This window comes from Aricia agestis, chromosome Z (assembly GCF_905147365.1).
Source record: "Aricia agestis chromosome Z, ilAriAges1.1, whole genome shotgun sequence".
NCBI classification, from domain to species: domain Eukaryota; kingdom Metazoa; phylum Arthropoda; class Insecta; order Lepidoptera; family Lycaenidae; genus Aricia; species Aricia agestis.
Genome location: NC_056428.1, coordinates 40,694,986 through 40,767,074, shown reverse-complemented (window position 1 = coordinate 40,767,074; position 72,089 = coordinate 40,694,986). Strand labels below are relative to the sequence as shown.

Genomic DNA, 72,089 nt, shown 5'->3' with positions numbered 1-72,089 from the left:
TTCAAATTTAAACATAGGTATATGTCAAGCTACGTATAATCATAATAATGTGCATTCGAAGATTGTAAGAATTTCAGACAATCTGGGTGCTACTGCCTAAAAAAACTGAAATGAGCAAAAATATGAGAACAAGACGTTCTCGTAGCAGTGATGAAAGTGCCGTGTAACATTCCCAACCGATTGTTCTTGTGATTTACATAGATCTGATAAGAAGCGTATTAATCCATGCAATAACTTGCGACACTGTTGCCAACATTATTGTGATAACATTACGACGTTCTTTTTTTTTAAATTAGTTTAATTTGCCATCTTGCCAAAAAGTTAAGCTAACCTAACCTAACCTATTTTATTTATTTAGTACCTGAGACTTTTCATGCGTAAACGAAAAATAATATTTAAAATATTTTCGCATGACATTTTATAAAATATATACTTCGACTCCCTGGATAACCCAGAATAACTTTGATGAAAACTAATCTTTAAACAGGCCAGCAACTAGAATGCTCTCCTATGGTAATTAATTATTGTTGATAATCTCCAATATCATGTGACTTCCGCCAGGTTATCAGTGCCGGTTGTTAAGTGTCACTTGTGGCCGCCTGGCCGTGAATTGTGGCGGAGAGAGAATGGCCAACAGGCTGAGTGCTGACCACAAGCCGCAGACAGTAGCCACCTTCATTTGGGTCGCGTGATTTAAACTGATTCATAATGAATAGTCTAATGGAAGTTACATACAGCCCTGCAGGCTTAGCATGGCGACCATAGAAAGGTTTACTCTTACGGTAAAGTAGACGAAGTGATGGATTAACAAGAAATATCTATCAGTTTGTGCGCAAAAACTGTCAGAGTTTGTATTCTTTCGCATTTCTACTGCGTCTGCTGAGTCTGCTAGTATATGTTTTTCTTCAATTAACTCAAAAACTATTAATATTATTTGGATGAGATTTTCACCATTGCAACGGGCATTTATCAGGGAAGATTTTTGCTTAATAACGTTACAAGATCAGATGAAGATCTTCGGTAATAAATAATGAAAACTAACGTCGTATTAACTTAGTTATTAGCCTAAACTTTTTTGAATGATGATAATATTAATATCAAGCTTGCTAGATCGCGAATATGTTGGTGTTATGATACAAATGGAGAGGCGACGCGATGTGTTTATATAATCATAGTGAAATCAACGTATTACCTTTGACTTTAGCTCACAATTGGGTTGCATCACAACATGCTCCAGGCTCCTCGCACCCGTCATAATAATATGATGATTTTGAACTTTATCATCATGATAATAAGATTCACCGGTCTGTGTCGTCATAATAGAGTCTGGCTAGCGAAAGATGGGACTGGAAAAAGGCGGCAAATTCAAAAAATCGACGTTTAACAACCATTTCTATAGCTGGGTTTTTGAATTTTTTTTTGTGATAAATGGAAAGATCATATATAAGTTTTATAACAAAACTATTTTTTTTTTTTTTGCAATAATTAAAAAGTTATTTCAAAATAAAAATTAAATTTTAAATTCAGTACCGAAGATGCGCCGACAGCTCCCGAATAAACCCGAGCGCGTGTGACGTCACAATGTTAGTTTTTGCTCATTGTAGCATACAGAGATATAATAATTAGTACAGTGTTTTGAGTTTTTATCTAGTAAATTCTGTTGGCATTGTTAAATAATCAAAAATGTCAAAACTCAAAAGTTATCGCTCTTGTTTTGTACCATTATGTACAAATACTACAAAAACAACTCCTGAAAAAATGTTTTTAAATGTTCCACAAGACGAAAAACGTCGAAAGAAATGGTTTCAAGCAGTGCACCGAGATTATTCAAAAACAAAATCAAATTTTTTTTGTTGTGAAGATCATTTCGATGTAAGTATTCATAATAATATTACTTAATAATATTATTACATAATATTATAACTTTTCTTAATTTTTCATTGATAGTTAGAGTAACTGAGTAAGCTTTACTCCGAACTCGGTGTTCTGGACACACACGTCCTTTTAAAACACAAATACCATTCTTACGATTAAGTTGAACATAACCTATAGCTTTATCACCGTAACTCTCACGTGATGCTCTACAATTAATGAAATAATTATTAATTATATTTAATAGAGAATAAATACTTATTTTCATTTAGAATAGTATTTTTTAACAGACTTACCTTGATGCCTTAGCACCTCGAACTTCAGCAGAATTAAACCGAACGTCATTTTAAAAAAAATTAGTGATCATAAATATATCAACATCAGGAATATTATCCGATTTTGCTTTTATAAATCATTTATCACACATAGTTAGTCGAAATAAACTTTTCAAATCGTTTTTCACTAATAAATTTGAGATATTTTTATCAAGTCAAAGATAATAGCCATAAACACTGTACTATCATGAAATTGCTTTAACATTATGACGTCACAAGTATGGCGACCAATCATGGCGCGTTTACAGTCACGTGATTTTTATTTGAATTTTATCAATTTTTAATTGTTTATAATTAATTAAAAAAAATTTTTTTCAAGTTTTTTGCATTAAAAATCAATATAATTAATAATAAAGTTTTAAAATACATAAAAAAAAATCAATACTTTTTTTTTTTCAAAATTCTACGAACTACGAATAATGCGTGTGGTACGTATTATGTTCGTGCCTGTGGATTTCTGTTGTCTGATGCCGAATGATATGCCGTTGTGGTCCGAGCTCGTCAGACTCTCCTCCACCTTCCAGTCGCCCACTCGGTCCAGCAGATCGTCGGAGCACGCTGTCACATCCACGTAACTGGAGTACCTTTTTCCCCCTCTGACGGTATCGAAAGTTGGGGTGTCTCCGGTGTTGAGTATATGTAGACTTATTGCTTCCAGTACAGCAGACACTTCCCTTCCTCGCGGATCTTCCTTATCGCCACCCCACCACGGGCTTTTAGCGTTCGCGTCGCCTCCCAGAACCATCTTATCGGATCCCAGTTCCCTTCCTATCCACATAAGATGGTCCAGGTATGGCCCTACAGGCTTATCGGGCTCGAAATAAAAGGACACTACAATCATCTCCCAGGCTTTGGTTCGGAGGGTGGCCACAACAATGTTGTTGTTGCTGAGGCGTGTGTGTAGTTCGACATCCAGTGTGTCGTCGAACACCACAACACACGCCTTGACCACGCCGTCCCCCGGCCCATCGCTCTGGTAGACCCTCACTCCATTGTATGTCCTCATACTCCGGGCCCCACCTATGTAGGGCTCTTGCAGCAGCGCTACGCTAGCCTTACGCATATTTAACACACAGAAGGCAAACTGGACTCAGTTTCGTGAGAAACTGACCCAGCTGATGTCAGACAGACAATTGACTCTACAAGCGATGGACTCAATACACAGCACACAACAAATAGATGAAGCAATAGACAGATACACGGAAGTCATAACACAGACATGCAGAGACACTATGCCGACCAAAAAACACACACAAAAATTCACCTTGTCATGGTGGAATGATGAGCTCGCGCAGATGAAGAAGGAAGTCGCTACGAGGAAACGCAGGATCCGGAACGCAGCGCCTGATCGCAGAAACCGCGTGGTTGGACTTTACCTGGAAACGAAAGAGAAGTATGAAAAGGCAGTGAAAGAGGCTCAAGTAGCGAGCTGGAAGGAGTTTTGCCGAAAACAGGATAGGGAGGGGGTCTGGGAGGGCATCTACAGGGTGCTGAACAGAGTCGGAGGGAGGGAGGAGGATCTGCCCCTAACAAGGAGCGGTGAGACTCTCGACGCCCGAAACTCCGCACAATTGTTGGCGGAGACCTTCTACCCCGCGGACTTGGAAAGTGATGAAAGTGAGGAACATCGACGTACGCGCCGGCGTGCAGAGTCTTTGTACTCCGAACCGCCGACGGGCCCGGACGACCCTCCCTTCATCATCGAGGAGTTGAAGAGAGCCATAAGGTCCTTCAACCCCAAAAAGGCCCCCGGGGCGGACGGTCTCACGTCCGACATCTGCCAGCACGCTGTAGATTGTAACCCGGAATGGTTCCTTGCCCTGTTAAATAAGTGCCTCACTGTCGGCTACTTTCCCGAAAAGTGGAAGCAGGCGACAGTGGTGGTGCTGAGAAAGCCGGGCAGGGAATCATACCGGGTACCAAAAGCCTATCGACCGATCGGCCTTCTTCCTGTTCTCGGCAAAATCTTTGAGAAGATGCTGGTCTCCCGACTTAGGTTCTACCTGTTGCCCAAGATTAGCCCCAACCAGTATGGCTTCATGCCCCAAAGGAGCACCGAAGACGCCCTCTATAGGTTGGTGAACCACATCAGAAAGAAGAGGGAGGAGAAGAAAATTTCTGTTGTGGTATCACTGGACATAGAGGGGGCCTTCGATAGTGCTTGGTGGCCGGCCATAAAGGTTCGGTTGGCTGAAGTTGGGTGTCCGGGGAACCTGAGGCGGGTGATCAGTAGCTACTTGAGTGGAAGGAGTGTAAATGTGAGATATGCTGGTGTGGAAGTGAGCAGGGATACCGACAAGGGGTGCGTGCAGGGGTCCATCGGTGGACCCATCCTGTGGAACCTCTTGTTGGACCCTCTGCTATGGATGTTAGAGGAAATGAATATTTTTAACCAAGCCTTTGCCGACGACATTGTGATGGTGATAGATGGCGATACTGCGATAGAAATAGAGCGTAAAGCGAACGCAGTACTTGAAAAAATTAGAAAATGGGGAAAAGACAATAAGTTAACCTTCGCTCCACAAAAAACTTGTGCTCTGATCTCCACCAGGAGACTAAAATATGATAGACCGAGACTCGCAATGGGGGGTGTTGATATCCAGTATTATGAATCAATAAAAATACTAGGATTGACAATAGATAGCGGCCTAACCTTTAACCACCATGTCAAGAACGTGTACCAAAAAGCCATTGTTCGCTACAAAATGCTAGCCAGAGCAGCCAGAGTAGGTTGGGGTCTTAACCCCCAAGTAGTCAAAATTATATATACAGCGGTCATAGAACCGACTATTTTGTATGCATCAGCAGCGTGGGCACCCACCGTGGAAAAGATCCCCATCTTTTCCACGGTGGGTGCCCACGCTGCTGATCCAAAAGAGGCTCAACTCCGTCCAACGAAGTTTTGCCTTGAAGATCTGCAAAGCATATCGGACCGTCTCTCTGAACTCCGCGCTGCTGTTGGCTGGAATACTCCCTCTTGATCTCAGAATACTCGAAGCATCGAGACTTTATGAGATCAAGAAGGGAGTGTCATACCCGGCATTGGGGGACATGGAGGTGGAACGAGTGGCTTCCGCGATTGAGGACCCACATCCGGCAGAGCAGGTAGAGCTGAGGTTCGGGATGGTAGATGAGGACTCGTATGCCGATGTGGTTGATAGCCACATCCATAGGATCTATACGGACGGCAGCAAGATTGAGGGTCGAGTCGGAGCTGCACTCTCCGTATGGATGGGCGAGGCCGAGACAAAGGCCGTCAAGCTTGCCTTGTCGCCGTATTGCACCGTCTACCAAGCCGAACTTCTAGCGCTCCAAAGAGCAGTAAGTATAGCCTGCAAGAGTGGAATGGCAAAGGTCGGTATCCTTAGTGATTCCAGATCGGCTCTCCAGGCGGTCACCCTTAGTTCCCCTCATCCCCTGGCAGTGCAAACAAGGGCGGCCCTCCGAAAAGCTGCATTGCAGAGGCGGGAGGTCTCCTTGTTTTGGATTAAGGCGCACGCAGGGTTGAGAGGGAATGAGAGGGTTGACGAATTAGCCAAGGAGGCCGCGCTGAAATTGAGAAGGAAACCTGACTACGATCTGTGTCCTGTTTCATTCGTCAAGCGTATCTTGAGAGAGGATACGATTGAGGAATGGAACAGGAGATATGAAGTGGGAGGGACGGCCGGAGTCACGAAGCTCTTTTTCCCAGACGCTGCTGCTGCATACAAAATAGTACAGAAAATAGACATCACACACCACACCACACAGATTCTGACCGGTCACGGCGGATTCGCCTTCTACTTGAACAGATTCAAGCTGAAGGAGGATCCGTCCTGCCTGTGTCAGCCAGGAGTTGAGGAGACGGTTCCTCACCTGCTACTCGAGTGCCCAATTTTTGCTAGCAATAGATACGATATTGAGCCGAAATTGGGCACATCGATAACGGGTGAGAATCTGCCATCCATCCTGGGGGGTAAAAAGCGGGATATCTTCCTGGCTTTTTGCAGGATAATCGTGGGTGTAGTAAATAAGCGTAACGGTAGTATTTTGTGTGATAACAATAATTAGGATCTAATTTTAAGCTGTGAATTGTGATATTAGGATAGTCTCTGTAATTTTGGTTTTATATTTGTGCCGTTGTTTTATTATTTGACATTTTAATTGTATTTTATTTTAATTGTTTATTTTAGTGGAATCATTTGTATTTTTATTGGAATTGGATTGTATGTATAGACAAATAGAAAATAAATAGCCCTGATAATGTTAGGGGGACTTTTAAAAAAAAAAAAAAAAAAAAAAAAAAGAACTACGAATAATAAGGTTTCTTAGTTTTTATTATTCGTAGTTCGTAGAATAAAACTATAATTCCGGCTATAAACAGGGTTGTTATACGTCGATTTTTTTTAATTTGCCGCTTTTTCCCAGTCTCATCTTTCGCTAGCCAGACTCTAAATAGATCGAACAGAAGATATAATATGTATGATATATTTTAATCCAAATCACTAGATAACTTACACCTATTAAATTTGGTTGGACTATAAAAACCGAGTACCTTAAAGAGGCTACTTGGAAGTGATATTCAAACTAGTTATTAGGTGGTAATAAAAATTCAAATTTTGTAAGTAACTTGTCCACTGATTATTATTATTATATTTATAATCAGACTAAAGTAAAGACAGAATGATTGCTTTCAGATTTATAAGGATAAGAAAGTAGATTTTTTTACTCTTAAATCTCACAACCTCAAAACCTCAAACTTGTTCTTTGAGTTTCTGCAAAAGCTAGGTTAGGTGGTAGTAGATTGAGACAAGTAGCAACTCATCCATAAATGATTCTAATGTATATTTTGAAGGTTTTAAATGTTCGTCGTTGATATAAAGGGTATAAAATTTTCATAAAGTCAGTAAAATTATGGACTGCCCCAATCTTTGTGATAAATATCGTATAAAATATAAATGCATGACATTGGAGGCAAGAAAGACGGCGCCGCTCCTTACATCCTCATTCTTAGTTGTCTTGTAATTGATCTTACAAACGTGTTTCTTTTTTGTTAATAACGATATCACTTATCAGATCAATTCTTACCTTCACATTCTATTCTTAATAATCAAAAAGTCTGGTGAGTTATCATAATATTAACTTATGTAATTAAGCGTTCTACAGCATTGAAATCCAGTCGTCGGACTTCAGAATTCATTTTGACTTCTGCGGTATATAATCCATCGCTAATAATTCGTCAACGTTTTCGTAAATATTATAACAGATTGTACGAAGTTAATTAAGACGTAAGCTCACGTCATTAATATTAGTAGATAGCATATTATTATAATATCAATGGATTGTACGAATTTCACTGGATTCGATGCAGTTTACTGCATCGAATCCAGTGCCTTTAGGCCTTTAGGCCTAAGTCCTAACCTAACCTAAGCCATGTACGTTTAGGTTAGACATCAATAGACAAGAACCGCTCAACAAGTCTTGCGATTTGATTTTGAAAAATGTATCTTTTCGATTGGATGACTCGATTCACATTTTACTCAATCCATATTCGGTGGGTATGATGAAATAAGTCCACGAATATCAACACGTGCGTTGCCTTCAGTTCGACCTCTACTCTCCCTTTCTTCTGAGCTGGTTGTGCGGTATGTGTACGTCACAGCGCTAAGTGAACAGTATTTCCTAGTTTAATCACCGTCACTAATAGTTGTTGCGATATTTTATAAGCTTTGGCGTCTATTTCGTCAGCTCCGATAGGCGGTACACCGTACGATAACGAGTGTGCCGAAGTCGTCAATTTGAGTCTTAGTTATTTTGACTTGACACTAGTTAATTATATTGTAGTAGTTGCAATATGAATTTTAGGTCGGAGTATTTTCACGAACTTAGTTTTATTCTATGTTAAAAGTTATTTGAAAATCTTTTGTTTTATACCATAGTTGACGATTTTTATTGCTCAATAAACGAAACGTGATGAGTGCGTTTTTTATCCATTTACCGTTTTATAGCTCTAAAGTTTTATTGAGGAAAACTTCGCAAAAGAGCTTGAAGGAATTGTAAAGTTTGTAGGTCAAACAAGGACGACTTTTTGTGACAGGTATTTAACTTAAATCACAAAAACATTCATAATATACAACAATTTGGCATTGAGAATCGTAAAAGGCATAATTTTAGCAATTAAATTTAACGGTGAATATTTAAAAAATGTTCATAGTCAGTGACATTGTCCATAATAATAATAATTGGCATATACAATACCAAACATTTAAATCCAACAACTTGTAAGCAATACCGAGAACGTTAAGCACTGTTTTTTCTCTGACTGAATCAAGGGGACCAAAATATAGCTATCAGCTGTTTCCAACTAAGCTATATCGTGTAGGGGCTAGGTGAAACTGGGGAACCAAAATGTTGCCTACATATAATGATTTCTCGTAGCACGGTCACAATAAAGGCGGTTTCTTTCTTCGAAAAAATAGACAAATTGACAGTTAGACAAAGGCAATCCGCCATTTTATCACTAAAATCTGTCAGTATGTCGATTCTTTCCTGTTTCTATTGCTGTTATGCTAAGTGTACTGGTAGGTACGGGTGGTGAAAACTAATCAATACATAAAACAAAGTCGCTTCTTTTTCCCTCTTGTTCCCTTTAATCTTAAAAAATAAGCAACGGATTTTTATGCGGTTTTCTTTAATAGATAGAGTAATTAAAGAAGAAAGTTTATAAGTAATAACGTCATTCATTAAATAGTGGAGAAATACTGTTAATTTTGGGGTTTCTAATGTGATGTCGTAAATATTTTTTTTTCCGCTTACATTGCAAACGCAGGCAACCCTACGAGATTTATAAAAATAATGTAGTTACTAAGTATTGTAGACTATCAAAAGGTCTACAGGAAAATCCCCGGTGGTATAATATGTCTATCTCTTATGGATATCCCACAATAACATTTTTTGTCATTTACTTTTAACTTTAAATACTAATAATAACTTTAATATTAATGAATTAATTTTACTACATTATATTAAATATTGTTGACTGTATAATTCTTTTATGACTTGTTTTAGACTGTAATAATTCTCTATTGTTAATTTTGCATGCCCACAAAGGCCTATGTGTTGAACATAATATCAAATATAAGACCTACATTATTGTAACACACATACGCAAAAATAAATGAATTTGAATTTAAATGAGGGCTTATTTTCGAAGCGATTTTAACTCATACGGCAATAATCCTTATTCAATTAAATACTTTAAACACATTATTGATTTAATATAGATCTATATGGCCCTTTACAGCATATGATTTAAATGAATATTTTCGACGATATTACAGATTTAAAAATTGCGGGACGAAGCTTTTGCGGCGGTACCGACCAATGCGGGCAACGGGTAGTAAATAGTAATGACTATCCCACCAAAAACATAAATGTAAAAAAGAGAAAAGTTCAATAAGAACATTACGCTTGTCTATGGACTTCGCCTTAAAAAGAATGGAGACCTAAATGAGTGCCAAGTTCTATGGAAAATTGCAATATGTGTTTATAGGAACCAAATAACATTATGAACAAATAATATAGTCTATTTCTTTGCTTTATTCAATATCTATAACAATTGCTGTTATTTACATAATGTGAGATCTTAAAGTATATTAGATTTAACTTAAAAGTAGATTAGATTAAACAATTGTTTAGTAGAAACATCAATATTACCATATTAATGTTCCTACTAAACTACCTACTAAAGGATAATTTTGTCAATGTAAGCAAAATTAAAATGATACTTGGATGGATATGTACAGGATTTTGGACTAGTCTTTTAAATGACATTTTCCAATATGGCAGCAGCTACTCCGCTGCACGCATCAAAATAGCCTTATCAAAAATATTCGTCACATAATGGTATTATTTTAATGGTTCCAGGAGGAAGCGGAATACGACGACGAGGGGGAATACGAGCAGGAGGAGCAGCATGAGGCATCCACGGAGGCGCCACCTTCCTCCACTGAAGGCAAGAAGCTGGTGGGCAACGGCGTGCGGCCCTTCCGCAGCAACACCGACCTGCTCGAGACCCTGAAGAGGAAGAGGGCGCAGGCTGCTGAAGGTATGTAAGACAAATGGTGGTAGTGATAATAATATTATGTCTTGTCCAATTTTGATGTACTTAGTACTACCATAGAAGTTGATTCGTATGCAGATGGTAGACCTGCGTAATTTGGTCACGTTATGTCAAACCCATTCGACAGATCACAAAACATTGAATTGACATAATTCGACCAATTGACGTAGGTCTGCCAACTGCCTATGAATCAATTTCTTCAATGGTTGGATGGCTGAAATGTTGGGTCACGAATAGTTGGTCGAAATACACAACTATATCCTAGGCATAACCTAGATTTTACCGAGACCCCATTCAAATTGCTCATGGTATTTACTTGTTTAATTTATATCAAGTTATGCAGTGACGGATTAAGGCTACTCGATCGATTAAGCAATCTATGTCTATGTATCCGTATAGTCGGTAAGAATCGGTCTTTAAACCTTCACTCTTCTGGTGCCCCCTGAACTTATGTCGCTGAAGTTATGCAGGAGTTCTTTTTATTTTGGCCAGCTATTTGCACCGTGGTCTGTGTGCAATACACACAGACGTTACACTTATAAGTTATAACCCATTGGGTCGTATTATAGTCACAAAAATGGTGAGGAATATTCAAGGTTAACACGAATGTTGCTTTTTCACAGCGAGGCACGCGTCACCTGCCTCTCACTCAGAAGATGGCCAGGCTGATGGACCAGTCAAAGCCAACTACAGTGAGTATTTCTACTGAAAATAATATTATAGTAACTTATGAGTTATGACTGAAAGCGGCCCAAGTGGGCAGCTTAACAGTCGACTAACATTGAGATAAACTAAGTACTTTCTGAAAATTATTTGGTGGAACTTACTTGATCACTTACAGATGGGATAGAACTTACTGAAACATCTATCTAGTGTTCAGCTCAAGAATCGAGAAACATTATATCTACCTCTAGCTAAAAAAGCTACCACCAGGGCTGGATTTATATTTTTATGAGTACCATATTAATTTTGGCGCCCTTAAGTACGAACTCTGCCGCCATCCTTGGACGTTGCCGCCACCCCTAGGACGCCATAGGACGCTGCCTATACTGCCTATACATAATTCCAGAGCTGGCTAGCTCCGTTTTAGAACCGCAACAAAAACAACTCTAGTGTATCGAATCTTTGGAGTGTCCTGAGTCAAACTTTTTGATTGACTCTCCTGTGCATATTGATACAGTTACGCCAGTCGCTCAATCTCATCGATATTTTTTACAGACAAGAAGCGTTTCAACGCTGGCAAGACCGAGGAGTCGGGCAAGACCGGCAAGAGCCGCTTCACCAGGCGTGCGTATTAACCACACAACACGCGCCTAACCCGCACACCACCAAACACAGAATAAACAGAGACAACAACGCTCCCTAATGAGGCCCTTTGGCCAAGACGTTTTCTTATCGCCTATTTATAAAATCGTCGAACAAAATGTATGACGACATGAGTCGAATGTCGACATTTTATTAAACGCTTAAGTCAATTTCATACATTTTGATCGGCGAATCTTTAAAAAAGCGATAAAGAAAACGTCTCGGTTAAAGCGCCTGTTTTTGTTATAAGTTGTATCATGCAAGGCTTCAGTTGTAACACGCATAAGTTAAATACTCACCTCGTTTAAGGAATCTCTATGGAAGCAGGTATAAAGTTAATTTTTACGTGTTATAACAATTGCTTAAGCGGTAGCTTTTTCGATGCCAATTTGTAGTTAACTACTCCACTGCTAGCAGTTACAAAAATCGCACCCCTGAGCGTAGCGGAGCCTTATTTCTAAATAATTTTATGTATATTATCAGAGCTCTTTTGTCTCTATTTATTCTGTGCCCGAACCTGCACTTTTGGCTGTATTTGTTGACTAAATTAATTTATGTTTTTATGGGAGCAAGCGAACTAAACGCCGACGTTGCTTGTAATTGTTATTAAATTACTAATATATTACTACTGTTTTATTTAACCCAGTAACTTAGCACGAGTAGCCACAGATTGAGGAGAAATGTGAGTAAACATGAAAATGCATTCAAAGTTACACCGAAAAGAGACAAAACTGTACGGCGACGTACCGTCGAAGAAACTGATTCATAGGCAGTAGATACGTCATTTGGTCGGATTATGTCAATTCAATGTTTGACCTGTCGGCTGCATTTGACGTTATACGACGTGCTACCATTACGTACGCGTAGGTCCGCCATCTGCCTACGAATCAACTTCTCTGATTGTACAAATGCAAAATTTAAATATCAAATGGCATGACTCTTGACATTTGAATTTCGTATCACTTTATTTATGCATAGCCTCTCGTAATGTTACGTTTCGGTGTGACCTGACCCTAATAGCAACTAAAACTAATAGACAATAGTAGACTAGAATAACACAGCACAGATTATATGATAATAATTAACAAGGCATTTTGAAAATGACTCATCTATGCTTGTCTCTTTTATGCAGGAATATATTGCTATCGATGCAGGTAAAAAGAGAATGTATTCGCACATAAAAGGTCGGCAACCGGTGTCTTGCTTCCTATCAGGTTACCCGTTTGCTCATTTGCCCTTTTATAAATAAAATAAGGGGCAAACGTGATGTATTACATTCATGATCAAATTAAAGATCAATTTAAAAAAAGCGCCAATGGACGAATTTCTGAATACTCTGCAACCATACTATAAGTAATAGAAGCATTTATGGCAACAACACATACAGTGCTCCCAAAGTGATAATGCGCATAGAAATTTTCGTAATTTTTCGGCAACGGTCGTATTTCCCGAGCGTCGGAAGACGTCGCTGCAAAGAGCTTTATTTTAAACTTAATTTTAAGAAAATCACCGCTTGCGGCGTCGTAGAGGCGCCAGACGTTGCTTGGACGTTGCCATGTTAACGACACTGGCTACGTCGCGGTGACTTCCCGGTGAGTTATACCATTTGTTAACGGACCGGCGACAGCGGACACCCACCGACTATGTTATAATTACTTCTATTTCCTTTGAACAAGGTGCAAAATGCAAGTGCATAGGTTGAGGCTCTTCGTTTCATAGATTCGGGTGTTTCCGTGATTACGACAATTAGCGAAGATTTGCATGCGCATTATTAATTTGGGAATACTGTAACCGCGTTGCGGCACTAATTCAAAAGCAAAAATTCAAAACTCATAAAAACAAAACTAAGTAATTCCACCAATTTTGACGTTGCGATGCCGCAACGCGGTTTAAATTTGTTTCGTTCCTTATTGAGTATTTGAATTCTGCAAAATTAACACAACAATGTAACATTTAACATTTTTGAATTATTAACTTCAAAACACACGCACGCCGCACGATTTACAAAACATAATATTTGTAGTCAGCACCTAACAAGTACCTACGGTAGTTTTGGATTAGGTACACAGAATGTGGATATTCTGTGAAAATGTACTCGGGTAAGATTTTTATTTGCACTTACTAAACAATAAACATATTACATGTAATATAATTTATTATAATCAATAAATGAAATATTTTTTCTAAGTTGATCAGGGTAAAATTGGACACAGGGCAAGTCTAGATTAAATTCAGCCCCGGATCTTCAATTTTTTTTAGGCGGGGCAAAAACTGAAAAATGCCGCCCCGCCTACCTACTTATGTTTATTTTCACCTTTATCATCCATATAATTTCAGCTATCAATATGTATATTTAACAGGGTAGGGTAGGTGGCGGATTTACCAATAGGCTAAGTAGGCTGGAGCCTATAGGGCGCCAGATTTAGAGGGGCGGCAAATTTAGCCCCATTTTTTTTATCTTACAGAAATAAAAAAATCCCACCAAAAACATTTCTTGTAAAATATTGCCGAGACGACCACATAAGGTTTACCCTGTGAAAAAGATATGAGATCTCATGTAGAGCCAATTAGCTTCTAAATCTACACGGCCTAACTCTACTGACCCTAACTTAAGCAAATTCTACATACCAGTAAATAATATGTAAGGTTTCGCCGTTTCGCTACCGCACAGGGTGAAACCTTGTGTGGTCGTCTCAGCAAAAATTTTCAAAAAATGTTCTTGGTGGCCGTTGGGATATGATTGTGAACTAAACTAACGTATTGAATTTCAAAGGTCCGTTATAGGGGCGGCAAAAATTGAATAGCCTACAGGCGGCAAATCTGTAAATCCGCCACTGAGGGTAGGGTTTAAAAGCGAGCGAGAGTCGGGCGCGTATTTTGAACTATGCCTACGCGCCTCGCGAATAATAAAGGTGCGTGCAGCACGTCTCACTCCGCGCTCAGGGTATTGGTCAAGTTGATATTATAGCCATGAAATTGCTGTACTTGTGCTATTATTTATTACGTGGTCAAAGTTAAATAAATGATGAGTTATCCATTGGTCCGTGAAGTGTGAATTTGGCCGCCCCCTGAATTTGCCGCCCGGGGCATAGGCCCCGCTTTGGCCCCCCCTAGATCCGGGGCTGATTAAATTTAAATTAGCGTTAAAGCAGCCTATAATATTTTTTTGTCCGGCACCACGGTAAGATACTCCATTTTGTTGTGCCACTGTGCACTGCGTTTCCAAACAACAAAATACACTGATTTAGCATTGACTTGAACCCTTACCTTACCTGCCTGTGTCTTAACTTACCCTGTTTCCCCCTATTAAATAATTTATTAATGCATGTATTATACTTTAACAGCGTCGAAAGCGAGCCAGGAGGTTGAGGCGGAAGAGGAGCCCCCCACTCCCTCCCCCAGGACCGGAAGGACGTTCAGGCGGGGCAACTAATCCCATCACATCCTGCCCCCATTCCTATCCTACTATAATTCCTATCACAACCTATCAGAACACTTCTTATCCTACTACAATCCTATATGCCATGTAAAAACTCAGTTATTCCCATCAAATATTCCTTTCCTATCCCATGTTCTACCACATCCTCCATCCTTTTGAGGTCTATCCAATATCCATAGTCCATAAAATCGTTAGAAATCCCGCCCCTCCTATCTATCCCATCCTATCCCATACTGTTACTCTCTTACTAATAAAAATATTTACGTAGTGTATAACTATTCATGGTCCGCTGTCTTTGTGTGTAACAATTCCTGTGCCAGACAACGACAATTATAGTAGGCCTTATGTAGTTAGTCGACGTGTAAATATTTTTTATTAAGAGAGTTAGCATAAATAATTTTCATTTGAGGACCATCCACCGTACGAATGAAAATTGCTCGCCTCTTCCCAATCCCACACCATCCCACTCTATTAGACGTTGATATTCCTACCAACCACATCCTACCATCCCATCCTATCCCACTGGTCCTTATCACCAAGTGTTAACCGTCTGATATTAGGTATTCTCTGAATTTATTAGTTCCGAATCAATAAGTTTTTTATACGTTTGTAAAATATTATGTGTAAGTAATTTTAAATAAATAATTTAAATGTACTTTCTATGCTTTATTTAAATCATTTTTAACAGGCGTCGATAGTATGACTATATAACGATGTGATCTGTTTGTCTTTATCGCTCAATCGCTTCAGGCCAGTTTAAGTGAAACTGGCCTGAAGCGATTTTGGTAAAATTTGGTACAGAGATACTTTGAGTAAGTATGTACGGGAAGGGATATAATATTTTTTGGAAAAAATATGGTTCCCGCTTGATACGTCTTATCTAGAAATGAAAAAAAAACATTGTATAAAAATAAACTTATAATAATATAAAAGCAGTTGTTATAGTAATTTGATCATTTGTTGAGTACGCGGGTCACTTCAGCGAGCGGCACGGCGAAGGTGTTTGGCTTGGCAATGTTCACCAGCTGTTCAGCTATCTCCTGTCCCACTCGCACCTGAGCCTCCTTCGTCGATGCACCTGAGACAGACGATAAATTGTTTAAAGTTTATATAATAACACTAGCTGAACCGGCAAACGTTGTTTTGCCATATACATTATTTATAATATCAATATAAAATGTAGATAAACTTATTCTCAGGCCTAATGAATTTACATATAAAATTTCATTAAAATCGGTTGGGCCGTCGGAGGAGTTCGCGCACAAACACTGAGACACGAGAATATTAGATTCATAATAATCTCAATGATTTTAATGTTTTACATCATTGAAATGAGCCACAAACACACACAAAGTAGGTTTTGTGATGTTTTATGACAAGTCTCAAAAGTTTAGTAAAGTGTAAGCAAGGAAAGCTGTTGTATAAAACGTGTATAAAAGAATCTTGAAGAATCCTTCCTACTTAATATTATAAAGGCGAAAGTTTGTTTGGATGTATGGATATATAGATGGATGTATGGATGGATGTATGGATGTTTGTTACTCTTTCACGCAAAAACTACTGAACGGATTTTAATGACACTTTACAATAATATAGCTTATACATCAGAATAACACATAGGCTACAATTTTAACCGACTTTCAAAATGGGGGAGGTGTTTTGTTTGTTTTCTTATGTTCAACGATTACTCCGCCGTTTGTATACCGATTTTCAAAATTTTTCTTTTGGTATATACGGTATCATCCCAATTTATTATATTCACAAAAGTGGTGATCTGATGAAGGATCCATAAGTAATCGAGGGAACTCCTCAAAATTTATGGGGAAACATGTGGTGACTTCGGTTTCGTGAGAAGTATTTTAAGCATATGCTACAAACAAGTAAGATTTTGCACTGAGGTATATCTGGTATACCGTGGTTCGGAAGGTGCTGGGAGAACTCCTGATTCTTTATAGATACAAGTTTGGGAGTTTCGGCGTTGTTTTAATAACGGAAAGCATGCTACTATGCAAATTACATTCATCATCATCACTACCATAATATTATACCATGCATCGTCCCATGATTATGAGCCTTTTAATAGTCTTTTACATCGAGGCTCGACTTTGTCAAGCGATAATATAAAAAAGTCTATACTTAATATTATAAACCCGAAGAGTATGTTTGCTTGAATGCGCTAATCTCAGGAACTACAGGTCCGATTTAAAAACTTATTTTAATTAGTGTTAGATATCTCATTTATCGAGTAAGGCTATATTATATTATATTATCACGCTAAGATTAATACGACCGAAGAAACTCAGGAAAATGTGGTAAAAACGGGGAAAATATTAGAAAGGGTTTATCTCACGAACTACTGGAGCAATATTTGGCACTTATATAGAGTAGACCACGTGAAAGGAGTATTTATTCGAAAGCTATTTTTATTCGAAAATGTACGGTTTCTGTGAAATTCCTAAGTTACGCGAGCGAAGCCGCGCGGGACATCTAGTTATTAATAATTCTTAATACAGGAAAAATTTTTACTTGAATAGAACACTATTAACGTGTAGAAAGCCTTAATAATTAACAACGGTAATGATTATCGATTGTGAGGTCAGATAATTTTCGCGTAGCATATTATTATAATAAGCAATTTTTGGCATGAATAGGTTGACCACTGCACTGTCAGTCTCCTTGCGCTTTTGTTTCGTTGTTTTGTACAGTAGAATGTAGATCGTAAGGCGAAGAAACAGAGTCCTTAGTCAAGACGTTTGCGCCTAAAGGGTCTGGAACGGTCTGCAGTGCCAATAGATTGATTGCGGCAAGTGATCACATTGAGATTTAAATTGATGCACCACAGATTTGGTCACTGATTAGCAGTAATGTAATTAGGTACATCTAGTATCCACTATCTTGCATTTGCACGCAGAGTTTAGACCACGGGAACGCGCTTTTGCAGTGATCCTAGTATCACCTTTATACACGGCATTACCTCGCCATACTTAGTGTTACCATTGACCATGTATTCCTCTATGGTGTTACCTAGATGTGGTGTGGCCAGGACGGTGGGGTGCTGGATGATCTCCAGAGTGAGGGGGTTGGTAGGGGGCTCCTGCTCGAACACATCTAAGGCTGCGCCGCCCACCTGCAACAAAATAGAGTTAAATTTTAAAAAAGGAAGATCAATTTGAGATTTCCAAAAATTTACTATCAGGGAGGTTGATTCATAGGCAGGTGGCGGACCTACGTAAATAAAAGCCTCGCGAGTCGCGACTCGTCGCATTCGCCGTGCCACAGAACATAATAATTATATTAGTAGTACCAAGCCGAAGCAGCTTGGTTAGTGTGGAGTTGCGGACCCGCCTATTGACGATCAATTCAATAACAACCAATCAGATGGCAAAAAAACATAATTGATTGAACAAATATTGAACCTAGTAGAATCATAATTCATAACGTAAACAAATTCATTGTGAATAAGTTCAATTTAAAAGTGTATTTTATTTGAAACCATTACATATTTTTTACACGGGATAAGATTATTTAAAACGTTTATAAAAGTTCTCCATTCCAATATAATAATTATCAAACTACTTAATACTTATGCCTAGTCTACGGAATTTATTTTAAATTTACTTTAAACTATGCTGTCTGCAGCAGTGCAAATCTATGTAAATGTATTCAGCGTGGTGTCAACGGTTAGCTTTGACCTAATGAAGTTAATTACCCTGTGACAGGCGACAAAACCATAGGTACTATAAGTACTATAAATATTAATTACAAGTTAGCAGTTAGTAGGTTTATTTCTAAAATTAGCTGGTATTAAAATTGCTGAAAATCTTAAGTGGGTTGTTTAAACAAAATGAAGAGATAACCTAATAACCATAGGGGACTTCTTGGGTTTAAAATATCAAAAGAATAAAATATTATTTTTACAGGAAAATATTTTATATTTGCAATGAAGAGAAGACAATATTATCATTATATTCATAATCATTGCCGCTTACAAATACTTAAAACTCTGAAATGCTCTGAGGAGTGAGGAGTGAAGGACATAGGGAAAGGCTTACTGACAATTCCTTCATTGAAAGAAAAATTTATTCACAATTCACGTTCTGTTCTGGTTAACTTGTGACTGTTAATAATAAAAAAACAAAGCGGTAAGTTAACGTTATATTGATGGAAGTTCAGTCCCTACGTGGCATTCTATGATGTTATCACAAACTACATTAATAAGAGAGGTTTATCAACTAACTGTGACATTATAATATTGTTCCTTATTTCTGCAAATAAATTATATTTCTATTCTATTTCCATTCTACCATTACCAATACGTAATGTGAAAAAGAACGGTAGAATACCACGGTAGTACGGTTGGCATAAACTAAAATATATCCTTTATCTTTTCTTCAATGGAAGGAAACAAAGGTCACCGTGCTAAGATAGTATTGTAATAACAAATGTTGGAAACATTACCTGTCCGCTCTTCAGCGCTTCAAGAAATTCCTTCTCGTCGATAAGACCTCCGCGGCCGACGTTGATGATCTTGACACCCTTCTTGCACTGACTCAGGGACCGAGTGTTGATGAAGTCTGAAATAACAACAATCTTACTAATATTATAAATGCATATGCAAAAAGTATGTCTGTCTGCCTGTCGGTCTGTCTGTAACCTCGTCATGTCCAAACCGCTGAACCCATTTTGCTGAAATTTGGTAGGAGGACTTTGAGTCCCGGGAAAGGACATAGGATACTTTTTATCCCGGGAAAAAATGTACACTTCCCGCGCGAAAAACGAATTTTGGCGCAACGGAGTTGCGGTTGTCATCAGTTCTAATACATAATAATTAAATTCACGGCCAAGAAGTGAATCAAAGTTTAGAAAAAAATTCAAGCTGATCAAATTTACAATCGTGAAATACTCGCATACAGGTAGATGTACCTACGCGAGTATGAAGCTACATTCATAAGTAAGTGCCTTCTCGCGCGAAGCGAGACGGTCCATAGATTGTGAAATAAGCGTATGCGAAATAATTTGGTTAGGCCACTAACAGAGTAGGTACTGTAGAACAGTATTATGTCTTATTTCATGGGATATGCTTTGTCAAGTCATCGTTGTCACAAGTTACGTTGATTATCTGTCCGCTGGGGTTGACGAAACCTTGCCACGATACGTACTTTTGGTGGAGTCCATGAGGGGCATGTGGAGCGTGATGTAGTCCGCCAGCGGCCAGATCTCCTGCAACTTGTCCTTCTTCTCGGTGTGGAATTCGGCGCACTGAGCTGCCGACACGTACGGGTCGAAGCCGATCACCTGTGGGAATACCAGATTTATTGGTGGATTAAAAGCTAAATCAGTGGAAAAAAATTGTTTAGATCAGAATTCTAAACTCTAAAAGTTAACACTGTAATGAAATGAAAAGAAGCTAGAAGAGAATGAGCAGAGTCATATTTCTGACTTTGAGTTTTGCGCTTATGATATCCTCGTTTCGTTTTGTTACAGAAGTAGCGGCCGCCCAGGGCGCCGAAGGCAAACAAAAGGGGCGCCAAATTTTTTAAGCACTATCAGCACCCTGCGGGCCGAAGGAATATCGCCCAGGGCGTTGGTAGTACTAAAACCGGCCCTGGTTACAGGTCACCTGACGCAAGACTTAGATACTAAATATTATATTATAAATCACAATAATATATAAATCACAATATGTCCACCAGGTTTTATTTAAGAGGGCGACTAACCCCAAAAATCAAACATCGTCCTTCTCTCTTCACACTCACGCCCGTCTTTCATATGCCAGGTGAAAAAGAACGACGCGGATTCATCGTCAAATTAGTTTTTTCTCAATAACTCGATAAATATACAACATTTTAAAAATCCGCTAGGTCGATCTCTCAATGATAGAATTTTATACAATGTGTTAAAATATTAACTTAGTTAAATGCACGGTTATGGCAATAAATGAAAAATTCGTGAAAATTAGATGCATCTTTGTGATTTTTTTCTATCGAGAATATTTTAAGATATCGTGTTGTTGCTCAGATCGAATTCTCGGAAATATAATGTAGTATCTAATTTTAGAAAATGAAACAATTCGGAGCTTATTTTCAAGTATAAAATGAATTATAAAACCGACACTTTAGGGTTAGTCGCCCCTTTAATTTGATCAAGGCAAATGAGCCAAGAAAACTCATATAAAGCAAAGTATACACCAGTATCATTGACACAATCTTCAATGGCTTGTGGTTATAATGAGTATATATTGTTACTTGTGGTATATTATATTCATTTGCAACACATCAAAGGCTAAAATGTGGTGAATACCACTTGATCTACAGAACAATTGTACGAGGCGTCTCCACGTTGAGTCATGAAAGACATAATATTTACGAGAACAATCGTGTACAGTGGCATATTGTCAATAATATTGCCGATATGACCGACATCGAATGTGTAACTGGCAGGAAATGCATCGCAACGCGAGCTCACGCTGGGCAATTCACCTTTGGATTCATCCTATACCAAAACCATCGTCAGTCATACCTTCATGCCAAAAGCGTGCATGCGCTTGGCGACCTCCCTGCCCACTCGTCCAAGGCCGAGCACCGCCAGGGTCTTGCCGTACAGCTCTGTACCGGTGTGCTGGGCCCTCTCCCAGCGCCCGGCCCGGAGTGCCGACCCGGCAGCCACCACGTGACGAGCCAACGCCACCGCCAGCCCGCAGGTTAGCTCGCACGCGCTCATCGCGTTCGCGCCTGGAGCACTGTGGATATTGTGTTATTGGTATAGAGAACCGGTCTGGCACAAAATGCCTACCAACATAGTTTTATCATACACGAAAGCACCCTAAGGCCTAATGCCCTAAAAGCGTATCACGAATGTGGTACAAGTTTAACGAATTGTAGGAGATCCCTGTAGGTATAAGTGGTCTTTCACCCATCTGATAACCACATTCATGAGTAAGGTTTTTTATCAATTATTATTTGTATTAAAAAAGGTAATGCAAAGTAAGTTGCCTAAAAATCCGTCAAGGATATTTTTAATAACATTTTTAGTTACTAACTTTTTTTTAACACATAAAATACGGTGCCAATGGAAAGTAGGATAAATTACTTAATGACAGCAATTCCTCGTTCCTGGGCAGCGTCGATGTCGATGTTGTCGCAGCCGGCACCGGCGCGGCCGACCACGCGCAGCCTTCTGCCGGCAGCCAGAACCTCGGCGGTCACCTTCGACGCTGAACGCACCACCAGTGCTTCGTGGGTCTGTACAAATATACATAATAGTTTAAATAATCGGCCAAGTGCGAGTCGGACTCGCGCACGATGGGTTCCGTACCATTATAGAGCAACTGCATTAGGGCAAAATTAATATTATTATGAAATATTAAAGTACACATAAAATGAAGGATTGTGTGAAAAATTCAAATACCTACCTGTTGCTAATATTGATATAGAGCAAAAAATGCCAAAAAAGTCACGTTTGTTGTATGGGAGTCGCCATACATATTAATTTTATTTTGTTTTTAGTATTTGTTGTTATAGCGGCAACAGATATACACATTACACAATCTGTGAAAATTTCAACTCTCTAGCTATTACCGTTCTTGAGTTACAGCCTGGAGACATACAGACGGACAGACAACGAAGTCTTAGTAATAGGGTCCCGTTTTTACCCTTTGGGTACGGAACCCTAAAAAGTAAAAACACGCGTTTCTTACATTTTTTTTTCAATTTTTTTTTAAATTAAGTGCATTGTTATTGTCTCATAAAGTCATAACACGTATGCAAAGTTTCGAATTACCTGAACTACTGGAGAAAGATAAAAATCGTGCTCAAAGATTCCGTTACATACATACAGCCCAAGCTAATTAAAACGTGATATGACAAACACTTAGAATGACAAAAAATTTAGGGAAAGTTAACGATATGTCTAAATAAGGGAAACCTATGGTATTTTAAGAACGCTCCACACTACGTCAGTCTAGCCCCGTGGTACTAATACTACCTTGGTAGTCCGTAACTACCACCTATAATAGTTCGTGCATGGTCCTTTATTACGTAATTTGGTTGGATCATGTCAAGAATCAAGATGACAAAGATAGATCCTGTATATTCTGTAATTAATTTGTTTCTACGTGGTATGAGGAATTAACTAAACTATCCAACTTATAGTTGATAAGAGTTTCATGACACTCACATTGAACTAAACAAACATGATAAGATAACGCTTTCGGTAAAATGTATTATATATTGATCAATTTCCTGTCCTTTCGTGTGGGGTAAACAATAATTTTAGAACCATCCTACATAGATTATCATAATAAACATTATTTGGATATTTATATTTTTATTAGGAATTATTGATCAAATCAAAATATAAGCATAAAAATTAAAAGAGATACCTACTTATTTAAAAAAAAACGATATTAACAAGGCAGGCCAGCAAGGCAAGTTTTTCTGAGCATAGCTTCTGAAACCGGAGATTTAGACTGCCCGGGAATCCCGGGATGCATTGGCGTACCCAGGTTCTGGGCCAGGGGGGGGGGGGCAAATTCTGGGCCAGGGGGGGGCAAATCAGATATTTTATAAGCTAGGTGTTTATAAAGAATAAAAAATTAATAATTTTTAGTTGTATTGTAAACAAATGGCAAAAATTCGTTATTTTTATAGATGAAAGTACTAGATAATATACTTAGTAGGGATGCCCCCCCCCCTGCCCCCCCCCCCCTGTACGCCCATGACCGCTTAGGGCGCTGGATGAAAAGGGGCTCCGAAGGCTGTGAAAAGGGCTCTCTATGTTTTAGCACTGCCAGCATCCTGAGCGCCAAAGAAATCTCGCCCAAGGCGCTGGTAGTGCTTAAACCGGCACTGACTACTTGGACCTTACCGGGATCTCTTTGATTAGCTCCTCCTTAGATATCTTGGGTATAGCGGTGACTTTGATGCCGTGCGCTTTGAGGATCTCCTCGCAGTTAGCCCCTACTCCATCCACGATTAGAACTGATTTGATGTTGACCATTTTGGATACTGAAACATTTATATAGATAGATGTTACCAGATTTGTAAGCAATATTCAATATCCTACGAAAACCGCACATTTTTGCTCAGTAAAATTTAGACTTTGATATATTTTATGACTTGCGAATTCCATCAAAATATGTCCAGTACCTAATCTAGGAGACTATTTAAAGCAAACGAAGCCTTTCCTTTATTTATATTGGGTAATGACATTATTTACAGATTTTTATTTAGGGCATCTACTGCTTATAAGTAATAAGTATAGGGATAATGAATAATTGTATATGTTGCAGTCATCTGGTTGACTCTGCTATTTGATTAATTGACTAGCGAATCCATCGAATTAAACTATTTCATTGAATGACAAAATACCAATTCTTCAAGTTAACTCGTTGTTTGTAACGTTTAACTTCAATACTAAACGCCAACTCGTCAAGTCCTTAGCTGTAAATTATATCATTTCATTTAGTGATTTCGCTAGTCATTCAATAAAATAGCAAATTCAACCAGATAACTGCGCTATATTATATACATAAATTAATTAATATAACAACTCCATAACAGTGCCATTAAAGTCGTTTACCTTAAAAAACTGATTAAACTGATTTTCATAATAATAATTGAGTATTATTATAATTTAAACAAACATTTTTCATTCACCATGATCTTTATTGATCTTCATGATCGATCACTTAAATCAAAAAATTAAAATTTAATCTCGATCGTGTGAATATAATATTTTTGTAGTTCTTTATTGGGTAATTAATAAACGACATTAAAATTTGTGGCATTGTAACAGCTCATGCCTCATACTAAACTTTGTTTAAACTTTTATTTAAACTAAAGTATTACTAACAGCGCATTTTTTATTATGTTTTGTTGCTATGCTGCTAAACTTATTAAATTATCAGTGTTACCTACTGAAATTGACTGCGATAAGAAACTCGAAGAACGATTCAATAATTTCTTAACATAAGTAACACAAGGAAAATAAATCGCAAAAGCAGTACAAGGTAAGAAAACTATATAAAATATAACATAAAGTTATAGCATAAAGCGTAACATAAGGAGACAGAATTCTCGGACCCTTTGCCCCAAAACAACTTTAAAACCGGTTTTAAATTCGCAAGCGTTCGCTCATTTTAAAAACAAGACGCGAAATTGATTGTACAATTTATATTCAACATTGTTTGTGTCAAATTGTTAGAGGTTATGTACTTACGTGTGTCGTTGCTCGTGGTTTGCCGGTGTCTGCTCCTGTGTATGCCGACTACACTCGTCCGACTGCTTATCGAAAACAAGCGCGGGTGTAGAGCGGAGGACACACAGTCTGTATATTTGATAGAATAAAATCTTCATGGTCGCAGGTTACACGTTCAGTTTCTCACCAATCTGAACGTGAACGCGAAACTGAACGTGTAATCCCACGGTTTGATGGACTGATCTTTTTTTTTATGATGTACTTTTGAGTCATCAATCTGGCGTCAATCTCAGATTGATGGACTGAACTGATGCCATATTGAGCGTGTAACATTTGACACGCTCAATTTGGCATCAAATAAGGAAGTTAGAAGACTTAAGCACGCCTTTTCTTCACAGTATAAACATTTATTGACTGATGACAGTAGAATTCGTAGAATTCGCCGGGCGAGCCATCAAATAAATTTATTCAGAGGCAGTTGAACCTACATTATTTGGTCGGGTTAGGTCATGTTAATGTTATGTTTGACATAATAAAGTTACTACTTTAATAATAATATAAGTAAAACACTCAACACACAAAAACTCAGTATTACTTCGGAGTTCGGGCATGCGACCTTCTGTTATAAAAGTCTGATTTCAATGACTCTGCGTATGTAATGTGTAACCTACGTTAATTTAAAACCTGAATTAATATAAGTATTCTACGCTCTTAGACAGGTTAAACGTAATAATATGTATTCAGTATTTCGAATGCGCTGAGATCAAAATAGCTAAATAATATTGAGTAGGTAGGTAGATAATATAATATCGAAATAAAATTTCTTAAAATTCTTAAAAAGCAAATCATTTCGACTGAAATGTTTAGACTTTACTAACTACTCTAAAACTGAAATTATTATTGAAAGTAATGTTAATAATTCGGGGCAATTATAACAAACTCATTTTAATTATTATATTTTCATTATGTAATAGACATGCCATTATCATTACTAACTATTTTGATAGTTCTTAATTAGATTCAAACTTAATGCAGCATTCTCAAAAACATTACGGAGTATGCTGCAAAAGACCCGTATTTTTGTAAATACATTTAACAAATTTTAATCTGAATGTAAATCTAAATAAGTTTTACTTTTTTAGATCAAAAATAAAGTATACGCGGTGAGTGTGTCCTCAGCATTAAGAATGGCGTGCGCAATGATGAGTCGATCGCCGTAAGCAAGTCCACGGTGATAATATTATTGATGTTGACTGTTTTGCACTCCGGCTCCGGTCTCACAGATAAGGATTCCGAGACGTCTGCAAGATGTAACGTGGAGGCTACGTTGCATGTTAAATTAGCTAAAACAGGGTTGCATACGTCCCCCGTGATCTGAATAAGGCACCATACGGGAGACATGAAAAAGTTTCGACTATCACTCATGAATGCGTGCAATAAAAACCATGTGAATGAGAATTTATTATGCAGTAAATTAAAGCTTTTTTTTAATAAAAACTAGAGGGCAAATAGGTCACCTGCCGCTACCGTCACTCGTGGACACTCGGAAAATCAGAAGAGTTGCAGGTGCGTTGCCTGACTTATTATTCTTAATACGTTCTCTTCTTGAAGGTTTGCTGATCGTATTGGTCCGGAAATACTGCTGGCAAATAGCCCGCCATAAGCCTGCCATAAGTTGTTTTCTCTCGATTTTGGCTCGATGTCTTGGTAATATGCAATAAATAATATAATCTTCTGCGAATATTGTCATAGTATTTACCTAACAAAGGAAGGGATATTATGTTATACTTCAAACTTATCTACTTTCAAATGACTGGCCATATGGAAGACCTCAATTTGACATTCTTAAAAATATTTCTTGTAGTATGGACTATTTTTAAGAATGTCAAATTGAGAAAAATAATAAGAACCTGTATATAGCCAGTACCAGCTCATATTGCACAAGTAACTTATGGAAAAAAAACATAGTTTTTATTATTCGTAGGGAAAACTACTACCTATCTATATAATTATAAAACTCAAAGGTGACTGACTGACTGATTGACATAGTGATCTATCAACGCACAGCCCAAACCACTGGACGGATCGGGCTGAAATTTGGCATGTAGGTAGATGTTATGAGTAGGCACCCGCTAAGAAAGGATTTTGATATATTCTAACCCCAAGGGGTTCAAATAGGGGATAAAAGTTTGTATATAATAATACATCTTAACGCAAGCGAAGCCGCGGGCAAAAGCTCGTAATTATAGAATTCATAGATTAATGAATATAATATTTTCTATTGTGTTGTGAAATGTGAATTACCTATTAAGGAAAATATAATACATGATGTATCTCAGTACATAAACATAATACCTAATTAAATAATATATAAAAATAATTTATTTATTAATAGAAACCTACAAATGTTTTTTTTTTACTATTAGCAACAAATTATATCGTGCAGGAAACCGGTCTCGAACGCTTCAACTCCCAAGCGGCCACATGTGGTGTACGAATTGGGACATCTATAACCGGTCCCACCGTTCGACTCGAGACACCGTTCGGCCCCAGGTGCGCGTGGTCTATGGTGGTTGCATACTAAGGTATCAACTACCATAAAAAATATCATATGACTATCTCGATGGCAGCCGCGGCCTGGCCGCTGCGGCTCGGCCGCCTATTATCGAAGCAACTTACTTCTCAGAAGTAATGTCAAATGTGTGCCTTACGCTCTGGAGTTAAGGTTGAATTTGTTATGTTCAATTTTGGTGACATTGGTGACCCTGTCGTGGTAATGATGATGATGATGAATGTAATTTGCATAGTAGCATATGCTTTCAGTTCTTAAAACAGCGCCGAAACCCCTAAACTTGTATCTATAAGGAATCCGGAGTTCTCTTAGTATCTTCGGAACCATAGTATACCTCGTTGCGAAATCTTGCGTTTTGGTAGCATATGCTTAGGATGCTTCTCATTAAACTCATGGATCCCATCATCAGGTCACCACTTTTGTGAACATGGTACCAAATTGGAGCGAAACCTAATACAACAAAACAAAAATTTCGAAAATCAGTTCACAAACGGCGGAGTAATTGTTGAACATACAAAAAAAAAGTCTCAACATATAACCTCCTCCTTTTTGGAAGTCGGTTAAAAAAACATTTTTTTGTCATTTACTTTTAACTACAAATAATGGCTTATTTTCGAAGCGATTTTAACCAATGCGGCACTGATCCGTATCCAATTAAATATTTTAATACATTATTTATCTATTATAGACGGGTAGTAATGAATATAAATCAAAACTACATAAGTACTGAATCGATTATAATCATTTTTTCAGTGAGTGACATAGGCTATATTATATTATTTTATACCCGTGCGAAGCCGGGGCGATATATTGTTAATAAAGAAACGAGTATTTTTGGTTATCACGTATCGTTCGTATCTTTTACGATAAATATATTATATATATCTCACAAGTACCAGCTATCTGAGGAGTTTTAAGGTTAAAAAAATATAGTACAACGAGGCAATAACAATAAAACATATTATGCCCCACAAACATAGGAAGGAAAACAAAAATAAAACGATAAGCTATGTTATCTTAATATTTAATTTATTATCACACTTACAAAACATAAAAAAGATATCACGATGGCACTAACTATCAGTGCTTCAGCCGACTTGAGGCCGGAATCCTCGACGTTGCGCGCACACTACGGCACACTTACAACAGAACATTATCTCTCGAGCGATAACATCAGTATGCTGTCGTTTGTGCCGAGAGGCCGCAACGACGGCAGAGATAGTGAAAGGCCGCTCAAACTGAGAACACGAAGCTTTCGAACATTATGACAATAAATATTTAGATAGCGTTACATCTTTGTTTTGTAAGATAGGTGTTCGATAAACGTTAACGAGTGTCAGTAACTTTGGCGATACACTCGACACTGATGTCAACCCTGTCGCCGCCGCCGCAGCAGCTGCGGTGCTGCGCCGCGACAGCACGGCGACAGCACGGCAACAGATAGGAATCACGTCCCGAAGACTAAAATTGTACACGAACTTATTTGTAACCGGCTACATTACGATTTATCCCTAATATGTACAAAAAACAGATGAATTACGAGTAAGTACAGAATAATATTCCATAAGACAAACTAAACTATTTTATAATAAAATATTATGAACGAATACAGCTATACACCTAATCATAAAGTTTATAAGAGTCGAGAGATTAGATAACTAACTTTCTAACTTATACACAGTTTGGGAATTGAATTGACTAATATTCAGGACGGGCGCCGACGGCGCGCGGACGGCGCGTTGCCGATGATGAGTATTGTGAGCGGCCGTCGTCAGCGCTGAGTCGTTGAATGATAACCAGAAGTATATTGGCTATATTACTTGCTCGTGTATTGACAACAAACATGATGCAACAATTTGTGTGACAAATAAATTAATCGGTATCAGTTGGCGATTGTGGCTTGTCAATACACGCGCGGAGCTTGTGCGGTAGGCGCACAGAACGCGGTCATTTAAACGCCGGTTGAAATGGGGAACATTTTTGCCCAATTATCCCGCTAGGTGTCGCAATTTCGATGATCCTCTTATCGTGATTGTTTTTTTTTGACGTGTACACCAGTGCGACGTAATAACATTTGAATGGTTGTACATAAATATCGCTCTCTGTTCATAAAATCTTCCCCAATGCAGCTTGTAGTTGAGTGAGGTTTGAATGACCGCGTGACACTAATCTAGGGTTTAGGCGCGACGGACGGGGCGCACGGGCCTAGCGCCTACTCCGGCGGCACGGCGGCGGGCTATGAGGGCGTCGAGACCACGCAGCGGCGGCGCCGGGGTCGTCTCCACCGCAGCGGCCTCCGTCTCCGCCTCCGTCTCGCTCTTCTCTGCGCTACCGCTGTCGTTCTCCTCCTGCGCTTCCGTCACCTTCTTGGGCGCTTCTGTTGTTGCCTGTAAATGCCATATTTTTAACAACTTCATAAATATCATCCGTTGTTGCTTTATTACAAATCTGGCCTAAATTATAGAGGAAGCGTGAGGAATGAGGATATACTACATTACATAATACAAATGAATTCATTAGTCATCTAATTTTCATATTGTTTAAACGCTCAATTGAACACAAATCGGCGGACGGCCGATACGTTATGTAAATGTGAGGCGTGAGGTCTCGGAAGGAGGCCTGGGGCTGGCCGGTGACAAGGTCGGCGGGACTGTTGCCACAGACTCCGCATATCCTCGTGCATATCCTCGATTTCTCTAACGTTCACTAACTCAGACCGATACATTCCAGACAGTTTTCAGTTTTAAGTCATCTAATAGATAAAAGCAGTTGTCTCATAAATAAACTGCGATAGCAAAGTTCAGTTGTAATATCGGACGTTATTCAAGGATGACCGTACAAATCTATTGCATTGATAATTTAAATAAAAAACGTTGGATCATGACCAAAAAAAACTGACAAAGCTTACTAGAAAGAGTTGACCTTGAATAACCATAACATTGAATATTGTCAGCCTCAAAAATTTGTATCATAATCCATGACCGAAACGACTGGCAGAGACTAACTCGAAAGAGTTGACCTTGAGTCACCACTAACACCGTGGGAGATGAAGTCGTTATTTTCGATGTTTATCATCCTACCTCAGTGGTGCTTCCTCTCTTCTTGAGTAGCGGGTTGGGTCTGCGGGGGGCGGCTGTTCCGGCGGTGCGCGGGCGAGGGGAGGGCGACACCTGAAGACGGTTGCGCAGCTTCAACCCACCACGAGGGGCTTCGGGCGCTGGGGTTGCCGCATTCTAGAATGAAAACAGATATGTAATATGTGGTAGAATATTACTGATGTAAAAATATATAAATAGATGTTGTCCGCAACTCCGTTGCGCTAAAACTCGTTTTGGACGTGTAACGGTGGCAACAGGAGTCAGAGAACCCTGGTTTACGCAATGAAACCGCTCCGTATAAAAACTATCCTACGTCGTACTCAAAAGTATACCCATATAAATGTTTATTTAAACCGGTTCAGGACTGACAGACACACAATTTCGCATTTTACTAACTAATGCAATGGGATTATACTAGACCTTCTACACTACTCGCTGTACCTTTTACTGATGTAACAACAAATTCTAAAGTAAAATGAAATAAATATTTTAGGACTCCCTTTAAAGGAAACCTTAAATATTTTTCAGCTCCAATTTAATCGTAACCGAATCCCCAAACGCAATTTTTTATCGCACTTTATTTATTCTGATCTTACCTCAGCCTCGTCTGCTGCAACAGACACTTCAACGGGTGCTGACTCTACCGGCGCCTCGGATGCGGCTTCAGGCGCGGCGCTGGACACGCTCGGTCTGCGGCCCACGGGTCGCAGGTTCAACCTCGGTCCGGGTCGGAGCGACGCCGGCCTCTGTCCTGGTTTGCGGCTGTAAAACAACATAGTTGATAAAATCCCTCTGGACACTCCTTTACAATTGGAATTCAATTATTATACTGATAGTTGTCTTTCTTGCCGATTATAATTAGTTATTATTGGGTTTTAAGTCAGATACCTAGAGTACCTATTGTACCTGGTAGAGTAAGGGTAACTATAATTGCTTTCCGATAAGGCTTTACCTAATGATAATTTGCTCTTTTGCCAAAAGACGTCAACTTGGCGTGTTTGTATATCTTGTAGATATAGCCATTTTAGCAGTAGCCTTTGAATTGTCAATAAGAGGACGATCTATTAGTGTGTCAGTTTTCTTACCCAATAGTCCTGACTGGCGCAACAGTGGTATCGATGACTTCTCCGGAGCCAGTGCTACCACTGCCGGTTGGCGCGGTGACGTCAGCGATCTCAGCTGATGATGGAGCAGCAGTCGTGGTCGACGATGGTGCCCTTCTCAAGCCAGGGCGAAGACGAGGTCTGGGAATGTTAGTTGGATTATTTAGTGTGGACTAAATGTCTAAACTCCTGAGAAATCAAGCAAGTTTATATTATGCCGACAGTTTTCTGTCATTTTTTTTCAAATGTCGACAGACTCAGTAGGTAAGCAATAGTATCTTGCAGTATGATGACTAGATAATAGCAGTGCAGTATAGTTTGTTCACTAAGAAGCTTTGACCCGGTAAATTTAACTTAGGTCTGCTAAATCTGCCTTTGTCAAGTGCTGCTTACCTGGGCACAGGCGCTTCACTGGCTGCGCTGCTTGCCTCCTGCGCGGGCGCAGCGGTGGTAGAGCTTGGACGAGTGCGGGCAGAGAACAGACCGCGGCGGCTTCCACCGAACGCCTAGCGACAACACACGGCAACGTCAGATATGAAATCACGTGTTTGGTTGTAGGCGCAAGATGATTTGATTTGACATTGATGTATGAAAGAGTAATTATAATTGTTAAGTGATACTTTAATAATAATAAACTCTTTATTTACACATCATAAAATACAAAATGAGAAAAAGAAACCAATTTTTGGAAGAGCGCAAATTTCTTCCAGACAATCATAAAAAAGGATATAAAAAAGAAACAAAATAAATATGATACTTTAATAATGCACAGCTGGGAATTATATTGAAATCAAGAAGCAAATAATAATTACTAGACATCGGATTATATGCACGATCTAAGTGCCGAAATATGCATGCAAATATGCACGAAAAATGGCCGAAATATTCACAAAATATTCACAATCAAGAGTCACTTATTATAAAAATGTATTATTTTTGGAAGAGTTTTCCGGTGTTGCTCATAATAAATGCGCCAATTTTCAAAATTCCATTAAATCCAGGACCTTTTTCTTCTTTCCCATTACAAGCTTAGTGCCCATGGAAGTTCATTACCCACTTTATTAAATTTTTTTTCAAATGTGGCCACTTACAAAGAAATATTTTGTTTCTAGAAAGATATTGTACTTCGGGTGTTATATTGCGGAAGTCTTTAAATAAGGGTGGGCTACAATCGGCTACATATTTGAATTACTTTGATCTATCATACTTCTGTTTCCTGGCCTCGGTAGGTATTATGTTAGCTAGTTTGGAAACTACGACGGCGTACTATGGCCGAAACATGCATTATCAACGAAAAATGCCAAAATATGCACTATCGCCCGAAAAGCCCCATTATATGCATTTGCTGCAAGTATGCAAATGCATATAATCCGATGTCTAATAATTACTTATTACAAAATCTATTTAGTATAGAATATAATTATTATGTCGACTGCCGTACTCAAAGATGAACATTAATTACTTAACTGTAATCACATGAAAATTTTGCCATAAGGGCCGGGACACAACAACACGATACGACGTCGTGTCGTACCACGATGCGACGTCGTTTCACGATGCGACGTCACGTCGTGGGAATCTACGACGAGCATCGTAAAAAACTACGTCGCAACATCGTAACGTGCCACGATACACGGCACGACGTCGCATTGTAGAAAGATCACGATGCGTTCCTGTGTCAGTGCCACAGTAGTTATTCAAAATTCAAGGACGCCGCATCGTGGTACGACACGACATCGTGTTTATGTGTCCCGGCCCTAAGCCCCAATCCCTAAATACATTATACTTAAATGTCAAACTCTTCATTAAATTGAAGGTTAATGATAATTAAATGTCATCTGAGTGCGGCAGTATGACTTAATTTTATTTTTAATTTTAGCTTCTTAAACTAAAATTAGATATCATTAATATTATCTAATTTGAAGATTATTACACTCCCTTTTTTATTTTTCTTAAATATTGAATACTCTTAGCGTCTTGGTTGAACATAAGATTATTTGACAAACTTCGCATTGCAATACTTCGCTGCAGCAAAATGACACAAATTATAGGCACTTATATTATATTCGCAGGCTGTTCGTTTAATTAGACAATTTATTATATGAAACATATAATTAATTATATAATTAACGAACTTTTAATTTTGAGCACGAATTAACTTTAATTTATGAGCACGGACGTTTGTAAGACGGTATATCAGCAGTAGCAATAAATATGTTTCACACTATCAGATACTATAGAATAATGTAAAAAATAATGAAAAAATCGTCGAAATATCACACCTTAGGCTGTGTGGAGGGCTTCTCTGCCGGAGCGGCGGACGTGGAGGCCTCGACGGCAGCGGCGGTGATCTTGCGGCCCGTATTCGGTTTGCTGCCAAAGCGACCTGGTGGCAAGAAAATCTCATTCTATACCTATTGTGATACAGAAGCCACAACACGCGCGTTATTCGAGATACATTCGCAAAATCGCAGAGCAAAAACATGGCCTTAAATCTATTCGCAGTTTATAGAGAGTTAGAAATTAAAATATACTCCTCAGTAGGGTGGTTTTACCTCTGGCTCTAGTGGATGTCTCCTGCGGGGCTTCGGTGGCGGCGCTGGTGGATGCGGGTGCGCGGGAGCGGGCACCGGGTCGGCTCCTAAACCTCGAGGGCCGGGTGGGCGCAGCGGTCGTGGTTGTGGTGGGCGCCGGTGTGGTGGTTGTCGTGGTCGTTGTGGTGGTGGTGGTAGTCGTGGTGGTCGTGGGCGTCGTCTGCTCCTCCGTGGTGCTCACGTCCTCGGTGGTCCACGACTCGTCGGTCAACGTGGACGCGTCGAGGGGCGACGCGTCGCTCGTGATCTCGTTGTTGAGGTTCTCCCCGGCCAGGTAAGCGTACAGGTCCAGGGCCACCTTCTCCATGGCGGTCATCGTGGTGTACTCGGTCGTGTCCTGCTCGTAAGTAGTCGTCTGCTTGTAGTCGGCCGGCAGCTTGGAATCGTCGACCTCCTCGAATTTAATGCCCGACAGGAAGCTGGTTTCCTTCTGCACCTCCTTGGTGGCCGGTAAATCGTTCGTCTGGTACGCGGGTTCCGCCGCCTCGGTGGTAGTTTTGCTCTCGGCGGAGTACCTGGTCGGCGGTTCCTTGTACTGCGCGCGCTCGCCAGAGTTGGTCTTGAAGCTGTCGAGGTCGACTAGCTCAGAGCTTGGCCGTCTGCAACGAACGATACCCCCAGATTAGTTGTTTATATCGAGACTCGAGAGCTTCGAATTCGAGTATATTGTATTAATAAAACATGGAAGTGCAGAGCTACGAGTATAAAGTCATACAAATCAACAACAAATAGCTAAATCGTTAGTGGAAAGTTTATTGTATCGGTTAATTTATTATTTTAGGCAGTTTAGTGCAACAAAGTTGTGCAAATAGAATCATAAATAATTAATTAATAGTTTATTTTAATACACTTCCATTTTTGCTAAATAGAGTGCAAATTTCTTTGTCCCGCATATTTCAAACGATGAATGAAGCAAACCATTCCCAAAAAAGCAAGCGGCCGTACCTGACATGAGCGCGTGTTCTGCTTCTCGTTTGGCCGATGGACTCATCGGCGACATTGTCAACCTGAGCGCGACCTCGTTGTCTAACAACTTCGGAAGTCGCTTCAGGGGCGCTCGTGGTCGAGCTTGTGGTCGCAATATTACGACCCCGGGGTGGGAATCGTGTGCTCGATGGCAGTCTGAAAATATTATGTATTGTACGTACAATTCATAGGATCATCCCGCTCAGAGGTTAGAAAGTCCGGGCCCCGTCCGGTCATCCTGGATCCATTGGACTGGGATAGCTTCTGACCCCCAAAACTAATCCCTCTGTGTAAAAAGCTACTGTACAAGCTTACTGTAATGACTACTGAGACTACGTTTTATCCGTCACCTTTATCCACAAATTACATATCATTTAAATATCATCAAACCGTTACTAGCATGCAGTCAAAAATGAAATGTATTGAATACCTTTCGGCCTCGACTTCTTCTTCGACTGGTGCGGAGGCGATGTTGCGTCCTCTGGTGCGTGATCTGATGGTCGGCTGGATCACTTCGTTCTGTACTTCGGGGGTTGGTGCTATTGTTGTTGTAGTTGGTGACCTATCAATAGTGCTGTACTTATTTCTGGATTTAGTTTCTTTGCTTATTTGGTTCTCGATCTCAGTTTTGGAAGGACCGTCATGTGCGTTTGAGAACGTACTCGATGCAGTTTCAGTCGTGGTCGATTTGTCACTGGCGTCCTTCTTGGCTGCCTCCTCTTCCTCGTCATAATAATAGTAGATGTACTCGTATTCATAGTCTTGCCCGTTGGGGCCCTTTTTAATTTGAATTCTAGAATGCTGCTTCTGTTCTGAACCGGCGGTTTCTAGTTTAACATTCGATGATAAGAGACCACTGTTAATATCATCGATGGTATCAAAGTTGATAGGAATGTAGTCGTAGCCCTTTGTGGAGCTAGGGGCTGAAGTAGTCAACACGGGCTTTTGCGTCGTGGTGCCCTCGTTGTAACTTAATTTTCCAGATTCCGACATCGTCTCGAGAACGGCCAGTTTGGGATTGATGTCAACATCGTGTACCTTTTCCTTTATTTTGATGTCTTCTATTTTTGAAACTGGTATGTCGATTTCAATAGACTCCTTTACTTTTTGGGCCTTCTTGTAGACGGTCTTCTTATCTTCCTCGATAGAAACGATGCCCTCCGTTGGATGTTTACTTTTTCCATTGTGTGACTTTTTGTATAATCTCTCGTTGACATCCTCGGGCTTGATGTAACGATGGTGAGGGTGCTTCTCTGGTATTTTGTGTGCTGACTCAAAATTTTTGAGGGGGCTGTGCTGCCCCGAGCTCACTATGACATACTCTTCGCCGGGGCGGGGCTCCGTGATGATGTCGACATCACCGGACACACCGAACGCGGTGCAGAGCAGAAAACATCTGAAACGAAGAAAAAATTCATAACTGACGATGTAGTTAATTTATGCAAGACAATGCACGGTATTGTTCAGTGAGTCAGACATCTGGCTGCTGCGCCTACGGCGCTCGCGCGTGTCACGGGCCGCGTATTCGGCCGCGAGAAGCCGTGACTCGTGAGTCATCTAAACCTTTCGTCACCGTCTCCCGTGCCTACATATTACAAAAGAACGAGGTTCGTACTACAGAAAGTCTGTAAAAAGTTTACAAGTTTCATAACCTTATTGCATTTGCATTGCGAACTCTCGTTCCGAATAATTCAGATAATATGTTCGCTAGTATTGCGGCGTAAAGAGTTGTGTGAAAATGTGTCGCAAATGATTGCGGGCTGCAATCTGTTATGAGAAATTAGCGAAAATCGGAGCGTGGGTGAGAATTACGCATTCTGATTCCGTGCAAGTGCAGATCGATGGCGTAACCGTAACGATCCCTTTCGCCGGGGTCTCCCTCACAAGTCACATCACACGACGTCGCCGACGGCTCGTGTCGTGACTCGTGAACCGATCGACCTTGATTTGTGCAACTCGTTTTTTGAAATTTCTAGGGGCAACAATCACTACAATGTAGTTCAATGATTCATATCGCGATCGCATTGAAGGAGTGTACGATTACCTTAGTCGGAAGACAAGAACTTCCGCACAATTTCTTGGTGCTTCGCCACGCGGAAGCCGCAATTAAGATGGCGAGCTCGTTTAAACCACTCACATTCTAAACTTATCGTTAATCTTTTATATATACATTCACCATATCTCACCGCCGACATAATTATATTAATGTCGAGTTGCGCAATAGCGTATGTTCACCTTGCCCGATCTTCACATTCCTAAATTAGGAGAAACTATCAAGGCATTCGAGCGGGGGAGATAACTCAAAAATAATAGCATCATAATCTTTCATAGTTACGGCTATTATGTTATTCTCGCAGCTACCTACTTCCAAGGCTCCTAAGTGCTCTTTGAATCTAGTGTTTGTGTGAATGTAATCGAGCTGCGAACGATTAGTATCGACTGTCGGCCGCCGGCGCGGGCGCAGGCATCGACAGTGCCGGTCCAATTTCACTAGATAAGGTCAGCGCGGCAAGGCTGCTGGCTGCGCGAGCGGCGGCGACCAGCCTAACCTGACCCCTGCGGTCACTCGGCCCGCGCCAGCCTGACCTATCCGCGTCCTTGTGTCTAATACTGCCGCTAGATATTATATTCACTTGCTGATATTTAGAACAATCTTAGATTGTAAATTGATTTGTCGTGTTTATAAGATCTTTTATTAATTACTACTGGCTTTTAGCGTTTCGCTTAATATTTGCCAATAGATTTAACCTCGCTGTGTCGCGGACAATCGATGGTTTCGACTATAGGAATATAATGAGATTTGACATAACGCATCACAAGTTATAAATATTTATATCATTCGATATCTGCGATAGATGCGAACAGAATTTTTCAGTTTCGGCACAGTGTGGCGTGCGCGGTGCGCGGCGACAATTGTAATTAGTCGTGTAATGGCCCGCGACAGTTCGATGTCCGTCAGTGTTTCCACATACCTCTCTCACACGTCACGACTGAAAGTATTTACTTTATAAACGGCCTCTACATAGTTAATTATAGGCCTACTTTACATTTTTATTAATTTTCCTCGTTCGATTTTGATTGATACTCCTTTGGCGGCATTTCCTCAGATATTGCATAAATCCATTCCTTTTCGTTTCACCTTGGCATTCGGGTAGCATTCGGATTAGGAATTTATGGATTTCTCAATTTGATCTTTGGAGATATTACTTCGTGCATCACGGCCACTTTCAATATTACCTTCAACTTTAGTATTGCCCTAGTTTATGACCTCTGTGACATTTTACAATGGACATTGGACTGGTTATAATAAAACTGGTCATAATAATTATTCCCTTTATCCACGGTTCATCTAGATTCTAGACGCAAAATCTATTTATACTTTCGCTTTTGCTCCGAACTGTCCGAATTACTGAACTAATATTGACGAAAATATTACAGTAGACCAGGCAGGATATAGGCCACTCTTTATTGTGAGTATAAAGTTATGGGAACGACTATGCAATTAAGAAAGAAAATAGATTAGCCATTACAACCTTAAAATAAATATCAGAAAAGTTACAATAGAGCCAGTAACTTTATATACATTATCAACCTTTCTGTTGGTTATCCTTATACTACCTACAAACGCGATTCTGGCATTAGTAACCGCGGGGTTGCGAAAGTGTTTGCTCTACAATATTGAGGTTGCGCGCAACCGTCAGCGGCTCGTCTCGCAGACAATAGACAACCGCCTCGTTACGTCATATGTCATGCGTCAGATTGTACGGAGAGTACAGATCGAATGAGTGATATATATTTAATAATTACTTAACTTTATTTAAATGAATGAAGACCTACATGTTGGAAGTACAACGTATAGGGATGTACACTTTAAATTCCTGGGGTGTACTGTGGCTGATACCAACAGTCGAGAGGACGACATTGACATTCGCTTTAAAAATGCCCTGCAATACCGCGCAGCTCTTCACAAGGTGCTCGTTTTCAAGCTTCTCAGCAAAAATACAAAATTATTCGGCCTATACTGATGTATGGCTGTGAGGCTTGGACGCTGACACAAAAGGAAGTGAACAAACTACTAGTCGCTGAAAGGAAAATCCTCAGAAAAATCCTGGGCCCAGCCAAAACAAATGACGGCTGTTGGCGTATCCGGAAGAATGTCGAAATTGAGGAACTGGTGGCCCAACCCCTAATATAATCGGAGGAACAAAGACTCACCGACTCCGTTGGCTGGGCCATGTGGAAATAATGGAAGAGGATCGCGGGGTAAAAAAAAGTGTATAAGGGCCGACCAACAGGACAACGTCCTAATTGGCGCCCCAGGTATCGATGGAGAGATGCTGTTGAGGCTGAACTGTGTAACCTTCAAGTCAGTAACTGGTAGGAGGGAGCACAGGACAGGGCTCATTGGTGGAAGCTCATTTCGTAGGCAAAGATCCACTACGGGTCGCTGAGCCAGTGGAGTTAGTTAATCAAATAAATATTTCCACTTAAGCCCTATTATACATTATCTCTTTGCATTAAGTAAATGTTAAAAAATCTTTCGTATTTTTAACCATCACTAATTGGAAATCACGTCAAAAGTCATCAATAGTGAGGTGAAGACAACAATTTGTCAGCCTTGGCTTCGTCCGACGTCAAAATTGTTAACAATTAAAAGTAAATTAAATATGAGCGGATTATATCAATCTGATTAATTAATGATTTGGCAAGGTTTTCACCAAAACAGTGTTTTGAGTGTCACGTTAACACCGCGTGACATGGCCCTTCTAGCTTTACAAAGGTACACGTAGGAATTTGCCAAACAATTATATTAAATATCTCTTTCCACGTTGTACTTGATTTTAACCATGATTGTCAGATTCAAACGTAATCAATGTTCCATCGAAGAAATTGATTGATGACAGACGCATGTCATTTGGTTGGATTATGTCAATTATTCAATATTAGTCGCAATACGTCGGCTGGGTTTGACATAACTCGACCAAAGTACGTTGGTCCGCCGTCTGCATAAGAATTAACTTCTCGTACATTCCTCTTTCATCTTTACGCATTCATAACTGTCCGTAGAAGTAAGGGTAAGTAAAAACAATTATTATTATGAGCATATTATTATGTCACTTGCGCTCCTCAACCAAGCGCGACTAATGATATCTGTGTAGAAACATTACCGAACCGTTACAACCGATCGTTAATATTAGCAAATACAAGAAACAGTTACACTGTATATACGATTAATTATTATTAAAATAATAAAAATATTGGTTAACAACAACTTATAATAATATGACCTTAGGTTATGAAAAATTTAATTATTAAATATTTTTCTTGTGTAATGTACTTATGAGAGAAGTTGATTCCTAGGCAGATGGGGGACCTACGTAGTTTGGTCGCGTTACGTCAGACCCAGCCGACAGGCGACAGATCACAATTAATATTGAATTGACACGATCCGACCAAATGACGTTGGTCTATCAACTGCTCCGCGATAGTTTTTAGAAATGTGATCTGACAACAGCATGGATACAGTTCATTCAAAAACAAAACATTATTTTTTTGCGGTTCCGTCAAAATAGTCACTTCTCATTGTCAAAAGGTTTTGAGAACCGCTGGTGTAATCCATGAAATGTAATGTTCTCATTGATTGATGCGTTTTTCATTGATAAAGGGAGAAAGTGAATAACGAATTTATGTATTTGCATGTTACTTTATCAATGCTGTACATAATCTACATGGACGATTACTATAAGTTACAAGTTACAACTTAATTCAGAAACGAAATTACGGCACTTGGAAGATTCGTCATACAATATCTATGAAACATTATGCCCCATCGGGCGTGCTATTGACATGAGCTTAGGCAACCATCATAGACACTAATTGCCTAACTCGAAATTTCTTAGGAAACACTAGACTTTTACTTTTAGATCTTCAGTTGCCCAAAGACCTGCGAGAGGTCAAACGATTAAAGAAAGGCCGCCTAATAAGTCATGATATTTTACCAACACGCGTTACAACACTATGCTAAGTTGACATTTACTTCCAAACCTGTTGAGTGCTGAACTCATCTCTGAGGTGACCATTTTGGTGTGGTAGCGCGGACTTTTCAGGACAAATCTTAGGAATAATGATAAATAAATTATGTACTAACAAAATAAGTTTAAAAAATACGTAAAGTAATAGTATAGTATGCCAGGAAACTTTTACCAAATGAGGAATTCCATGTAAAATTATATCATTATGCGAAAAAAGGCGAACTTATTTTGGATGCAGTTTTTTTTTTATAATTGCTTATTATAATCCACATCCAAATTATAATTTAATGACACTTGTGACAAATGTCTAATTAGTCAATTTGCCACGCTCATAATTCATGAATTTATTATTCAATTATTAATAATCGGAGACCTCGTACACCAGTGACTAAGTAATCAATATACTCATCGCTTAACTAATATTCAATTTTAAGCTATAAAATGTTTAATGAACTGCATTATAATGCATATTTTGCCTAATAGATTCCGGCGGGCGAATTTAGTTTTGTAAATGTCGTTGCATGAATAATTGACTGACTATTATCCATTTTTTTGGTAGATTTGGTCAATCTAGCGACAAAGCTATATTACATAAAACCATATTAATAAGTAATATCTAATTGTGAAGGTCAATACCATGTAAAATTTGGCACAGTGCCGAAAAGTGCACACCTTAATCTTAGTGATAAAAATATGTAAGAATATCAAAATTGCTTATAAGTGTGTTGTAATCAAAAGTGTTTAGACTAATGCAATATAAATAATAAGATTTCATTGGAACTCCGGGCAGATATAGAACTCTAAACTTTATATTATATACGTAAAATTGTGTTTCTGTGTCTCCTTTTCACGCGTAATCCACTTAAAACTGATTTAAGAAAGAAAAAAGTACAAAATATAATAGTTAATCTTATCAAGGATAATAATTATGTTAACTTCTGCAAGGACAAAGTTGCGAGCAAGAACTAGTAATTTATATTAAAATTGTCTAAAGTCTAAACCAGTAAAGTATGTACAGGAAGTCATTATTATATTTTATTGTCACCATCCACGATCTTACACATATATATATATATATATATATATATATATATATATATATATATATATATATATATATATATATATATATATATATATATAGGATTGGGAAATACCAAGAAATAAAACTTTGAAATTCAAAGTTTAAAAAAAAAAGGTTTTTTGATTCATTTGTTATAATTTAATTGTTATTTTCCTAAAAGAGAAGACAGTCTGTCACAATTTTAAATAGTGGACATTGCATGTATGAAATATTGATGTAATAAATGACTTTAATATACCGTTTATTGCACTAATATTTTAAATATAATATGCATTTATTTATTTGTATTTAACTAATAGTAAAAGTAATTTTTTATCTCGTAGCATGGCGCTACGAAAACTTGTCACAGACAATAAAAATTACATTTACAATAATTTTGAGTAAAAACTTTAATACTCGTATGAACTAACGAACTAAAGAAGCAATTTTGTAAGTAAAGGATTAAGGGCTATTCTTTTGAAAAGGTGAATTGAACGCACAATTTATCTTATACAACGCGCGTGAACCTTCGAATTTTTTGTATCATCGATAACCGTCTTTTGTTGATTTATATATCCTTTCAGTACGTTTTAACTTACTAACATACAAAAAATATTCATTTTTTTTTTAATTTTTACACAAAACTAAAATATTTGAACAAATCACTCATGACCGCCTGCGCAATAAGTTTAACTGGATTTTCAAGTTTTCGCGACCAGTTTGGAATATTTCGCAGTTAAGCCATTGACTGCGCCTATAACCGTGATACTCTGTTTGGTAATAGCGCATATAATCCGACGATTTACATATAATAGTATAGTTGCTGAAAATTCAAAATGTCCTCTCCGTTGCAACGTGTTTCCTACATCGCAACGTGACGCTTTCTACGGCGCAACGTGACGCTCTTTACGTCGCAACTTGACGTTCTCTACGTCGTAACGTGACGATCTCTACGTCGGAACTTGACGCTCTCTACGATGCAGCGTGATGCTTACAAACTCGCTGCGATGCGATAGGACGAGGACGGAAAATGTGTGCAGAGTCCAGACAACGCAAGCGCCATCGACAAAGGCAGTAACAAATTTAATATTTTTTACAAGAAAATATTTGCCTAATAGGGATGATGACAAGGTCAAAGATTAGCGAATTTTGTTAATAAAATAAAGAAATCACGGTAAAAAATAAGTGTTCCCAAAATTTCAGCTTGATAGCATTTGTATTTTTTTTGTTATGCGCCTTTAAAGTTGGATATTCAAGTCGAATTTTTTTTCAATTAAATTTCTTAATATTGGTATACAATTCGATAACTTATGCAATTAAAAGCAACTTTTGTTATGAAACCACTTTCATAAACGCAATATTTAATATACCTGTCGAACAAAGTTGTCTCCCGATGCGTACAAACTACGAAAGACTGACGTCAGTCTTTCGTAGCACTTTGTATGGAGCGTTTCGGGCAGGTCTTTTTTATGAGATATTTGAATAGTCATATCTTGGTGAATTTTTAAGCTATCAGAGTCATTCTTTCAACGATGTTTCTATTTTTTAAGTGTCTTTCAATTACCGATAAGAAAAAAAAATAGTCATCATGCCTATTATGGTCCTGAAATACAGTAGTACTGTATGTTTAAGTATCGTTATGAAAATGACACAACATGAAATGACAATAACGTGATAACAATCGTGTTTAGAAGAAAACACGTAGCTAATTGATCAGCCAAACAGACGTCGATGTTATCGGCAGAATTCGAGGAGAAATGCGGATGCGTTACATAACATGCCGCCACTACACAGGTTTGTCGCCAGTGTGTCACACGAAAAGAATTTTTAGGTAGGACCTTTAACACGAAACTTATATTATTATACTACTTCTATTTTATTATAATATAATTTGAAAATTAGATTCATTCGCATCGCTAGGACCCATTTGGATTAAAAAAGGGATATAGATATGGAAAGCAATTTGAGCATACATAGGCTGCTTTTATCACGCAAAAGCGTACGGTTTTATACAAAAAAAAAAGTAAAAGTGTATAGACAGTTAAAGCATGAAGAGACCTTTCTCAGAAGATAATTCTGTATGTTTGGACAATATGGCAGAGAGAATCCGAGCTCGAATCTTTCATTCCTATACTCAGTCATCAAGAGTTATGAAATTATAATCTATATATTATTTTTTAATAGTGAAACATGATAAACACTTTTTTGCCACGCGGTAAACAGTTTACATGTTAACATAATGGCGAGACAACGTTCACACGATTATAATAATTTCTTTGTGCATATTGTGTGATTGATTTTTTGTTTTCCCACGGTGTCTATGATCTTGCCATGTAAATACATGATTATAGACTTCGGCAATATTGTCGCTAAAGTTCGGTCGTCTAAAGCGTAGGTTCATTGACATCGCTACTCAGTTAGTCGCAAACGAAAAACTGTCATAGTGCTCATGGAAAGAAGAGAAAAAGAGCCAAGTAACGACAGGTAAATGTACGAATTTCTGCGTATTTTATCACTACCACACCTGACATCGGTGTCTATAGTTGGATTCGATAAAGGCAACAGGCACAAAAGCCACCCCTTTATTGTTTCAACACTATATATAATAATTTGGGCAGTAGCCGAAATCGAAAGTATTATGTTATATTAAAGAAGTAACATATTATATTATATTGAAAGTGTCATTTTGGAGATAGTTGTGTTACACTCATATTAAGCAGAGGACTCTACGTTTTAAGTCACTTAACCCACTCTAAAGTGAGTTAACATCTTAAACGTGTGATGCGTTGCTCTTACGTAGTTAAGCCTCGTTTATAAAACAAACCGTAGCTGATTAAATCAAAGCGGCTATTAAGCAAATAAGCAGTAATGAAGACGTCGAGAGCAGAGAGGGCAACGCGCAGTGGGCATGAAAGTAACAGTTTTGTTAACAAGCCGTCACGCCTCTGCCTCCGTTTCTCACATAATCTGTGTCCGTAATTGAAAAAAATTCGGTCGCGTATAATGCGTATCTTCTTCATATATATAAAATTTTCGTGTCCCAGAGTTTGTGCGCGCACTCCTCCAAAACGGCTCAACCGATTTTAATGAAATTTTGTATGTACCATCGAGGAAATTGATTCCTAGGTAGTTGACGGACCTGTGTCGTTTGGTCGGCTTATGACAATTTAATGTTAGCTGACATCGGTCGGATAGGTCCGCCATCTACCTAGGAATCAACTTCTCTGATAGTACCACAGAATATATATTAGTAGTACCAAATAGTACTTACATTCGTTAGCCCTGAAAATAGGTTTTTATCTACTGTTTATATTGATATTGAAAATAATTTATATGGCAAAACAACGTTTCCGGCGAACGTTGTTTTTCCATATAAATTATTTTCAACATCAGTCAGCTAGTATTTCGATAAAAGTATGTAAACAGTGAAATGTGTGTTGCATCACAAGTATGTGGGTCAAAACCTTGCCACTGCGTCGTCGGAGACAGTCGCAAAATATCTCTACGACAACGGGTAGTTTCCTTTTTTAAACCACTATTCAAACCAATGTTATAAATGCGAAAGTGTGTCTGACTGTCTGTTAAATCATTACACTTAAGCCGCTGAACTGATTTATATTTTATATGGGTATTCCAATTTCAGTACATCAGAGTTGCGGACGTCATCTTGTAACTTTAATTTAACTTTAGATTCATCATCTTTATTACATTTTATTACATAATAAAGTTTTCTATATGTATTGAGATTCGCTGGTCGTCTATAGTAGCAGTGACGGAGATTTATTTTCTTCAGAACGAAGTTCTACTTTGTACAATAGTAATTAGTATGATGGCTTTTAAAATGTAAGAAAAGTGTAGACGAAAGACGAAATAAAAATGCTACAAAAGTGAAAAAACAAAATATGCGGTCTACTGTAATGTAACATAGACTATACTTTATAATCATATGTTATCCAACCTAAACATCATTAATTTCATTTCACAAACATGAATCTAACATTGACTATAAACATACCGGCTAGACTATTCGCATTCGCTTTCGATAGACACACAGACATACAAACATGGTTCACATGTATATGGCGTTTCCTCCCGGCGAGAAAATCATCGCTTTCCAACAACCGGTCCAGCCTCGAGCCGGTAAAAGCCGCAACGCTTCGCCAAAACAACACCAAGTTTACTCATCAATTAATTGACCATTATGGACATGTTATGGTGTTTTTAAATTAAATAAAAAAAATATATATATAAGAGAAGGCCTCTACAAGAGAAGGAAACAGAGCGTTGTTTTCTCTGTTTTAGTTGCATATTATAGATGACATAGTAAGAGTAAGTACCTGACAGAAATAGCTTTGCTCGGAGTTCCAAGAAAGAAAACACACGTATCTCTCCTACTGCCTACTCTGAAGTGAGTAAGTCCGCAACTCTTCTGATGTTGTCCATGGGTGACGGAACTTACATTCCATCAGGTGACCCGTTTGTTCATTTGACCTTTAATTTTATAAGTTTAAGTAACAAGCGTCAAACTTCCAACCGAAGTATCATAAAATGCCTATATTGGTTTAGAAAAATGACAGTAATTAAATTGAGTGAATCGGCAAGATTCCGTTACAAATGACAAGCCGACATAGAATGTCAATGTCACAGAATCCTCCGGTGACTGTGGAGTGTGGACTGGTCGTGATAATAGATCGGGTTTCTGCGTGACCTTACACTTCCTGCGCTAAACTTACACACGCTAACGGCATCCGTTGATTAACATTACTTATTGAAAATGTCAATTTAACTTTAATCGCAACATTTGTATGTTTGTATTTCTAAAATTAACTAAATGTCAGATTACTAACCACTTTGGAATTTTATGAAACACAAAAATAAAGTTCTATACTCTACTGTACACGTGTCTAAAAGTTAAACAAGTTTTAGTGACTTTAACAAGTAGTATATTTAAGTTTAATTTTTTAAAACCTAACCAGTTTTGTTGGAAGGATTTCTGGGTAGTTATAGGTAAGGTTTTATAAAACTAATCCTGCTAGTCTTCTAGGTAAGGTAAAAGCACTAATGGCAGACGCTTTAAGGAAACATAAAACATTTGAATGTTATAAAATATATATTTATGAAAATAGAGGATTGATAAATTCTTCCATGTCTTCAGTAACTCTTACAAAAAAAAAACTATTATAATTATTCTCTGACAAATCAATAAAAAATATATATTATTGGTATTTTTGTAAACTTAGTCATAACAACTAATAGATGACATCACAGAAAACGAACATCACTAACAGTAGACACCAATATTATAAACTAATAGTTGACATAGAACATTACATTACATTTAACATTTTTCCTATTATTAGGTATTTATTTGCCGTTTTTCAAAAGATTTCATTTACTTCATCATAGTAACTACATGCATATGAAATATTATCCACGTTGTCTCCAGATTCTATCCATTCTTCTTCCATGCTGAAACTATATTTCCTCTTATTTTTATTTTTCATATTTTTTTCCTAGTAAATTTATTTTCAGTCTTTAGTCCCCATGCTTCTCTTGCCTCTTCTTTTTTCTTCTTTCTTTTCTCAACTCTCCTTTTACTGCTAAAAAACTAAAGCAATCGATTTTTAGATCAGTACAAGGTCTAATATGTCCATTTTTAGGTACAGTAGTTCTAATTTGTTAGTTTGTTAATAGAATTATATTTTCAGAGAATAGTGGTGATATTTGCAGTAGAATAAACTACAAAATAACTTTAGTATGTATTGCAAAACTAAAAGATGAGATCCATGTCATCTATTAGGTTTTTTACATTTTCAAGAACTAATAGTAGACATCCTTTATATTGTTAGGGAAAATGGAAAAAAAACATAAATAAATATGAATTAGCGTATACAACATGACCATTAATCCAATGAAATCAATAGTAATTACAAAAAATCAAATAAATGTATTCAAAACTTACATGCAAAATTTCACCTTCCATAACCTATTTGCTAAGAAACTGCCGAGCGCGAGTTGACGCAGTCACATTATTTACGAAAACTGATCCCATTTTAAAATTTTATTCTCGAAGGCGTCCCAAATATATTTTTTCACATCAACAGATAGCTTGAGAAGCTTATAAAATTTATAGAGTTGAGAAAAAATTAGGGTAATTCTTCTTTTTATGGTATTTTTGTCGTAAGTGTCATCTATTAGTTCCGAGTCTACTATTAGTGCTTTTACCTTATATACTTAGAAGACTAGCAGGATTGTTTTGTACCACTATACAGGGTGTAAGTTGTAACAAAACTAAGTGATAATACTTTATGACGTGTTCGTACTTCCTTGTAGAGAATTCACTGTGAAAGTGGCAACGCTGAAAGACTAATTTTTTTTCACTTTTGTTGTCCAAGAAACTGAACAAACTTTAGGGTGCGTATGTGTTACGCACCCTAAAGTATTATCACTACTTACGTTTTGTTACACTTGTGGCTTGTATAGAGGTGAGCTTCAAAGGAAGATTTTTTACCAACGAGTGGTGTGGTGTTATCGTTGCCGAAACCCATTGTAGTAATTTCAGGTGTCTCGATGTTAGACATCTCAATAGCGCAAATCAGGTTGTGCGCTATTTCGTCCGCTACAGATATAGCAAATAAACATAATATCGATATCTAGTAAAACGATGTAAATAGGTATATAATAATAATAATACTACCTACACCGGTTTCATTGAAACTAATCCTGTTACGCAGGAGTAATTTTATAGTGCCCAAGTGTGTGCGCAGTACACAATAGCACTCTCTATTCCATTCACTCTCATAACCCAGTGGGACGGAAGACCGACACGACTGGCGAGAGATCAGGCGCAGGACCGACTTTTTACTTGCCCATCCGACGCATGGATCATCTTACTTGTCAGACAATCAGGTGATCAGCCTGCAACGTCCTAACCAAACTTGGAAATAATATGTTTCCAACGCGGGAATCGAATCCACGACCTCCAAGTCAGGAGCCACGCTCTAAGCCATTAGACCACGGGGGCGTTATAAAATAGGTATATATGTATTATGTATGTATGTATTATGTACGGACGTATAACTGACAAAGAACTAAGAAGGGAAGAGAGGTGAAGATCAAAAATGTATCATTGATCCATAAATAAGAGATTTCTTCGAAGGATGTGCGGAAACGAAAGTATGGCCGTCATGTCATAGCTTCCTAGTTTTTGGTCACGTGCGGCACGCGTGGCAGTGGCGGATCAAGGTCCGTCCGAGGCCGGTGAAGGGGCGCGCCTGGAGTCCGCTCCTGAGACTTTCATACTGGTGCAATCCATGAGAATCAATCAAAAGCCTGCTGCATAATGTCGATACTTAGGTAGAAATCTTTAAAAATATGGGTAATATTAAGATACTAGTCTGGGTAATCTTTAAGACTAGTGGATGAAATTAACTTTTATGAGTCAAGATTGTTTTTATTTTTCTTCTGTAGATAGGTATCAAAATTTGCGTTTGCTTGGATGACAAATTAAAACACATTTTAGAGCCTGGGTTTGCGTAGTGGCCTCGTCAACCATGGGCGTACCCAGGTTCTGGGCAAGGGGGGGCAAATTACCCAGGTTCTGGTGCCAGGGGGGGGCAAATCACCCAGGTTCTGGGCCAGGGGGGGGGCAAATCAGATTTTTCATAAGCTAGGTGTTTATAAAGAATAAAAAATTAATAATTTTTAGTTGTAAAAATATTGTATTGCAAACAAATGGCAAAAATTCGTTCTTAATTTTTAATTTTTATAGATAAAAGTACTAGATAATATACTTAGTAGGAACGTCAACATGATCCAGGGGGGGGGCAGCTGCCCCCACCCCTGCCCCCCCCCCCCCTCGGTACGCCCATGTCGTCAACGCTGCATTTTAACTTTATTTAAAAGTATATATTTCATAGTCTAGTTTCGCTTTAAATATAATATTTTAACCTAACTTTATAATAAGCATGTAGTTTATATAAAATGTGTAAAAATTTGAATATTTGCAACACTCTGTAAATAACTAACGGGTGTCCTTGGCCGCGTTCGCGACACAATGGCCACACAAAAACTGAGCGCAATTCACACGTCGCACCAGATATCAACGGTCATAGATACGCAATAGGCATAGATAAGGGTCAGTACACACCAATAAGACGTAACGCGACGGCTTGTAAAAAAAGCAAAATTGAAAAGTGTGGCGGGGTCACACATTACAATAATTTTATTTCGCTGTTGTGCATCAAGTCGCAACTAATTTCTTTTTGATTCATTACAAAATTACACATTATCTAATATTATATAAAAATAAGTCCAGAACGCACGAACCGATTTCCACGGTTTTGCATTCGTTAGAACGGTCTCGGGCTCCGTGAGGTCTATAGAAAAAAATAATTCAGAAAAAACTTTAAGAGAAAAGCAGAAAAACAGGGAAAATAATTTTATGGCAAAACGACGTTGCCGGGACAGCTAGTTACTACTATAATTTTTGGAATGACACAATGTAGTTCAGAACTGTCTTTTTCATCCTGGATTTAGGAAGCCCCAGCTTGGAGAAATAATCTATTTCATTGCTAATCCTCCTCCTATCCATGTACAGAAATAAATTCCAACATTCTAGTACTCAATTATTACTCCTTATTTGGTGTTGCCACGTGTCTGGGAGGTACAAGAGGAGGAGGGGTATGACACAGGGTTCGTCAACCTGCACCGGCGCAGTCACGTATAATTAACGGCCCGCACGTGCCAGGACTAACAACACATAGACTGGGTTAAAGGTCGTTGGTCCTGCCTGAGCAGAAGGTGTGCAAATCCTTCACGAAAATCACAAAAAATTGACATGGGATTGCCGTTATTTGATGAGACCTAAGTGGATCTAATAAGTTATAATTCACTGAACGCATTTACCCTGATAATGTTCTTTTAATTTGGGCATCAAAAATTTTATACGTATCACATATTTTACTGTACTATATTAAAAATGTTATGTAATTAACCATCAAACAAGAGTTTTTCATCAAATGGTCCACCGCGGATACCTTCATAACCCACCGAAGAAATACAGAAACACATGAATACCAAAACCGCAAAACTCTACGTCCAACACAATGGAAAGTACTTATCAGTAAAGCACCCAGGCTGTAGATTGAATCGGAATTTACATTTCCATTCTGCAGTCAGGAAGCTACTACTGTTCCTTGTGTATATCATCACATCTTCCATTGCGGGCTCTTGCGTCACGTGACGACAAAACGCAATTAAAACCCGCGATGGATACGCGATTAAAACGTAAGAAAGACCGGAATATAAAGGAAGATAAACTACGTTCTCATTGTTTTTCAGTAGTGCCGAATCACATTAGGAAATTAGTCGCATCATGATTCTTTATTTTATGATTTGACTTTCTAAGCGGCCAAAAAGCTGCCTGGTTTATGCTTTATCATACAAGAATGAAGAAATAAAACTTTCGAATATCCAATGAAACGAACCAATTTTTTAATAAATTACTTATTTTATCGACCACTCATTTTGTAGAATTCGTATGAATACCATTACTAATAATACTATTATTTTTCTAAGTTTCATTGTCTACCTGTGTTTCTATCTGTCTGTTTCTATCATATAAAGCTTGAAACGCTGAACCGACGTAATTTGCAAAAAAAATATATGAGTCCCGGGAATGGGAAGATTTTGTTCCGGAAAATCTAGAAACAACTACAGGAGGCATGTATTATATTTTCATCGTTTCTAAGTGACTCAGGCGTAGTTTTTAAGAACATACTATAGAGGCGCCTAACAGCCGAGACGAACAGCCTGTTCAAGGATATTTTCCCTTAGATTTTCTGTGAAAACGATCCTTATGGTAATTACATAAAGTTCCTTGCAAAGTTAAGTCTGAATGACACATGTTTCACTATGTATTCTGTAACGATGTCGCGACACGCACCGAATTACAACCAACCAGACACTACTTTGATTTTAGCTGGAAATGTTGCAGTGTTTAGCTTGAAAACGCTTAAAGCGTCGTGGGTTCTGCTCCAACGTTGGAAAAGTGTTCCAAGTTTGGTTAGGACAATGCAGGCTGATCACTTGATTGTCTTACAAGGAAGATGATCAAGCATCGGATGGGCATGCGAAAAGTCGGTCTTGCGCCTGATCTCTAGCCGCATGTGGTTTACTATCTGTCCCACAAGGCTACGAGAGTAATGGAAGATAATGCTCTTGTCTCGTCACAGTGTCAAAGTTCGGAACTCCGTGGCTTCAACTCCATGGTTTAATTAAGCCAGCCACCATCAATAAAACGGGTGTGGGAGATATCATAATTATAGTTTAGCTGGAAACGTTATAACTGTTTAGCTTGAAACAAACCTTATATATTGAAATACGAAAATTTTTAGCTTGAAATAACAATTTTTATAAATTCCCCTTATCCCCGGTGTGGGTGGCGCAAGGTTGCAGTTACCACATGCCAGCGATTCTCCGAGCAGAGAAACAACTTTTACCACAATGCCAGCGCTCAACGAGTTTCGTAAACGGGATTTTTTACATGTAAATATGACAACACGTCTCTCAGACAAACAATTGCAGTGCAGTACATCATTTGGTCAAGATGCAATCGATAGTTTCGACGGTGAAGTATGAATTTAGTAGGCATTGCAAGTTTAAGATTATATTGTAGACATGACAATATTCCATAACAAAATCTATCCTACGTCCTTTCCCGTCTCTCGAAGTGTCTCCATTCGAAGATCCTTTAAGTCGACTCGGTGCAGCCTCTTAAGTGTGGAAAGGTAACAGACTGACAAACATACTTGTTCTTAATTTTTAGAAAATTCTAAAAATAATAACACGTTATGTCTTTTAAGAGGCTTGAAGTGTACCCAACAGTCTACTTTTCTATTCATACGACGTTTAAGCACTTAAATTTAATAACAGGGCTGTCGAGATTACGTTATTTTTCTGTTAATTGGGTGAATTTCAACACAGCATAGTTAACCTGAATCAAGTTATTTGAACCACTTTTAAATTGACAATTGCACGCTCAATAAATGTTTAATAATTATTTAAATTTCGTCACAATGCACAATAATTACATAGTTGTGTGAACTTGGGACCGCACCCGCCGTCTATGCGCTTGTTATGTAAGCTATTTGGACTATTCTGTTGCTAAGTAGCTTGACTAAAACCGGATTAGCATTGTATTGCAGGTTATGACTCTACTTTCTTCGTTTGTGTTATTGGCAAGCATACAACTAGGACTAGGTATATTATGTGCGAATATACGTTCAACCAATTTGATTTCGAGAAAAATGTAAGTAAATCGTGCCTCGTTAATAAGAATTAAAATATTTTTTAACAAAGCGTTCCTATAATATTAATAAGATTTTACATAGTAAGTTTGTCTGTTTCAACTTTACGCCTAAACCGCTTACTTAAATCTAAGAATAAGTACTATATTTATAATTTAACAATAAAGTTGAATCTAATAAAAATTTTAGCATTCAGGATTGAACGGGTATATTACAAGTGGTACAAACGCTGGGAGCGCATATAACTATTAACTGGTAATGTCAAAGGTATACCTATTACCAATAGTTCAAACGGCAAAGTGAGTGGAGCTGCCAAGGTCACCTGATAGATACATCTATTGACTGTCACTATATCTCACATATATAAACTATGTTGCCTGGTACTTCGTCTGTTTATCGCATTCGCCTCCGTGGTCTAGTGGTACAGAGCGCGGCTCTTGACTCGGCGATCGTGGGGTCGATTCCCGCGTTGGAAACATATTGTTATTTCCAAGGTTGATTAGGATTTAGGACAATGCAGGCTGATCACCTGATTATCTGACACGTAAGATGATCCATGCGTCGGATGGGCATGTAAAAAGTCGGTCCTGCGCCTGATCTCTCGCCAGTCGTGTCGGTCTTCCGTCCCACTGGGTTATGAGAGTGAGGGAATAGAGAGTGCTCTTGTGTACTGCGCACACACTTTGGGCACTATAAAATTACTCTTGCGTAGCTGGCCTGGTTTCAATGAAACCGGCCACCGTCAACGAAACCGGTGTGGGAGCTATTATATGTTAATCGCGCGGTAGAGATTTTTTGAAATAAATGGCTGTATATTATTCTCAGTCGGAATGGCAGCGTAGAAAGCTGTCTATCAGAACTATCAGATAAGGGAGGTCACAAGAAAAATGTAATTAAACTTACTGAGACGAAACCAGAAAATCAAAGGTCCCATTTAAAAAAAAATTTAGAGTTTTGCACAAACTATGAGTAATGAAACTCCCACACAAATTCTGAAGATGATAGTTGCGTAACTTTGCTAATTGCTTTATAGGTTATAGTATAAATACATATTAAATGTCAATGGTTCTACGACTACCCTCGGCAACACGGCCGAAACGTCGAAAAAGGGTATGTACTCGTAGTAGCGTTGCTACTTGAATGGGTCGCGTTGGGTCCCGATTAAAAAGGTTAATTATAATGCAACGCGAAAGTTTAAAATGTTATGAATGATAACAATTTTAATTGAATCATATTGTTTATAGTTTACTGCATGAAATATTTTACTACTGTCTTTAGTTATCTTAATATTTATTTTGTTACTATTTGCAAGCGGATATACTGTACCTACTCTTTGTGTGGTTCTAGAAACTGAGATACCTTGTGCTATCAGTATACTTTGCATAATTACATGTGTGTCCCCTCTCATTGTGAATAATTGTAACGAAATTGATTAATAAAAAATTATTATTATTATTATTATTAATAAGTGCAAAATGCAAATGGCGCTACAATAAAGGCGATACCTCACTAAGCGACACTACGCGGCAGCGACGCGACACTTCACATTTCATAGGACTGATGTTTCGTATCACGTAGCGTCGCTGCCGCGTAGTGTGGCATGCCTCGTACGTTTTCTTACTAATAATTTTTGACCGTGATGGCTGTGGCTCATGGCTTAAGCCGGGGGTCGCGGGTATTAAATTTGTGTATTCTAATTTATATCTTAAATTAATGTGTAGTATATAATTGTTAAAAATATTTCCTTCATCTGGTACCATTACACAATTCTTCCAGGTACTTAGCACGGGGCCAGACTGACGTGGTGTAAAGCGTCCATATTATTATTATGATGTGTCGACTGTATGTCGTGTTGCTTGGCTGCCGCCTAGTCGCTAGTGCGGTCACGCCTTAAATGTCAATAAGTGCGAAATGCAAAATATGTCGTTATGATAACGTCACCGTCACATAATATGCTATGTTTTATTCATCCGTTATCTCATCGCGCCGAGAAAGGTCATCGGCAAGAAAGTGAAAACGCTACGTTGCGCGGAGATGAGCCTCCCCCCGCCCGCCTCGCCGCCCCGCCTTGGCATTACCAGACTATGATAGCCGGCCCCTAGACGATCAATGGTATTGTGAATATCGCGCTTAAATTTTATTTAACACTTTATTTGACTATTAGATTGAAGGCGCGCGATGTTCAATATCAACCCTAGACGGTCAATAATATTTCGCAATACGTGATAATAATAATAATAAAGCCTCGTTTATTCCTTTAGTAATATACACTTTTTACATGACGTGGTATGAGAAAACACCCATTATTGCAACTTGCAGCAGAAAGTCCTCATGGCATTCCTTGTATTTTGAAACAAAATTAAGGTGCCAATAATAGGATGACTACCTACGAGAGGTCTACGACTGAATAGCCCTATCTCCTAGAAAAATGTTATTTAATATGAAAACGACTAGATACACAGACGTTTTATCTTCAAAGTAAAGTAGTGTATGTACCTACTAAAATATTTGTGGTTGATCAGTGATCACGGATGTAAAACTAATTGCCTCAAGAAGGAAACAAATATTTTTTTTTATAGTATAAATAATTTTTGATAGAAACCATAGTCCAACTTCAATAAATGAAACAAAAAAAAGAAGATTAACCGTTTCTGATAACATTATTGTGTAAAAACAACGTTATTACATAACGAAAATGTTAGGAATGCCGACAAAAACGTTCGTTAGTGTTAAATTAATTAATGTTTAACAAAAAACCATTATGATGTTGGAATTCTTCACAATACGATACGAAGATTCGAATTCAAGATTACAACATTATTTTCGATGTCCGATTTGAGATAATATCGTTATGTTTGTTATTGGAAAAGTAAGATATTAAATTGAAGTTGATTCAAATACAAATAGTTTGCACTAGCACTAGATGTATGCGTAAAAAAATCAGTAGAAACCTCGCATTTTTGCGTAAGTAACAAATTATATCCTTCCTCGTGGTCTATGGAAATAGATCTATGCCAAAAAATAGAATCGGTTCAGGACTAAGACTCTATCAGGAGCTACATTTGGCTTTTAAAAAGGCCTTGAATCAAAATTTCGACCTTGAACAACGTCACTGTTAGGTTGCACCGTACGTTTTTATTACCGCTGTTTATATTTTGAGACCTTGTAATACTTTTGACAAACGAAATCTTGTAAATTTTCACATGTAATTAAATATATATGTAATTCATTAGCTATTCAAAAATGTTGTGTGCAACCAGATAATGGTGTCTCGGGTAAATATTGTGTGACCTCAACGTCAGTGACTGCGGGTTAACTTAAACAATAAGTAAACTTAAATTGAATGGTTAAAATAGGCCTATATCTAATCTCTTATATATAAAATTTTTAATTATTACAACTCGAGACTGACGGCGACCATTGTTTGTGCAACGGGATTGCATTGGGATTAGTGTCCGACCGAAGCTTCGGCTTCGGCGGCCGAAGCCTTCGGCCAAAAAAAACACCTTCGGCGAAACCTTCGGCTTTTTCGCTTTCGGCTTTCAGCTTTGCCGAAGGTCCGAACAACCGTCGAAATTGAACCAAAGACTGAGTGAGTCGTGAGAGAGCAACGGACCGGTCGTGTATGCGGAGGCCACTGGGAGTCACTGTCAAATACAATAAACAAACACTAACTTCTTAATAAATCATTTATTTTTTTATTAAGAAGTTAGTGTTTGTTTATTTTATTTTTTAGTTCAGTTTCGGTCTAGTCAGGTTAAATAAGGATTGATTGATTGGACTAATTATTGTTATTTGTGAAATAATAAAGAAATTATTATTTTTTACAATAGTACAGTCAATAAAGTAGTTGTAGAATGCGTGAGCGGGAACGTAAGAGATTTCTGCTGGAACTTATTCAGGGTGCTTAGGAACAAAACATACTAAAAGTCCTTAAGTTTAGGAGGTGAGCAGGAGTGAGGGCAGGGTGACAAAAGTCTAAATTTTTGGGTTTTGGCTTATAACTAAAATACGATGCTTTATAGCAAAAATGTTCTACAATTAAAAAAAACTTATTAAATTCTCTATAATTTTGATTCTATACACTTTTTTCGAATTCTCATCCGTTTTCGAACTACACGCTAAGAAAAAGTGTTTTATTTTTAAATGTTCCTTTCTAATTCTGATTGAATAATAGCTTTACCGCTTCTATGCTTCGTTCAGTAAGTGAGAGGGCTGTAAGCACATCCCCCCATCCCCTCATTACACCCCTTGACGCGGCAACGCACCAGTAGCACCCCTGGTGTTGCAGACGACGCAAGGCATTACGGTAACCAGCTTCCACCAGTTGGAACATACGCTAATTGTTAGCCTGCTTAGTTAAATGTATAAAAAACATTCGGGAATGGGCTGATCCCTCAAGAGTGTGGGTGGAAAAATGTAGGTAATTTCTTGACGCCAAGGACAATAGGCGGCTTACCAGCGCCTGAGGCTTCACTAAAATAATAATATATTTTGTCACTGCCCAGAGATTGTAGCAGCGGTTAATGTAGATGCCTGAGAGCAATTCTGAAATTTCCAGAGCGTATAGTTAAAAAAACGGATAAGAATTCGGAAAAAATATATAGAATCATAGTTATAGAGAATTGAATAAGCTTTTGTTTCGTTATAGAAATTTATTGCCACAACGCATCGTTTTTAAGGTATTAGCCAAAAACTATTTTCCCTCCGGCTCACCTCCTAGACGTCAGGACTTTTAGTATGTTTTGTCCCTAAGCACCCTGAATAAGTTCCAGTAGAAATCGCTTAGGTTCTCGCTCACGCACTCAATACCCTCCTTTGAGTCATTCCTTAACCAGACTACAAATAATTAATAAATAAATCGCAAAATCAGAAGCTTTTATTACTATCTCTAAATCGACTTCTATATGAAACAGTCAATATAGAGTAAAACCTTCAATATTGAAGTTTTGAAATAATTTTAATATTCATTGTAGCTTATAGACAATTTTGAACAAAATTAATTAATGAAAGTCGAGATTAAGATTATAAACGAAGGTTGTGACGATTGCCGATTTATCGGCTTCGGCTTCGGCCAAAAATAGACCTTCGGTCGGACACTAATTGGGATGGACGTTGTCATGGTGCTATACTTATTTACTATTTAGTCACTTTAATAAAACCGAGCATAATAAAATTTTGACCGAGCTTTGCTCGATATATATATATGTATCAAACTGAAAACTGCTTTAGTGACATTATGCGTTTTTGGGATATCTCATCAGAACACTTGGCTATGTCGAATATTCAAGCGTAGAAGTAGTTATATCGTACTCTTTACCTACTGCGCGGCATAATATGCCAGCTCTGATTTGCCGTTCGCGTGGAACCCATGTTTTTTTCCTTTTTTTTTTAAATCGATAACGTACTTATGCGCTATGATTTTGTTTTGTATTATGTTTATTTTCTTTTTTTTTTTTTGTAAATATTTGGTTAAGAATTCGGTATGTAAAGTTGTACATGGTATATGGATATCGAAGTATGAGCACATGATATCTCGCCTGAGCGCCCGCAACTGTGTTACAACACTCACCTACATCAGCTGACACACTGATCGCTTCATATCATATTATAATAACTACACATACTTGAGTAAAAATCGTAAGCTAATGGAACAAGAAGAGAATGAAGATGATTTGCAAAAAAGCTAAAACATGTATCTAATTTAGGGCAAAATACCCCATGGCACTTGGCAGTCATTCCGTCATTGGCTTAGATTTTTTCCAATAGGATTTTTTGGAGCTTAAACTTTTAAAGTCAATAATTGGTTGTTTTACTCTAAATACAACATAAACCGCTGGATCTTGATGAAATTAGTTATGGACATACGTTGACACTCTGTATTACATATAAAGCTTTTCATCCCGAAAAATGTAATGCTTTCATCGATTTCATCTCTACGCAAATTCGTTTCTGCGAGTTGTTGACAACATTTAGTTGTCTAGTCAAGTGATGACACTTTTGGGTGTCAGCCAGATGACGTGGTAGTGAAGTGTCATGTATAATGCAGTGTCGCTGTCGCAATGGGTCATGACCCGTCGCCCTTGACACGCGCCTAGTGTCACTCTGACGCTGTCACTACTTGGTGTCTATTTGAATATCGAAAGTAATAAACTCTTTCGTCACACGATTACAATGCTAAATAAAGCTTGCTTTATTTGCTACGAATAATAAAAATTTATTTGTGTATAAATTCGTTTGTCGCACAAGACCCGTACATTTTTTAGGGTTCCGTACCTCAAAAGGAAAAAACGGAACCCTTATAGGATCACTTTGTTGTCCGTCTGTCCGTCCGTCCGTCTGTCAAGACCCTTTTTCTCAGGAACGCGTGGAGGTATGAAGCTGAAATTTATATCAATTACTCAAGTCTACTGTCCCTTGAAGCTGTGAAAAAATCAAACTTCTAAGCCAACGCAATCAAAAGATACAGCCGTTTATGCCGCAAATTTTCGACACTTGCAAGGGAATCAAAACCTACAGGGTGCTTCCCGTGAACTCAGAATCTTGAAATTTGGTACGAAGCAACGTCTTATAGCATAGATAAAGGAAAAATTACGAAAACCATAAATTTTTAGTTACATCACATAATATATTTTTTTTTAATAATTTTAAACTTACTACCCATTTCCTCATAAACGCGTAGAGGTATTAAATTGAAATTCATACCAAATACTCAAGTCTATAATACCTTTAAGCTGTAACAAAATCAAACTTCTATGTCAACGCAATCAAAAGAAACAGCAATTTAAGCTGCATATTTTGAAACTCGCAAGTACTCGCAAGGGAATCAAAACCTAAAGGGTACTTCCAGTCGACCTAGAATCTTGAAATTTGGCATGAAGCAACGTTTTATAGCACACATAAAGGAAAAATTCCGAAAACCTTAAATTTTTAGTTACATTACAAAATATATATTTTTTAATAAATATAAACTTATTACTTTTTTCCTCATGAACGCGTAGAGCTATCAAGTTGAAATTCATATCAAATACTTAGATCTAATTGCCTTTAACCCGTGAAAAAAAAAAAATTCTAAGTCAACGCAAAAACGCAAAACGCAAAAGTACAACCATTGATACCGCATATTTTGAAACTCGCAACTACACGCAAGGGAATTAAAACCTAAAGACCACTTCCCGTTGACATAGAATCTCGAAATTTGGTAAGAAGCAATAGCTTACAGCACAGGTAACAGAAAAATTCCGAAAAGCTTAAAATTTTAAGTAGTTATACCACCAAAAAAATTGTGATTGTAAACATAATTGTAGTTACAGCAATGACCGCGAGTTATTATACTATTCAATATAGATTTTAGAATGAATCCCCAAAATGGAATTTCCACATATTTTTCATCCATAAACATGTTTCCGTTAATAAACAGTAGCACTACACGAAGTTGTACAACTATTGATAACGTTTTTTCGAACTTCAATGTTCAATGTGGTACTATTCATAACTTTTTCAGTCACCATTTACAGGTCTGGTTCAAATTTAATACTTAATTAATATTTTTGAACCAGATTTCTAAATAGTGACTAAAAAACTTAGTAAATAAATAACTTTAATAAAAGAACTTTCGCAAGTCTGCTGCAAGGCTAGTATAAGTGTTTCAGTTATATTATAGATAAATGATATGTGTTAATATAAAATAAAGGATTACTTAAACGATAAAGAGATCTTTGTCTTAAATTTATGCTCCTCCATCTTTCCCCATTGTAATGTTATGAATTTCATTTTGCAATAAAAATACCATAGTTATGACTCGATTGTCGTAATGAACGAACTTTGTAAACCTTGCAGGTTTGTACGGAACCCTCGGTGCGCGAGTCCGACTCGCACTTGGCCGGTTTTTTGTGTACTAGAAACTAATATTCTAGTACTCAAAGTATTATGCGAATTAGATTACTATCAAGTATTATACTAATCTAAATCGGTTACATTAGATCGAAGTTTGAAACTAAGGTATCTAACTTGGCGATGGCCTGCGTCAATACCATAATTTTTTGATTTTGCATTTTTAAATAATTTGAGGGCATCTTGTCTAACTACCCATGTTCCTTCCATCAGATACAGCAACAGAATTGGCAAACGATGTGCCCGATAGTCGGAGTCAATGCCGCGCGGTGGGAAACGGACACAATCACAATAATTACCACTAACGACACATAAATTCATGTTAGTTGTGGTCTGACAAGGTTTATGGCTTTGTTGATCAAATCTGAGCTTAATGGGCGCGCTCAGTGGCGCCACTAGCAGCCACATTCTGGTAAGCACTGGTGTTTCTGAAGCACGAAGACTGAGGTTACAGCAGCAAATTGTATGCTTGGCGATAAATCGTTTCAATCTATATGGTAGTATAAATTGGTTTCAAATCAAATGTAAGAAACCCTCATGAGTCATGAGAAACCAGTTCATATGCAGTCAATTTGTGACGAATCGAATCTACGCAAATGAATACTTCTAATATTTCTACTCTTTATATTTATTTATTATTATGAGTATAAAATGTTATTGTTTGCTAACATCTGATGACATCATCTGAATAACTGAGAAATGGAAAGTGTAAGAACATGGCGAACATCACGCGTTCGGCTTTCTTTATAAATTGTTATGGAATTGTAATTGTAAATAGTTATGCAAGCTGTAACATTTGCCAGTCGCCCGCACGCATATGCCGATATTGAAAGCGAAAGTACAACTATGTACTACATGACTGCAAATGCACTTTATTAGACTGCGAAATTTGGGGGGAAGTACTACACTTTTACTACAAATAAATACTAAATATAGATAACAATATCATTAGGCGTACCTAATGATATAATCCGCAGTACGTATACTGCGGATATACTCGGTGACTTTGCGGTGTACTTAGGTGGCAGCAATTTCAAAATGTATAAAGAATCTTCTTCCTAGGCAAGACTTTAAGAGGCGTAATGAAAACAAATATCGGACTTCGATGTAATATTACTCTCATTAATACTGAACTAATGAAACCGAACACAAATGATCAGTGGTTTAAGCCCTAGAGCAAATTTGCATTATGTAACTTGGATATATCCATACTGATATTATAAACGCGAAAGTGTTTCTGTTTGTCTGTCCGTCTGTCGGTTAACTCTTCACGCCCGAACCGCTGAACAGATTTTGGTGAAATTTGGTGGTACCTAGATACTTTGAGTCCCGGGAAAGGACTGGACCGTGGACTATTCTTAAAGAGTTAATTCTAACCAATTAAGAAATTAAACATTTCTCATTGCAATTCACACAAACTTGGAGAACATAACCCTGGCGTAGTCAGGTTTTAGTAAGCACATCAAATAAACCAACGGCGCAAGCGGCGGTCACAAACGAAGACGTGAGTGGAAGAACACAATAACTAACAGTAAAAATTGCCTTTTTTGTATAAATGGAGGCTTTAGGGCCGGAAAAATTATTAAAACAAAAAAACTGTACATTATATACGTAGCCAGATATATTAACCAGGTGGTGAAGTAGATAGGTTACAAGGTTTGTTCAAATTATAAAGGGAACAAATGAGTAAATGTCCGCATGTTACTGAATGTTAGTTATCGTGTTCTTCCACTCACGTCTTCACAAGAGATGTAACGGGTGCGGTTCTCGCGGTGGATTTCTCTGACGAAGGCGAAAGCGAAGGTCAAGTGAAGACGATACCGGTCTGCCGGGCCGGATCTAGGCTCCGGATCGTCCAACACTTGCAAGTGTTTTCTTCTTGATGACAAAAGCACATTAAATTTTCTCGTACGGTAAGAAGATACTGTGGAGATCTACATTTACAACTTTTTCCTAAGCTGTATGTATGTAATAATAAATTAAATAATGTTTATCATAGCGCAAGTGAGACATGAAGCAAACGCAGACGGACGCAGACTCAACTGGTTTGTATGTATTTCTATGAAATATCCTCCGCAGCTAGCGACACGAAGCTAGGGACACTTATTCATAGAAATACATAGAAAACATTAGTGTCGCGACGACACATCTGCTGCAACTTCATGTAGCCGGCTTCCAACTTGTACCTTATCGGTCGATTCAGACCGCAACGCGACGAGGCGAGGCGCGGCGCGGCAGAAATTTGTATGGATTTGACAGATTTCAAGTGCGTGAGACGTCTTACGAATCTGTCAAATCCATATAAATTTAGAAATGCATCTACAGTTCGACAAGGTTTATTTGAACGTGGGTGACATTGTCGGCAGCGCTGCTGGTAAAGGAGAACTGTCAAACACATGGTCAAAGATGACGTTTTTCTATGATAGAAGCGTTTAGTTCCTTTTCTCGTCACGTTCAAATAAAGCCTGGTCGAACTGTACGCGTCGCGTGGCGGTCTGAGATCTGAATCAACCGTAGCGAGCGCGTTGAAGTCTAACGTACGCGGGCAACACTCTCACACATTACGGTGTATAACGCGCCACCTTTACATATCACATCCAGTTAGAAAGTAAATATCGATAGTTTTAAACACTTTGTGGTGCTAAGTTTGTCGAGCACGTGGTAACTCCGGCCGTCACGGAGACATTACCTAACGCTCTTTCACCGAAACTGTATCGGAGAAATTTTGGACATTTGTAATTTATATTCGGACCACATCGCAGACACGTGTCCTTCACACGGCAGAAGCGAAAATGTTTATGTTATCGTGTAACTATAATAGAGATGAACGCTTTCACTGATAAATCTAATTAATTATCAACTACGGCTGCGCAACCGCAATATTAGCTACCATTCAGAGTGACTTTTGTCTATACACCAGTAAGATGTCTAGGAGTTACTGATTCGACACGTCACAGTCATACAGTTTTGAGACCTATGTGTTCTAGAGATCGAGATGTCTTTAAATAGTCGTCTAAATAGTTTTATCACAGAGTTAGCTTATCAGCTCAAGAGTTAAAATCCTTACATAATATTATAAATGCGAAAGTGTGTCTGTCTGTTACCTTCACGCCCAAACCGCTGAAATTTGGTATGGAGATATTTTGAGTCTTGAGAAAGGACATAGGATACTTTTTGTCCCGGAAAAATGTACGGTTCCCGCGCGATAAACGAATTTCGGCGCAACGGAGTTGTGGAACTCACCGAACACAAAGTGAGGGATGATGCGCGCCGTTGCACAACATCAATCCGGAACAGGCAGACGTCTCACGTCGCCAACCTTTATGTAACTCAGATAAATATTTTAATCTTTACGCATATTTTAATAAGTTGCGTAAGCGCGCGTAAGGCCGACCCGGCATTGTTAGAGCGTTGGGAAACAGATCCTGTTGTGAACCACTCAAATAAATTAGAGAACCACTCACATAATTATGTAACGAGATCGAGTTATCGAATAGATAAGCTCTATATTTTGAGTATTATATTTATACAGAATATTTAGGGTGTATATGTGTCCCCTATATAGAGTTAACTCTGAGAGCAGAAGCGCTGAAAGAACAATTTTTTGTGATTTCTATGGGCAGCCCCCCAGCGTCATAGATTTACCCATATTAAAGTTTAAAAAAGTTCACTGCGAAAGTACCAGTGCTGAGCTGGTACTTTCGCAGTGAACTATATAATATAAGGATTAAGGAACTAGTTTTGTTACACCCTGTATACAGATAAAAACTAAATAAAGAACCGGTTTGTTGGAGCACGCCATTTTCCGATTGAAATCAGCTTTTTGCGTAAAGGAAACTTGGAATGGCATTTGATAGGAAAAATATTGTAATTCGAAGGCCGCGGCGCTCGTGACGAGAACAGCCGCGGCCGACCAGCTCTATATATTACTCGCTCCATGTCCTTTCTACACTATCACACGTTATAATGTGAAATAATGAATATAAAGTTAAAGGTGTTCCCTCACTGGGAGCATTCGCTTGTAATGTAACGATACATAGTCGAACATTACAATGCGCACCTTGTAATGATACAGTGCATAATATCTTGATACAACTTGTAACATAAACTAGCTATGGAATGCTCAAAGTAGAATGTTACATTACACGCGAATGCTCGTCAGTCAAGGAGATAGTATTGTAATGTGATGCTCAAAGGGGAATCTTTAATGTTACATTACACGTGTAATGTAATACTAAAAAACGAACATATAATGTTACAATACAAGTAAATGCTCGCGGTGAGTTCTTAGGTCATCATATAACTTTTTAGGTCCTCCCTTAAGATGATAAAAAGTAAGGGTCAATTCAGACCGCAACGCGACTCGTAGATGTATTTTTAAATTTGTATGGATTTGACAGATTTTAATTGCATGAGACGTCATGCAAGATTCAATATTTCAATTCAATATCAAATTAAGAAATGCATCTACACGTCGCTTTGCGGTCTGAATTGAGTGTAACAAAGCTAGTGACGATAAATAAATAAGAACACTTTACATGATATTAGGTTCTGAATTAAAAACAATCGTTCTGTCCCTTCGGGAGTTATGGTGTGTAAATATTGGTCACAACTATATCTCGCACTATCCATCCAGAGTTAAAGTTATATCGCATCATTTATTATTTAGGCAGCGTCCATAAATTACATTGGACGTTTATGACGATAAAAGACCGACTACCCGACCGAAATTAGCCTCCAGAAAATTATGGGAGTTTTACTGAGAACCCTTAACGTGAGATTTTTATACCACCTTCCCCTAAGTACCTCGCGTACTTTTTGAACGCCCCCTCACAGTTAATCGTCTAATGTAGTATACTCGGTGACACAGTATACACTTCCGATTATGACAGCGATTACGACATAAGCCCATAAAATACTAATTACTTAATTATCAATTATTTAAATCGGCCCATAAAATACATAACATTCCGTGGACTCATTTTCGTGGACTACTGATTGTCCATTATTATTATTTAATTCAGATACCTTATCACCTGTTATGCGCATAATTATGAAGTTTTATGTGTTTATTCCTGTATTTTTGTTTTTAATCTAAAAATTACGTTGTGGTTTACCAAATAGGACACAATCCTGAATCGCACTACTAAAGTTTGTTTGAAAGGTTGTGGTTTTAAGAGTTGTTATTTCAACGTCTGAAATGACAACATTTCGCTCGGTTGGATTATCTTCCTTTGATGCTCTCAAGCATATTTTCACGGTGTTTAATATGGCAAAAATATGTTTGCAAGCACAACTAATATATACTTACATTTTAGAAAGAACTAAAGGTCAGGTATTATAAACAAATAACAAAACACTTTCAGATATGGTAAGGCCACGTGGACGTTTATAATAATTTATCTTATAAATGGCAGTGAAAACAATTATGTAATAACATTTCGATATTAATAGAATAATATAATACCTGGCCTTACTAAGAATATCTTTCCATAGATGACACAAAGCATAGGGGTCCAATTAACATTTTCTTTTAAACTTCAACTACGAAATTAACTTGGTTAAATACCCAGGTCTACTGATAAATAGTTAACTAGATTTTAATTGTGCTTCTTCATTATTTACTTAAATTCTTAAACCTGTAAATAAACAAAGAACCTAATATTTACGTAAGTACAAATGAAACTAAATAACTGCCCAAATAAAGTCACGAACAACATAAACACTGGCCCTTTGTAAATACGTTTTTTGTTCGGAAGTTTTGGTCTGGATGAAATGTGTCAGGGAACCGTTAGCGGTGAGGAGTTATGGAGTAACGGAACGGACACACCGGCGGAATATTAATCGCCAATACGCACAGGTCATACAATTACAGTATATAATTAAACTAATATGCCTTACTAGCTATTGTGTGTGGCTTCGATTGTACACAATACACATAATATTATATCCACTGAAGATTATTACTGAGTACATTAAATTAATATTTGATTGAGCAATTTCAAATTTTTATTAAAATCATGAATTGAAACGGATGGACCAACGCAGACAAAGTAGTAACTTTATCGGAAAAAGTAGCCTATATTTTAATCTATAACCTAAAGTATCATAACAAAATATTTAATTAATGTCTGTTAAGTCGATTTTTTTGCGAGAAGTAACAAACAACACGTACTACTGGTATTATATAAAAATCTCTGCTAATCATAATCAAAGAGGAAAAGTTTGTTTCTTAAAATTTCTAAATATAGTGTTGAAACTACAGGAAAAGTTGCAGTACTTGAATGTCATGTCAAAGTTTATAATGCTCCCAGCGTGCGCATGCGCCGACCGAGCTTTCATATTGCGGAATACTTACACACACAACATTATGTCTGCGTTGGTCCATCCGTTTCAATACATGATTTTAATAAAAAATTGAAATTTCTCAATCAAATATTCATTTAATGGCATTCGCCATCATATTTTTTTGTATTTGACTACGTGACATTTAAATTGAATGCATTTAAATTGAGTCTTAGCTTTGTTTATTTAGATCGAAATTAAAGCTAGAAGTTAAGTAAATCTTTAATAAAAAAAACCCCCGCCAAACAACTTTAAAAAGTAATGAAATAATATTTACTGACTTTAAAGTGACATTTTAGTCCATAATAATATTGTTGTCACGATGTGTCGAGGGACGGCCAACAGCGACTTTTGCATTTTATATCGCCAAGTCACTGATTGTCTCGATTCGATTCGCTGTGAACTGAGCCTTAAACTATAATGTAATGTGAAATCAAATATCTACATTAGCGGTCCTCCGACATATTGATTCTATATCCTATTGATTGCCAGGTGATGCTGCAGCGCCAGGTCAACTTTCCATTAATGTGTATATATAGAGTGGTCAGTTTGTAACAAAAATAAGTGATAATACTTTAGGGTGTGTACGTGTTCCTTGTAGACGACACCCTGTATTTATAATTATTCATAAATGTCACGAACTATAATGCAAAATATAAAGCCCACCAAACGACTGCAAGTTGCTAATCAGCCCTTCACGAATCAGATGAACCCCGATTTTCCAGCACTGAGCAGGCTGATGATGATGAACTATAGCTAAGAACACTCTCGATCATGTCAGCTTTCAAACAAAAAATACTAGACCAAAATCGGTCTACCCGTTTCGATGCTACGATGCCACAGACAGACGGACAGACAAACAGACAAGTCAAACTTATAACACCCCTCTTCTTTGTCGGGGGTTAAAATAATCGAGAATAGAAGAAAGAGGCAACTTTAAAAGTATCAAGCGAAGGATGATTGGCGTTGTAATTTCTTTTGAGTTGGCGACTACAATTTTTTTATAATACGCTGTGTCTTTACAACATGACTCAGTGATCAGTCTTCACGATACCATACGAACTTAGTATACAAGGCAGATTAAAATTTTACCTATATCTTTTAACTTCTAAACATGGAGCGATTTTATTGTGTTATGCGCGTTACATTTCGCGTCGTATCCCACGGTATTAACAAACAACGCAACCTCGTCAGTAAGTAGCAACGTATAGCTATTTGAAGACAAACAGTAATTATACATTTCGCAAGGCATTAACGCGACATTAGTGTCACATATTTGTGTCGGCGACACCTGTAATGTGTCCACTTCCTGCCTAATAACGTGGATAATTGAAGACGTAAGAGGATGAAATGGGTAACTAGCAATATAAACATTTTCGTTTATTGAATAAATGGGGGATTTAGGACTGTTATAATAATTTGAAATAAAAAAAATTGGCTTAGTGCCAGATATATTAGCAAGATGCAGAAGTAGGCAACCCATAAGGTTTGTTCAAATTAAAAGGAGAAAAATTAGTAATTGTTTATGTTATCAAATGTAAGTTGTCCACTTCGTCCAGTTGCGTCTTCAATTAACAACAACTCCCGCGGCAGTCGGTTAACGCGAGATGCGTTACAGCATCGCTTGTGAAAGACGCACATACACTGTACATCATGTGAATAAATCAATCGAGTTGTTACGTGTACTCAATTTTGGTGTTACAAAATGTTTTATTTTCCCATTAGATGAACAAACAGCTCGATCATTCACTAAAGCTCTTAGTGAGTGATCTCAGACTGTTCATTGAGTGATTGTTTTCTTGGATACTTGCAACACTAACGTTTAATTTTGTGTTGAGAAATGAGACGCATTAATAATCAAATGCAAGATGGATAATTATTAAGAACAAACCACGAGCTTTACACGTCAGTCGCTGTTTTAAGAGGCATAATTGCAGTGGCATGCATTTGCTCTTAAAAGAACATTGCTGAGCTAAGCTCGAAAAACAAAAAAAAACAACGCGATGGATTGATTTCATTGCTCCAATGAGCACAATATTGTTGTATGTTTTTCTAATGTGCACAACGTTGATTGAATGTACACTATGTGCTCAGATGTACACAATGTGCACAAATGTGTACAACGCAAGGCAATAGAAAGTATTTAGGGCGAGTGGTCGGGAAAATTGCGAGAGCTTCCCTACGATGAAAGTTTAGAGACTCTGTGGTCGGAATTCGCTGACGAGAATACCACAAACGTTTTTCAAATACGCCATTGACATAAAAGCAATCGAGATCTCTATAGAATATTTTACTAAACATTGTGGCACGAAAAAGATTTTTGTCTTTTGAAAAAATAGTTCGGGGTTCCTAAATACGCCACTGATTCGGGACCTGGCGAAGATGAGCCAAGGGCGGCGTTACGTAACGCTCACCACGCACACACATCGAAAGTCACTCCGACTGGTTTCTAAGCTAAATCGTTTTTTATTCTTACGATTATATTGGCCGTTAGAAAGTGATCGTTTTATTACGGCACTATGTTCAGATTCAGTTTCATTTCAATGTAAACAATAACACTGACAAAGAATAATGCTATTCAATTACTGCGCTTTATAAATTCAAGTTTTTAATTTGTTCAAATTTATTATCGTTTAGATGAAATTGCATCTGAATTCTGGACACCGATAATCATAATACTCACAGGGCGATTCTGGCGTCCATGTTTAGGCGGCTGTAGGGCGGCGGTAGGGCGCGCTTTGGGCGCTGAGGGCGGGTGCGGGGTTTGCGCGGCGCGGGGTGGGGCGGGGGAGGCGACGTGACGCCGCGTGCAGCCGTCGGCGACTAACCTCGCCGCCGCGCGTGCGCCTCGTATTTATACCCCCGGTCGCCTGCGCCCGCGCATACCCCGCGCCACCCTCCACCGCCCTTAATAGAGTGCTAAAAAATAAAAATAAAACATTAATTTACTGAAAACTATGACCCGGTGAACTTCGTCTCTTTCCTCCTAAACCTTCCCTGGACTTCCGTTAATTTCAAGACTAGAGCCAAATCGGTTCAGCCGTTCTCAAATTTTTGCGAGACTAACAAAATTTTTAAAATATATATTCTTTAAATATTCTTTATAAAGATGGGTAATCTATAGGAGAAATTGCAGAAAATTGGTTTTCCATTAACTATATTTTCTTATGACTCCATTCATCTTATGTCAATTCTGCAGTCAAAATGCACAAACTATACTACCTATCTGCTGTTTTAAATATACCTACGGTCGATATCGATGCGACTAAGTACAAATATTTAACAATTAATAATATGATGTTGTGTGGCTTATGGCTATCAATATTTTATCAGAGTATACACTATACAGTGGTCTATAATCTTGGGTTGGTGTTTGAAGCCAGTCATGCAGATGTAGCAGGATTAAATCTAGCTTGAATATTAAAGCTACTTCGTTTAATACAGAAAGAGAAGTTACTTGTGTCTATTTTAAGATGAAATTTGTAGTTTGTACCCAGGATTCACGAAAACGACCAATGAAAAGATTTTACAGTGTGAATCAAATCTAAGTAATTTCTATTCTTAGAATATAATAATATGAAAACAATAAAATAATATTAACATATTTTCAAAGAAATTTCAAGCTGTTCAAAACATATTAACAACGAGCTTTTGCCCGCGGCTTCGCTCGCGTTAAGAAGTATTATTATATACAAACTTTCATTCCCTATTTTACTCCCTTAGGGAGAGAATTTTTTAAAATCCTTTCTTAGCGGATGCCTGCGTCATAACATCTACCTGCATGCCAAATTTCAGCCCCATCCGTCCAGTGGTTTGGGCTGTGCGTTGATAGATCACTATGTCAATCAGTCAGTCACCTTTGAGT

At 38.1% G+C, this 72,089-nt stretch overlaps 3 protein-coding genes across 3 annotated transcripts in view; 1 reads left to right on the top strand and 2 right to left on the bottom strand.

Annotated features, from left to right (window-relative positions):
* Positions 1-15,697, top strand: part of LOC121739076 — a 30,984-nt gene extending 15,287 nt beyond the window's left edge. The window contains exons 3-6 of the mRNA XM_042131395.1: positions 10,113-10,293; positions 10,932-11,000; positions 11,527-11,595; positions 14,958-15,697. Coding sequence (XP_041987329.1) covers positions 10,113-10,293; positions 10,932-11,000; positions 11,527-11,595; positions 14,958-15,046 — 408 coding nt within the window. The 3' untranslated portion in view covers positions 15,047-15,697. The remainder of the gene's footprint in view (positions 1-10,112; positions 10,294-10,931; positions 11,001-11,526; positions 11,596-14,957) is intronic.
* A 258-nt stretch (positions 15,698-15,955) lies between these two features.
* LOC121739411 (D-3-phosphoglycerate dehydrogenase) lies at positions 15,956-25,537 on the bottom strand. Its single transcript, XM_042131875.1, has 9 exons — positions 25,512-25,537; positions 25,271-25,332; positions 23,918-24,057; positions 22,142-22,293; positions 21,572-21,791; positions 20,212-20,347; positions 19,511-19,626; positions 18,077-18,179; positions 15,956-16,130 (listed from the first exon to the last, which is right to left on the bottom strand). The coding sequence occupies exons 1-9, from the start codon at positions 25,520-25,522 to the stop codon at positions 16,006-16,008; spliced, it is 1,065 nt and encodes a 354-aa protein (XP_041987809.1). The 5' UTR covers positions 25,523-25,537; the 3' UTR covers positions 15,956-16,005.
* Positions 25,538-28,830: 3,293 nt separating this feature from the next.
* Positions 28,831-71,034, bottom strand: LOC121739409 (mucin-5AC-like). The gene is made up of 10 exons (XM_042131873.1): positions 70,908-71,034; positions 36,013-36,978; positions 35,562-35,738; positions 34,578-35,215; positions 34,305-34,408; positions 32,416-32,528; positions 32,005-32,163; positions 31,516-31,681; positions 30,902-31,054; positions 28,831-30,208 (listed from the first exon to the last, which is right to left on the bottom strand). Exons 1-10 carry the CDS (start codon positions 70,925-70,927, stop codon positions 29,999-30,001), a joined length of 2,706 nt encoding a protein of 901 aa, XP_041987807.1. The 5' UTR covers positions 70,928-71,034; the 3' UTR covers positions 28,831-29,998.
* Positions 71,035-72,089: the final 1,055 nt, after the last annotated feature.

Excerpts from the sequence above, each read along its gene's own strand:
- LOC121739411 (XM_042131875.1), bottom strand. Across the intron at positions 24,058-25,270 it reads AACCACGAGCAACGACACAC|TATCCAAAATGGTCAACATC; the intron begins GTAAGTACATAA and ends TAAATGTTTCAG. Across the intron at positions 21,792-22,141 it reads CGAGGAATTGCTGTCATTAA|TGCTCCAGGCGCGAACGCGA; the intron begins GTAATTTATCCT and ends CAATATCCACAG.
- LOC121739409 (XM_042131873.1), bottom strand. The coding sequence starts at position 70,927 with ATGGACGCCAGAATCGCCCT. Across the intron at positions 32,164-32,415 it reads AGTGAAGCGCCTGTGCCCAG|ACCTCGTCTTCGCCCTGGCT; the intron begins GTAAGCAGCACT and ends TAACATTCCCAG. Across the intron at positions 30,209-30,901 it reads AGAGAGGAAGCACCACTGAG|GCAACAACAGAAGCGCCCAA; the intron begins GTAGGATGATAA and ends TGGCATTTACAG.